Source organism: Pipistrellus hanaki, assembly GCF_964339955.1.
Source record: "Pipistrellus hanaki genome assembly, chromosome: 17".
In the NCBI taxonomy this organism is placed as follows: domain Eukaryota; kingdom Metazoa; phylum Chordata; class Mammalia; order Chiroptera; family Vespertilionidae; genus Pipistrellus; species Pipistrellus hanaki.
The window spans coordinates 40445017-40510308 of record NC_140519.1 but is presented as its reverse complement, the minus strand read 5'-3'; the positions used below and the strand labels follow the sequence as shown (position 1 = coordinate 40510308).

At 42.6% G+C, this 65292-nt stretch overlaps 2 protein-coding genes across 3 annotated transcripts; both read right to left on the bottom strand.

Moving 5' to 3' along the window:
* Positions 1-5886: 5886 nt before the first annotated feature.
* CTHRC1 (collagen triple helix repeat containing 1) lies at positions 5887-16004 on the bottom strand. The gene is made up of 4 exons (XM_084864597.1): positions 15666-16004; positions 11519-11740; positions 8054-8270; positions 5887-6457 (listed from the first exon to the last, which is right to left on the bottom strand). The coding sequence occupies exons 1-4, from the start codon at positions 15936-15938 to the stop codon at positions 6315-6317; spliced, it is 855 nt and encodes a 284-aa protein (XP_084720723.1). The 5' UTR covers positions 15939-16004; the 3' UTR covers positions 5887-6314.
* A 15971-nt stretch (positions 16005-31975) lies between these two features.
* FZD6 (frizzled class receptor 6) lies at positions 31976-64984 on the bottom strand. 2 transcript variants are annotated; one of them, XM_084864554.1, is made up of 7 exons: positions 64851-64984; positions 63269-63574; positions 43695-43891; positions 40972-41989; positions 38146-38294; positions 36538-36963; positions 31976-35231 (listed from the first exon to the last, which is right to left on the bottom strand). In XM_084864554.1, the coding sequence occupies exons 2-7, from the start codon at positions 63437-63439 to the stop codon at positions 35063-35065; spliced, it is 2130 nt and encodes a 709-aa protein (XP_084720680.1). In that variant the 5' UTR covers positions 63440-63574; positions 64851-64984; the 3' UTR covers positions 31976-35062. The 2 variants fall into 2 exon arrangements, with proteins under 2 accessions (XP_084720680.1, XP_084720681.1); XM_084864555.1 differs by lacking the exon at positions 64851-64984 and having other exon boundaries at positions 43695-43830; positions 63269-63371.
* Between the last annotated feature and the right edge of the window lie 308 nt (positions 64985-65292).

Genomic DNA, 65292 nt, shown 5'->3' with positions numbered 1-65292 from the left:
GGCTGACGCTCTGTCCACTGAGCCAAACCGGTTTCAGCAACCTGTTTCTTTTCAGGACCCACCCCTCCCTGCATCCTCACCTTTGTGCGTTAGGTGGCATGGGCCTCACCTGCCCCAGAGGAGGGCCCTGGTGAACAGAGCCAATCTGAATGTGCCATCGCTGTTCCTAACGAATGGTTTGGAACAGCGATGGCACATTGACAGTTACCTACGCTGGTCCAGCCAGACGCTTAGAGACGTTATTTCTTAGCATACTGACATAGATTTTTCTCTCGGCTGTTTCATGAATGAGGATTCATGTAACTCTCAGAGCTCCTCAAATCCAATTTAGGATAATGAATTGAGGAGAATGTGTTCAAAATGGAGTCGACACCAAAGAAATTACAGTAAAAAAATTAAAAGGAAATTAGATCCTACCTCAAACTGGGGGGAAGGGAGGGAAGAGAGAATTAAAAAAAAAAAAAAAAAAAAAAAAAAAAAAAAAAAAAAAAAAAAAAAAACACACCTTTTCTTTCATAAAAGCTTAAGATTTAACTATCTAGAAAAAGATTCCAAGAAAGAAAGAAAAAAAGAGAGGAAGAGAGAGAGAGAGAGAGAGAGAGAGAGAGAGAGAGAGAGAAAGAGAAAGAGAAAGGAAATAAACTCGGTCCTAAGTCACATTATATGAGATTCTGGGTCGGTTCTCACCCCTAGCACATGTACCTCTATAGTTTCAATTGGGTGAACCATTAAGCTTCCCTTTACTTTGTAAACCAGACTCAGTTGGGTTTTCCGTTACTTTAACACAAGTGAAAGCTTCCCATGTGACAGAGAATCTGGGCAGAGAACTACAGTCGGCCACTGCCCCACCCATCCTGATGCTGGGGAGCTCTTGATTCTGTGGACAGTGATGTCACCTTCATTAAAAGTGTGCCCTTGGGGATCCTTACATGTGTTGTGTAGGTTCTTTGGAATGTTTTGAGTTTTATAGGAAAACATTATTTTACTCAATATTTATGAAAATTGAAAATTATTCAACTCACCACGAAAAGCATAAAAGAAGATTGACCAGTAGACTTATTAGAAAAGTAACTGAAATCTGCTTATGGTAAGAAGGCCCAACTGTACAAAAATGATTGGGAAGTTCTAGGGTATTTTTTGAGATCGGATATTATAGTACTGTACGTTTATATTAAATTTTAATGTATGTTCATTATGAGATGAGTCTACTAAAGGCTAGGAAGGGATTAAACCCGTTCACATTCAACATGGGGAAAGAAAAAGCAACAAGCTGCTTCTGTTAGGTGAATGACTCACATGAACCTCTTCCCCATCCAGGGTCTAATAATCCAGAAATAGACAAGAAGTGAGTGGAGCATGAAATGCGATCTCCATTGGCGATAAAGCTGAAACCAGAGAATGAGGCTTATGTCTGTCTAAGAGCGGGTTTCCTCATACCAGGCCCCAGAGTCACGCAGACACACCCATCCAGCCACAGACAACAATGGAACACGGTGATTTTACAGCCTGCCCTTGTAAAACAGGGCAAGGGGGTGGAGAGGGAGGAAGAGGGGGGAGTGCATGCTCTCTGGGGGCACCTTATTCCCAAGGGAAGAAGAAAAAGTGCTACTCACACTCACTCCCTTGTCCCAAACTCACCAAGTAATCACAGCTCTAGAGATCGAGGTGCAACCAGGAGCCAGAACACAGTAAGTTTAACAGGAGAAGTTGAAATAACTGTGAAATTAGGATAGAGCGACAGAAGCATATTAAGAGAACTCTAACGGCGCCCTAGGGCTGAGGAAGAGGACCCAAGGGAGAACAGGCATGGAAAAGTCCCCCCCCCCCCCCCCGGCATTCAGACGCCATTGAAGAAGGTGTGGCTGCAGGCCACTGGGTGGTGAGAACATTGGCTGGTTTGTCCGGCCAGAGCCGGGTCAGAATCCCCTGAGAAGCAGGGAACGAGCCTCTGGGACACAAGCCAGGCCAGGCTGGGGAGCAGGTTGCAGAGGAAGTCGGGACCTGCTGCAGGTGCAAAGCCAGGGGCAGACAGACCTCTGCCACACGGGAAAGGCCTGGGAACAAGCCTGCGGGAGGCTGGCAAGCTAAGGCGGGTGGAGGGGCATGCCGGGGAGCACTGCTCACAGCAGGAGGCCCGCCTGCAGCAAGGTGGTCACCAGGCCTCCCGGCTGGGCTGTGAGGCAGTGAGGGCCTGTGCCTTCTGGGTATGCACACAGAGCAAAGCGCCACCAGATAACCACATGCTGACACCACACACACACACACACACACACACACCGGCGTGTATGTGGCCAGAGCGGGAAGAAAAGAATTTCAGGACACTGGTACCAGGAGGAGAAGCTTTTTCCTCGGCAACGCCCCTCCAGGGTCCTCTCCTGGATGTGCTCGTTCCAAAGGAGAAATGCCGAGCGCCAGGCCACTGCCCCAGAGCAGGATGAGTCTGGAGCCGATTAGAGGCTCCATCGACTCCTTGAACTACTCAGCTTCCACACGCACCCTTCTACAAGGTGCGAGTTCCTGTAGATTCCCCAGTGGGTTAGCCAGTACATTAACCTGCGAATTCCTGTACAACAACAAAGCCATGAACTGTGTTTTAGCCTCGCCAGAGGCACCTATCCTTCTGACAGGCGAAGCTCTTGTCTTTCTCCCAATGAGAAGACACAAGGCTCCAGGGGTCACTGAGTCCATTCTGCCGGCTGCACCGGTTACCGCTCCAATGCAGGCACGCTCCCCGGGGAGATTCTGTTCACAGAACACGATGGTACTTTGTAAAGCTGACGTCCACCAACCTTAACACACACACTCCAAATGGGAAGGAGGGGAAAGAAGGAAAGACCGAGCATACACAAGTAAACATGTCGTGTAACGAGAAAATACGCCGAGCTCCCACAGGCCTGGCCTTTCTCACTGGCCGCAGTGAAAGCTGGTATCTGTCACCTTCACCGTCCACCCCCCAGTTCGTCCGTCTTTTCCCAGCCTGGAGCCAGAGTTCACAGCTCTGGGTGCCTCACCTGGTGGCGTGATCCAAAGCCTTCTTCTCCAGGGGGCTGAATCCTCAATCATCCTGCCCTTTTCAGGTTCCTGCGAAACCACTAACCTTTGCTGTTGGCGTGAAGCTTTAGGAGAAATCTTATACATTTTCCAGAATTCAGAACCATCTGCTGGTGCAGGCAAATGGTCAAACTCCCCTGTCGCCTCTCAGTGGCCGGCCACCGTACCTTCCCAAAGAGCATTTTCTAACACGGTCCCCTCCTCAGTGTGTCCGTCCGCCATAGCAGCAACCAATTCCCCTTGGCAATTGGGGTCAATCATTCCAACCAGTAGGTTCACCTGCTTTTCGCCTGTTGGTTCAGTAGTGTAAGGAGTGCAGATGGCCAGGCGGCCGTCTGTGGTAGGCAGAAGTCTAAGATGGACCCCAGGATTCCTGCCCCCTGGTGTACACACCCTGTATAATTTCTCCTTGTGCAAATATAATTGGATATAACCTCCAGGATTCTGTTAATATGGCAAAAGGGATTTTGCAGGTGTGATTAAGGTCCCTAATCAGTTAAATAAAATCCAAATGGGGATTATCCTGGGCGAGTCTGACTTACCTCGTCAGGCAAGTCTTGCAAGAATTCGTTCCCTTGCCAGTTTAGAAGAAACAGCCCTGTTGTGAGAGGAGGGTCTACACGGCAAGGACCCAAAAGCAACCTCTAGGAGCTGAGAGTGAGAAAATAGGAACTTGAATCACACCGCCGTAAGGAATCTAATTCTACTAACAGCAGTATTTAAAAATAACCACAAGACCATTATCACACCTATAATACATAATTAGCCCTAGCCAGTTTGGCTCAGTAGATAGAGCGTCGGCCTGGGGACTGAAGAGTCCCGGGTTCAATTCCGGTCAAGGGCATGTACCCTGCCTGGTTGCTGGCACATCCCAGTAGGGAGTGTGCAGGAGGCAGCTGATCGATGCTTCTCTCTCATCGATGTCTTTAACTCTCTATTCCTCTCCTTTCCTCTCTGTAAAAAATCAATAAAATATATTTAAAAAAATAAAATACATAATTATTTAATATTAACTATCTCACGTTTAAATATCACCAACTAACTTAAGTATCCAAATAAAATGCAAACATTGAAATGGTTGATATATTAAATCTCTTACTCCAAATATTTTTTTTCTCTTTTTTTGCAATTTGTTGAAGAAACCAAGTTGTCTTTCAAGTTTCCTAATCTGAGTTTGCTGATTATAACCCTGTCATGTCACTTAACATTTTCTTCTCTCCCCTTATTTCCTAAAATTCAATGGTTATATCTGAAAGGCTAAATCAGAACCAGGTTTGACTGTTTCTTGGCAAAACGACTTCTTTGGGTAGTATTATGTACTTCCATTAGGAGGCATATAGTCTGGGCTTTCTTTTTGGAATGTTATCGGTCATTAATGATCACTGCTAGATACCTTAATTCATGAGGAGTTGCATGCTCGTGTGTGCACACCCAACCTACTCCCTTCCCACCCCCACCCCGCCACACACACACACACACACACACACACACACACTTCTATAAGGAAAAATTTCCTTTCACCAACCATTTGGTTACTCAGAAATACAGTTCATATAGAAAAAAGCAGAATAAATGTTTGGGGGAGGGTGTGCTTTAATGTATCCATTTTCAAAAATAACAATTTAGTTTGCTGGTGCTCTCAAGTTGATCAATGAATTTTATGTTAAGAACATTATATAAAATGAACTCATGCATCTAAACCTATCTGATGCATTTTCAAACCATTGTTATTATCTTTATTAATGCTTCAATCCTGTCATCTTTACCAGTGGGAACCAATTCAAGCTGGCTCTTAGATCCTTGTCTCTGTTTTCCAGTATGCCAAGATGTTCCAGGCTCATATTGTACATTTCCTGCCCCAGAGCTGAAATCCCCCCCAAATTCATGGAGCCTTAGTTCCTTTTAGTGGAAAGGGTATGTAGAAATCACAATCTGGGCATTACTTAATTGGTCATTATTTCTAGGTTTTTTAGTAAACAAAGCTGGAACTTGTTATGTTTGGTAACTTTATTAAGGTGAAGTACTTTATGAGTTCATATTGATACTTAGAACAGGATTTACTTAACTTTATCACTCTTGTCACTGGGATTCTTCATCATAAATCTTTCTGAACACAACTGGAATTGGTAGATCTTCCTCTCAATTACACTGCCCCTTTCAACAACTTTTATGGCAATTAACATATCTTCCATTTATTGTTATTTTTTAATATGTATCTTATCCTCCCTACCAAATGGTAAGCAATTTGAGGCCAGAAGACACGTCTTTTTACTTTGTTCAATAAAGGTAAAATTCCTAAAGTGCTAGTGTATTTCCTGACACATAAATTCCTTCTTCTTTATCTCTCTCAAAATACGGAGCAGTACTATCTCTCTCTCAAGAAAATACGGAGCAGTACTATACATAACTTTGTTATGTTTTTCTGGTGTGTTCCATTTTTATTTTTTTTTTAAATATATTTTATTGAATTTTTACAGAGAGGAAGAGAGAGGGATAGAGAGTTGGAAACATCGATGAGAGAAAAACATCGATCAGCCGCCTCCTGCATACCCCCTACTGGGGATGTGCCAGCAACCAAGGTACATGCTCTTGACTGGAATCGAACCCGGGACCCTTCAGTCCGCAGGCCGACGCTCTATCCACTGAGTCAAACCGGTTTCGGCTCCATTTTATTTTTTATATATTTGTTTGTTTATTTTAATTTATACTTATTGTTGAAAATATTACAGATGTAATATTGACCCCCTCCACTCCACTCCTGCCCCATTAAAATGAATACATACAAAATTAGGTTTATACTCAACTTTTCAGATATAAAGTACTAGACACTCTAATTTTAGTAGGAATTAGGTTAAAGACATTAAATTTATTTGAAATAAGTTTTATTTCACAGATACAAAACAATTTTGAACATTTACAGCTTGTACACAGTCTGGTAGCTTTTATATTTTAAAAAGTGCTATACTAAGAGAATAGGAAAAAATAAAGACCACAATGACATTCTAAATTGTAGGTTTCAGGAATGGGGACACGAAGAAAGTGCACATTCTCTCCAACTACACAATCCTCCAACCATCTGAGGGAAGGAGAATGAATAATACTGGACTTGTGTGAATTCACACTTTGGTCTGTAAACACATTGAGCTTTCAGATGTCTACCTAAAAATTATATAAAATGTCTACCTAAAAATTATATAAAATGTCACTAAAATTAGCCAGTCAAAGGTATACTAAAAAGAGGTAGGGAATGAGGATGAAAGAATTTACTTTGGAAGTTCTTCAATAATGATGCGAGACACCGAATTCCACCCAGTGGAGGCATCTCCTTTGGGGTAATCTGAACAAGTACCAACCCAGATAGCAACATCCACTAACCCGGCACCAATTCCTTCACAGAGTCCTTCCACTGCAAAACAAAGAGGAGAGGAACACCTTGAGAGGACAAAGACCTTTAGTTACATTTTCCTACTTTAGCAAGCTAAGTAATAAATCCATTTAATGTTACAGTGAACTAAAAATTGTAATACTTAGTGCTTTGTAAAAATAAATTCTGTTTTTCTTAGCACATAAAAACTTTCAAAATACAAATATATTATCCATTCTATGATATAAGCTTAACAGGCATTTTTCTTACAGGTTTTAACCATAAAGCCAGAATTTGCTTAGTTTAGTTACAGAGATGACTTAAAACAAAAAAGCAACTCATTTGATTAAACAAAGGAAGCTTATACTTTTAAAAGTCAATACTTTGGTTTGATTTGCAAGTATTTTTTATTTAAAAAATTATTAAATTTATTGTGGTGACATTGGTTAATAAAGTTATATAGGTTTCAAGTGTACAAATCTATAATACATCATCTATATATTGTACTGTGTGTTCACCATCCAAAGTCCAGTTTCTTTCTTTTTTTTTTTTTTTTTTTTTTTTTTTTAATAATTAAAGCAGTCTTCTTCTTCTTCTTCTTCTTCTTTTTTTTAAATATATTTTGATTTTTTTTTTTTTTTTTTTTTACAGAGTGGAAGAGAGAGGGACAGAGAGTTAGAAACATCAATGAGAGAGAATCATCGATCATCTGCCTCTTGCACACCCCCTACAGGGGATGTGCCCACAACCAAGGTACATGCCCCTGACAGGAATCGAACCTGGGACCTTTCAGTCTGCAGGCCGACACTCTATCCACTGAGCCAAACCAGTTTCGGCCTAAGTCCATTTTCTTTCCATCACCATTTATCCTCCTTTTACCCTCTTCTACCTCCCCCGCCCTCTTTCCCCTCTTGTACTCACCATACTGTTGTCTGTGTCTATGAGTTGTTGGGGTCTTTTTTCTGAATCCCTTCACCAACCAACCTTCCCTCTGACAGCTGTCAGTCTGTACTCTTATCTATGAGTCTGTTTGTTAGCCAATTTCGTCCATTAGATTCCATATGTAAGTGAATCAGATGGTACTTGCTTTCTCTGACTGGCTTATTTCACTTAGTATCATGCTCTCCAGGTCTATTCATGCTATCTCAGAGGGTAAGAGCTCCTTCTTTTTACAGCCAAGTGGTATTTCATTGTGTAAATGTACCACAGCTCTTTTATCCACCCATCTACTGGGGGACTATTGGCTATTGTCAATAACACTGCAATGACCACAGGGGTGCGTGTATTCTTTCAAATCCGTGTTTCAGGTTTCTTTGGGTATATTCCCAGAAGTGGGATCACTGGATCCTCACAAGGCAGTTCCACTTTTAACTTTTTGAGGAAATTCTATACTGTTTCTCACAGTGGCTGCACCAGCCCACCTTCCCACCGTCAGGTCACCTTCAATTCATCTTCATGCAGAAACAACATGAAATAACAAATCCCCTCTGACATCCCACCCAACTGATCACCACAGATGAGGCTTCACACCAAGGCTGGGAAATGCATCATGGGCTAACCGTGTGCTGTCCTAGTGGCCTGGACATGACCTTGGACTCGAAACTGAGATGCACTCGGCAATGTCACCAGTCTACCTACCGGAAGAGGTGCGGTGGATGTTAATGGTTGAATTCAGTTCTGGGCTCCCTTGGTCCAAATAAATGATGGCTTCAATGGGAAGAGGCCCTGAACATTCGGCTCCGTTGAACGTGAAATACCAACGCTGGCAGCACGCGCTTCTGCACTTGAGCCGGAGTGAGCCGCTGAACAGGACGCGGAGGGCGCTGTTGGAGCGCATCTTAGTGAACGTGCACTCCTGCCACAGACACAGACCCGGCGCTCCGTTAGCATGGCCAAGTTCATTCAGAACGATGCTCTCAAACTGGACTGTGATTCTCAACTACCCTTTACCCCAAGCGCCATTTAAAAAGTTTAACCGTTAGCATGACCAAGTTCATTCAAAACGATGCTCTCAAACTGGACTGTGACTCTCAACTACCCTTCACCCCAAGCTCCATTGAAAGAGTTTAACATTTACAGAGGGAAAAAGATTTTCTGCAAGACAGGGAAGAGACTCTGATATGAAGAACTCTTTACAAAAATCAAGTTATGGCGTGCTTATAATGATTCACCCCGCTGAAGGTCTTCAGTGTCACCAAAAACAGCTAGTGTTCAGAATTTAGACCAAATCAACCTCTATCTTTTTTTTTTTTTTCCTTCATTCCAAAAATATTTCCTGAGCCCTGTATGCTGGAGACTACAGATACAGCAGAACACAAACTAGATTCTCTGTCCTCATGAAACTCACATTCTAGACTAGCACTGTGCATATACACTGAGTGGCTAGATTATTACGATCTCTGAACGCATAGTAATCTGGCCACTCAGTGTGTATCCTATAAAATAAAAGACTAATATGCAAATTGTCCCTTTGACCAGGAGTTTGTCCAGCAGGCAGACTGGCCAACCGCCCATGTCCCCTCCCCGTGGCCAGCCTGGCCGGACCCATGCATGAATTCATGCACTGGGCCTCTAAAAAAAAACAAAAAACATATATATATATATATATATATATATATATATATAGACAGAGAGAGAGAGAGACAGAGAGAGAGAGAGAGACAGAGAGAGAGAGAGATTGAGAGAGAGAGAGGCAAGATTATTGTGTTCAGAAATCATAATAATCTGGCCACTCAGTGTAAGTTTATTCTTGACTTATTTCTATTTGATCAGCAGCATACAGTATCACGGGTTCAAGCCCAGGTTGGGTGTTTAGTCTTTAACTATGTGACACAATTATAAGGCCCACATTTCCGCCCCCTCTAACTGGTCTTCGCAAAATTCATCAGTCAGTTGGTTCATGGCCCTATCTTTCACTTGCAGAAGGCTCCCAAACCCTTCTGAGCACTGATAAATGGAACTTGAAAACATATTAATAATTCAGAGACCATAGGGATAGCTTTTGGAAAGAACTCAGCAACTTTCAATGAACTACAACTTAATAACTGGCCTGTCAACGTCAGGTGTTTAAAGAAGTAGGCAATATTTAAACAAAATGTTTCCTAAGAAATCACAAATGAAACTAAAAATGGTCACGGTCACCAAAACCATGGAAGAACTTTTATGGGAATGCTATCACATGAAAATCAAATCAAGACAGTAGCAAAGTTTTTTATAGACAATACTAGAGGCCTGGTGCACGAATTCGGTGGGATGGGGCCAAAACTGGCTCTCCAACATCCCCCAGATCCCAGATTGCAAGGGGGCACAAGCCAGGCCGAGGGACCCCACCAGTGCACGATCAGGCCCAGGGAGAGACGTGGGAGGTTGGCCAGCCAGAGGGGGGCCGAGGGAGGGCTCCAGGGCATGTTTGGCCTGTTTTGCTCAGTCCTGATCAGTTGCACCCCAGCAACAAGCTAACCTACCAGTCAGAGCGTCTGCCCCCTGATGGTCAGTGCACATCATAGCGAGCAGTCAAGAGGCCTTAGCATATCATTAGCATATTATGCTCTGATTGGTTGAACGGCTGACTGGTTGACCAGATGACCGGACATTTAGCATATTAGACTTTTATTATATAGGATAGCAGACATTTAATAGCTGATATAAGGATCAGGGATAGCACATACAGATGAAAACCTTAGAGTTTTATGAAAATAAAGTCTCTTCTATTTGCCTAGTGACAGTAGTGTAATATATTGAAGTAATAGCATGAAGTAATATATTGTGGAAATGGATCCGTGTACACTGAGTTGGTTCACAAAGGGAGAAAGGCTTAGAAATAGCACCAACTTCTTCAACTCTGTGAATCCCAGTGGACTTGCCCGTTACTTTGGAAGCAAACACTGCTCAAAGTGACTGAGTCATCCATCAAAATGCACCGCCAGCCTGGCTATTTTGAGTACCTTGGCTCCCAAGTGTTGCAAAATAATGTGCAATGGTCACGGGAGTACATCTCTGGTCTAGTCCACTTGTGTCAGGCTGAGTAGTTTTAAGCGAGGCCAGCTACCCAGAATAAGGAAAAATACCAAGGGCCTTGCCACTTCCGGATAATTCCCATCATGTGGTACACGTCTTAGAAATTCCTCCCACCCTTATGTCCCAGTACCACGGATTCAAGCCTAAAATTATGATCAGGTGAATTTCTTAGACTAACTTAAATTTACTTCAGGATAGATTGGAAAGTTGCTCACTGTCCAGTCTTGTGGACATAGACATGCATGTTCTCCCTTTTTGTTTGCACTTAAAAAAAAATAGAGTAAGTTACTTGAGGTTATTAGGATTAAATGTCTTAGAAATATCTTTATAAATTAACTCTGAGATGTTACCAATTTTTCTCATTAATTTTAAATCAAAGTTACATGGTACCTCAATTTAAAAAAATTATTTTGGTAAAAATAAATAACATAAAATCTCACCTAAAATTAACACTCAACTATGAAAACCCTTAATGTGTGTGTGTGTGTGAGTGTGTGTGTGCCCGTGCGTGCGTGTGTTTATGTCCATGTGTTGTTGTTGATGTTCTGTTAGTCCTCATTTGAGGATATTTTTTTCCATTGAGTTTTTAAAATATATTTTTATTGATTTCAGAAAAGAAGGGAGAGGAAGAGAGTGATAGAAACGTCAATGATGAGAGGGAATCATTGATTGGCTGCCTCCTGCATGCCCCCTACTAGAAATTGAGCCCATAACCTGGGCATGTGCTCTAGGCTGGAATCGAACCCAGTACCTTTCATACCGCAGGCTGATACTCTATCCACCGAGCTAAACCAGCTGGGGCTCCTATGATATTTAGAGAGACTAGTATGGAGGGAGGTATGAGGAGGGAGACAGAAAGAGAGAGAAACATTGATGTGAGAGAGACACATTTATTGGTTGCCTCCTGCAGGCGCCTGGACTGTGGCTGGGGACCAACCCTTCAACCCAGGCACACGGCCCGGTCTGTGAATCGAACCTGCAACCCTTCGGTGCATGGGCCGATGCTCTGACCACTGAGCAACACCAGCCAGGGCTGAAAACCTTGACGCTCTGCTTCAACTTCAGAATAGTTCCGATTTTACTTACCGCAATTTTCCCAAGATCTATGCCGTAATTCAGCGAATTCCACGAGCACTGCTTGTAGTTCGGTGTCCAGGACTCCTCGAAGGTCTCCCTCAGGCATTCCCCCTTTTCTCCTTTGAATCCATCCCGACCCGGGATGCCCGGGGTGCCGGGAATGCCATTGGCCCCAGGGCTCCCATCTCGGCCAGGAACGCCCGCAGGCCCTTGTAAGCACATTCCATTATACTAGACGAGGGGCGGGGGGGGGGGGGGGGGGGGGGGGGAGGGGGGGGGGAGAAAGGAAGAAAAACGCTCACCACTTACGATTCAAAGACTCGACCTGATTTTATTAAACTGCATTTATTTTGAATCCTTGGAGGCAAGAATCCTTTCATACCCCTTGCCCGTGTTCTAGACCAGTGTCGGCAAACTCATTGGTCCACAGAGCCAAATATCAACAGGACGACGATTGAAATTTCTTTGGAGGGCCACATTTTTTAAACTTAAAACTTCTTCTAACACTTCTTCAAAATAGACTCGCCCAGGCCGTGGTATTTTGTGGAAGAGCCACACTCCAGGGGCCGAAGAGCCACATGTGGCTTGTGAGCCACAGTTTGCTGACCACTGGACTAGACAAGTTATAGAGAACTGACTTTAAAATTATTTCTAAAATACTGTGATTTCTTTACATTGCACAGACTTTACACTTTTTTACATGGAGGACGGGTCACGGGGTAACCCTTCTGAGCAAACCCTTCCTCCCCCCACTCCTCCTCCCTGAGAGGGAGCACATGACCTTATTGAAGGTGACCACTAGCCTCCTGCAGGGTGGCAGTGACCTCTCAGACATCTTAAGGATTCTCTGTTCTCTTTGGCGGGGAGAGCAGCGGTGTGCCATTCGGAAGTTAAATGCATGGGTTCTGGAGCCTGGTTCTCTGGATTTTAATCCTGACTCCACCACCACTCGCTCTGTGAGACAGAGCAAGCTGCTCGATATGCCAGTGCCTGCTCCCTTGTCTGTAAAACTAGAGGCCTGGTGCATGACAGTCATGTACTGGGAGAGGGGGGGGGGTGTTGTCCCTCAGCCCAGCCTGCACCCTCTGCAATCTGGGACCCCTCCGGATCGGGCCTAAACCAGCAGTTGAACATCCCTCTCACAATCTGGGACTGCTGGCTCCTAACGACTCGCCTGTCTGCCAGCCTGATCACCCCCTAACTGCTACCCTGCCAGTCTGATTGACACCTAACCGCTCCCCTGCCAGCCCAATCACTCCCAACTGCCCTCCCCTGCAGGCCTGGTCCCCGCAACTGTCCTCCCCTGCAGGCCTTGCTCCCCCCAACTGCCCTCCCCTGTAGGCCTGGTCGCCCCCAACTGACCTTCCCTGCCAGCCATCTTGTGACGACATGGGGGCATGAGGGTCAACTTGCATATTACCCCTTTATTATATAGGCTGGGGGAGGTAACAAAGGTTCTCACCGGGTAGGGTTTGTATGAAGTGTGAAATGACATACAAAGTGCTGAGCAGTGCCTGGTACCCAGTGAGCACTGCATGTGAGCCATGGTTACTCTCACGATGCCCCCACGAGCATGTGAGGCAGTGACCTGGGCAAGTGTGACCACTCCCTTGGGTGGACCTTACCAGGGTCCAGATCTGGAGAGGAGAGCATTAGCAAACCCTCCAGGTAACACACAAAAGCCCCACACACCACCGAAATGGGTGTGGCTCAGTGGATAGAGCGTTGGCCTGCGAACTGTAAGGTCCCAGGTTCAATTCCAGTCAAGGGCATGTACCTTGGTTGCGGGCACATCCCCAGTAGGGTGTGTGCAAGTGGCAGCTGATCGATGTTTCTCTCACCATCGATGTTTCTAGCTCTCTATCCCTCTCCCTTCCTCTCTGTAAAAAAAAAAAAAATCAATAAAATATATTTTAAAAATAAAAATAAATAAAATGCTAATTCAGCCCACCTTGAGCACCTACCAGGGAGAGGTAAAAACGTCTGTGGAATGAGCCCCTGTTTCTTTCACCGGACTGGCCACCAGGGGGCAGAACTTGCTGGAAGCTTAAAAGAAACCTTTGAAAGATGCTGTACAAAGAAGCTGCTTTCTAGAGTCTGTTGAAACTTTTCTAAGCGGACCTTTCGCCCCTCTCACTCCCCGCCCCTGCCCCCATCCTCATCCCCACCCTCCACCCCCCAAGCAAAACCAAATCCCATCTCCAGGCTGCACCTGAGCGGCTGCCCAGCGAGCTTTTCCAAGCCGGGCTGGGGCTGTGGGAAACCGCAGGTGCCGTAAATCTTGGGAGGGAAAGGGGAAAATTGCTGGCTCCGTGGGGGAAAGGGTTAGGTTGTCTATCATAACTACAAATTCACAAAAATGCACACTTCACAGGAACCGCATTCGGCTGGTACAGTTTAAAGCAATTCAGGCGTTTAAAACTGAACGGTGTCTGCTTTGTGGGACACAATTACAGGGCACATCACCAGAAAGTGCTGTGTGGCATTGCGGGGATCTTTCTTTCTTTCTTTCTTTCTTTCTTTCTTTCTTTCTTTCTTTTCTTTCTTTCTTTCTTTCTTTCTTTCTTTCTTTCTTTCTTTCTTTCTTTCTTTCCTTTCTTCCTTCCTTCCTTCCTTCCTTCCTCCCTCCCTCCCTCCCTTCCTTCCTTCCTTCTCCTCCTCCTCCCCTTCCCTTCCCTTCCCTTCCCTTCCCTTCCCTTCCCTCCCCTCCCCTCCCCTCCCCTTCCCCTCCCCTCCCCTCCCCTCCCCTCCCCTCCCCTCCCCTCCCCTCCCTTCCCTTCCCTTCCCTTCCCTTCCCTTCCCTTCCCTTCCTTTCCCTTTCTTTCTTTCTTTCTTTCTCTCTTTCTTTCTTTCCCCAGAGCTTTTGGATCTGGTCTACAGCTCGCTACCAGGGAGCTTGGTTTATTAGCTGAATTTACAAGGGCAGCTTCACATAGACAAAACAGGTTGGTTTGGTTTTAAATTTAAAAAAAAAAACCAAAAAACAAAACTGTCCCCTCTTGTGTCTTGCAATGCCTGTGCACCGTCCTTGTTTGCAATGAAGGTGGTTTAAGGATTGGAGAAAAGAGGTGCCAGGGAATAGGGGAGCTGGGAAAGGACCACTCTCGCCCTCCCCGGGGCTTATTGGCTTCTCGAGGGAAAAAGCCTTAAGCAAACCCACTCTCCCACAGACGGGCCCTTCGGAAGCCACTTGGGGGCCTTATTTGCTCTCCTGGGAACCTCCTTCTCCGTCAGCTCAGCTGCCAGGCTGGTCCCTGGTGCCCACCGGGGAAGGCCTTCGTGGTTCTGGCTGCCCATCTGTCCACACAGAACCATGGAGCGGGGCCTTGGAGGGTCAGTGCTGGGCCCTTCGCTTCCCCTTCCGGCCACAAACCCTCCGACCCACCCCGGCCCGCTGTGGTCTCCAACCAAGCAAATTGCAGCCCATGTCTGCTGGGAGGATGACCACGGTCCTCAAGTTTCAAAGCGCCGGAGGAGGGCGGCTCCGCCAGGCTTTTCACTCCCCTCTCCCCGCGGGCAGACGTGGCCACGTTGCAGGTCCGGCCCGGCCCCGGGGGAGCAGCCGGCCCGGGGGCCTCCCAGCAGCTCCCGGGCCCCGTGCCCACCTCCCCGAGCTCCCCACCCGCCTCTCGGGGCTGCTCCGAGCCTGTGCATCCTCACCACCTTGCCATGCAGGTTGATTTAAGGATCGGAGGAGATAAGAGGTGCTAGGGACGATGGGAGCTGGGAAAGGACCACTCACTCTTGCCCTCCCCAGGGGCTTGTGGATTTTAGAGGGGAAAAGCCTTAGGCAAACCCATTTCCCCACAGATGGGCCAGACATCACCGGGCACATCCCTGTCCTTTGGGGCATCCCACCCGTTGGACGTCGTATCTCTGAATAAACATGACCTCCTCCCCTCGCTCCTCAGCCCCCACCCCCATTCTGGTCTTCCATGCAGCCCGGGTCCTTCCCTGCAAGTGGACTCGCACAAAGCAGGACACCCAGGCGCACGCGAGTAAGACACACGCGCGCACACGCACACACTCACACGCGCGCACACGCACCTTGCACAGACCACACACACACACACACACACACACACACACACACACACACACAAGCACAGGCACACGCACACGCACACGCACCTGGCCCCGCCCCGCCCGCGCTCACCAGGTCCACCACCTCCCGCGGCCGCAGCGCCTTGGCCTTGGCCTTGGCGGGCTCGCTGGCGCCGGACGGCGCGGGCAGCAGCAGCGGCAGCAGCAGGAGCAGCAGCGGCAGCGCGAGGCCGGGGCGCCCGGGCCGGGGGGCGGCGGCGGGGCGCATGGCGCGCGGCGGGCGGACGGACGGACGGACGGACGGACCTCGGAGGGAGCAGGAGCTGGAGGGGCCCGGAGCGCGGACGCGATCAGAGTCCGGCCCGGAGGCGGGCGCAGGCTGCATCAATGCGCCTTTCACCGCTCCCGCCCCGCTCCCTTCCCCCCTGGACGCCCGGCGTTTCCATCCGGTCCCAGGCCGGAGCCCCCACCCCCGGCCCCGCGGGGGGCGGGCCAGGAGCCGGGCCCGCCTCCTCCCGCCCGCCTCTCGCCCGCGGCTCAGCCCCGGGACCCCCGCCCGCGGGGCCGGGCAGACCGCGTGGGGAGCCTCCTGCAAAGGGGTGGGGGGGCGTCCTCCCGGGAGCCACGCGTGGAGACTTCGAGGGCGGGCGTGGAGACTGAGCGCCTAAGTGATCATTGGAGAGGCTCATACCATCGCCTGGGTTCAGGGGCCGCCTTCAGGGGTTGCCAAAGCTGGCGTCTGCTGCAAGACCTTTTTGGGGGTGACTCTTTTTGGTGGGGAGGAGAACCATGAGTATCATCAGGTTCTCCCCAGCTCCATCAAGAGCTAAGAACTGCTGTTTAATAACAAATGCCAACACTTGCTAAGCTCCAGGAACTGTGCAGTCTTTCACTATTCATCCTCCCTGTCCATTGAGTGGAGTCAGAGTGTGTGTGTGTGTGTGTGTGTGTGTATGTGTGTGTATGTGTGTGTGTGTATATATGTGTGTGTATATGTGTGTGTATATATGTGTGTGTGTATGTGTGTGTGTGTGTATGTGTGTGTGTGTATTGGGGGGGGGGCGGTTAGAGATGTGAGGGGGAGGTACCTCTTCTGCTTGCCCCGTTCACAGATGAGGAAAACGATGATGCTCAGGGAAGTTAAGCAGCATTCAGTGGTAGAAGTTCCCTTTTGAGAAATCACTATTGATTTCTGATGGATATGTTTTTCTAGCCTTCTCTGACCCCCTTTCACCTGTCCCCTATCCGTTCTGGAAGAAAGCATTCTGGGGGACCCAGGCCCCCCACCAGGGAGGGTCAGGAGCTTCTTGACGCACCACTGGCTGGCCTCGGGCAGGACGGAAACCTTCCACACCTGTAGCCACAGGACAGTTCCTTTTGGCAATGCTCCTGGGGTCAAATTCAACTCGACAGGGTTCTCTTCGGAGGCCCAGCCAGGCTTCTGGGAGTCATGGTGGCTCCACAGATGGAGGTTCAAGAGGAGGGACCGTTTGGCGGGGACAGTTCTAGAGAAGCACACTCCTGGCCAGTATGGAGCCACGGGTAAATTGCACTCCTGTTTATTACATACAAGAGGCAAATATCCAAATGGGTGCCAGAGCCACAGCTGGCTATGTCCTTTGCCCAGCCCAGTGCAAGATGGAAATGCACGGTCCTTTGTTAAGAAGTTATTAAGAGTTTCAAGACTTTGTCAACAGAGCAATACACTAAGTGCGGGATCCTTCGAACTGCAGCTGCACAGGTGGCTCCTGCAGGAGACCAGCCACGTGTAAAGCTAAACAACGTCCATCCAGCCGATACCCTCCCACAGCCAAAACACTCTGGGGGCAGCAGGCTACAGGCTGGAGAGGAGAGGAGGCGCCACCAGAGAGTCTGTCTAGCCGATCGTAGTTCCTGCTCCTGCTCCTGCTCCTGCTCCTGCACCAGTGACTTCAGATGGGCCCTCTCTGTATAAATTTGGGAAACAGATTGGGGTTTCAGCAAAAGAGCTATTTCCTGTATTAACATTCATGCATTTTGCCAAAACCGGTTTGGCTCGGTGGATAGAGCGTCGGCCTGTGGATTGAAAGATCCCAGGTTCGATTCCGGTCAGGAGCATGTACCTAGGTCGTGGGCATATCCCCAGTAGGTGGTGTGCAGGAGGAGCTGATCAATGTTTCTCTCTCATTGATGTTTCTAGCTCTGTATCCCTCTCTCTTCTTCTCTGTAAAAGATCAATAAAATATATTTAAAAAACACAGTCCACAGCAACTCCAGCAGGGCTGGCGAGAGTGTGCTCTGGCTGCCACTCGGGGCAGGACCGAGCTGGCCCACTGCTTAGTGATTTTCTAAGCATTTTTACCTGATATGTGTCAACACACTCTCTCTCTCTCTCTCTCTCTCTCTCTCTCTATATATATATATATATATATATATTAGCTATTATTATAAAAATAATAAAACTAGGGGCTTCTATATAAAGTTAAAGGAAGCCACGATTTAATAGAAGACAATTTACCTCTACATCAGCTGTGTCATTCAAGATCAGCTTAGGAGACAGAAAGCACTCTGAGTATGTCCAACAGAAGGAATTTAATGTAGGATATTGACTCCGAAGGCTAGCTCAGTAGGAGACAATGAAGCAACCCCATATCGTCCACACCATAGCTGTCAGCTGCTACCATCTGGGAGCCAGAGAGAGCAAAGGTGACCCATCGAAGCGGGAATCATGGTGAGCGTATCCAATGGAAGCTGGAGCCATGAAAAGAGAGGGAGCCCCGCCAGAGAAGGAAGATGTGGAATACCCCGGCATCTTCGCCCCTCTTCCCACCCGCCAATCTCCAAAGGCAGCCAGAGGCACCTGAGACCAGAGCCTGGGAACAGCCTGCGGAGGTTGGTCAGCCTTGTGTGCCGCAGAGCAGAGCAGCAGAAGCCCGAAGACTGGATGTGAGGGCAGATAGTACTGATGCATCCTGCCACCAGGGGCTTGGATTTCTCCCTCTCCTAGCTCCTGATCCCACACAGCCAGCTCTAGAATCCGACATGCGGTGGTTTCGTCTGCATTCCCCAGTGTCTAAATCATCGGACTGTTCACAGCAGCCCTAACTGGTTCATCTCTCCACATCCTGCACGAATAAACAGTCCGTATAGCACACTCGCCATCTCATGAGTGAGTGGGGTTTTTATAGTTCTAAGGAAAAGAAAAGTGGGTGGGAGATTATAAAACCTAAATATCGTTCATGAAAGATGAGTGAAAGTCCCTCGAGGTGACCACCGTAAGTGCATTTTATTTTATTTATTTTTAAAATATATTTTATTGATTTTTTACAGAGAGGGATAGGGAGTTAGAAACATCGATGAGAGAGAAACATCGATCAGCTGCCTCTTGCACACCCCCTACTGGGGATGTGCCCACAGCCAAGGTATCTACATGCCCTCGACCGGAATCGAACCCGGGACCTTTCAGTCTGCAGGCCAACACTCTATCCACTGAGCCAAACCGGTTTTGGCTGTCAGTGCATTTTACATGCATCCCTTTATAGTTGTGCTTGTTGTACAACTAGAAGCTGACTCTTTGCAGGGCTTGAGGAAAAGCACTGGTCAGTGTTAGACCCGGAAGAGGTAGCAGAACACCTCCTTTCTTCTGAATCATGGCAGCTACATGCTTGCTCCTTGGGGAGTCTTTCATTCCCCCTAGAATTTTCTTCCCTTTTCTTAGGTTGCTCAATGCCGTGCCCCTCCTTCCCCCCTTCATGATGCCCCGCACACAGAGGGTTTGCAATCAGCATCCGAACAGACGTTGCATTGTAAGAAGCCCTCCGAAAATGGTTCACCAGGGCGGTCTGTTTTGAAAATGGCCAAGATTAAAGACCTTTCTGGGCAGTTCAGATGGCTTCTTGCAGTCTGCGTGTCTCTCCCAAGGCACAAAGAATGGCCTGTCTTATGATAAAAGAAAGCCAAAGTAAGCAGGATATTTGGATTACATCTTAAAACATTTAGGTTTTACGAAATATACCCAGCTCTCCTGTCTCCCTAAACCAGGGTTTCTGGTTCTGTTTCCCCTGGCAGCTCCTCCTCAGTGTTAGATGTGATTATTTTGTTGATATAAAGTCAGGCCATTGCAATCTAAGTTGAAACAGACCAGTGATATTAATCTCCTCCCTCACCTATCAGAGTTTTTTTAAAATATTTATTTTATTGATTTTTTTACAGAGAGGAAGGGAGAGGGATAGAGAGTTAGAAACATTGATGAGAGAGAATCATTGATCAGCTGCCTCTTGCAGACACCACCCACTGGGGATATGCTGGCAACCAAGGTACATGCCCTTGACCAGAATTGAATCTGGGATCTTCCAGTCCGCAGGCCAACCATCTATCCACTGAGCCAAACCGGTTTCGGCACTATCAGAGTTTTTATTTAAGTGACAAAGCAAGCTGAATGCAATTCCACCTCTCCCCAAACTGTCCAATAGAGAACGCTAGTGACAAAATGGGACTTGACTGGTGGCAGGAGGGAGAAAAAGATCAAGACGTTTGGATACAAATCAAGAAATGGGTAACTGTCCAAAAGAAAAAAAAAAAAAAAAAAAAAAGCAAGAGCTAATGGAATAATCATTGTAATTATGGCATAAAATTAAAATGAAGTCTAGGCAAACTCCTTTCCCATGTTCCTTACCATGATTAGAAAATATCCCTTTGAGAATATTATTAGATACCCTGGCAGTCTTATCAGAAACACCCTCTCAACACCTTTGCCTTCCAGCTCTTGGCTAGATAAATTATTTCTATTTTTTTAAAATATATTTTATTGATTTTGTACAGAGAGGAAGGGAGATAGAGAGCTAGAAACATCGATGAGAGAGAGTCATTGATCAGTTGCCTCTTGCACACCCCCTACTGGGGATATGCCCGCAACCAAGGTACATGCCCTTGACCAGAATCGAACCCGGTCCCTTCAGTCCCCAAGCCAATGCTCTATCCATTGAGCTAAACCGGTTTCGGCAATTATTTCTATTTTTATGGACACTGTTGACCCCCTCATTTATTTATGGAGTCTATAGAAGGCATGCTTTGCAATTTATAGGTGACCCAAAGCGCAGAGATAAAGCTCAAGCTGTTTGCACCAAAGGCAGGTGGGGAAGATCTACTTGGTGGCAATTTCTGAGAAACAGATCAGGGTGGATAGGTCTTAGGTGTGTGTGTGGTGGGAGAGAGGGGGAGGTGGAAGGGAGGGAAAACAGGGGGAATACTGAATTAGTCACTTGGTAAATGAAAAAAAAAATTATTTTCAGAACTCACAGAGGAAATAATACGTGACACAGCAAGAAGGTGGCCATCTGCAAGCCAAGGAGAGAGACCTCAGAGAAAAACAAAACTGCCGACACCTCGATCTCAAACTTGAGTACGGTGGGGAAATAAATGATGCTGTGTAACCACCCAGCCTGAGGTGTTTTGTCCCGCCCGCCCGCCCAAGCAGATGAAGACAGGTCCACCACCCAGCACCGCGCCGTGACCTCTGGAGACAGACTTGCACTCAGAGGGCTGGGATGGTCACGTGTTCCCGCTCACCCTGGAGTAATGAGGAGGGACGGCTCTCAGGCTTCTGTGAGCGTGAGCATCACCTGAGGGCCATCTCACACCCTGACTGCTGGCCCCACCTGCAGCGCTTCTCGGTCCATAGATCTGGGGAGGGGCCTGAGCATCTGCATTTCTCACACGCTCTGGGGCTGCTGGTCCAGGCACCACATCTTAGACGCTGAAATGGAGACAAATAATTAAAAACTATTTTTTTAAATGAATTCATTTTAAAAATAGCAACCACTAGCCTCATCCTAGTTAGAATAAAGAACCCATTTTAATGAAACCTACCTCAACGTTAAAGCCATTCCTTTCCTGCTCAAGAATAGGTAGACTTTGGATTTCAGGACACTGCTGGGCAGTAAATATTTATTAAAGGAAGAAATAAAATATAAACTACCACTCTTCCGGAGGCAGACACATGCAGTGGCCCTGTGGTGCGTCCCCTTCCAGGATGGAGAAAATTCTTCCCAGCATTCTCCCCGCATGCTTCCCCCTGTCCGATTGGGCAGGATTGGAGCACATGCCTGTTGCCTAAACAAAACTCTTGCCCCTGGGGCCGGAAAGAAACTCTGCTTCCCCTGCAAGACAGGGCTCCTGGAAGAACAGTGACCAATGGCTGAGTTCTGTACGTAAGGAAGGAAGAGCTGCAGGCAGAGTTGGGTAATTATTGGGTAGACGACTGAGTGTCTGCCACAAAATAAATAAAAATAAAATAAGTAAATAAAATAAAACCCTCAGAGTGCCCATTATACCATTTACCCCTTCCCGGAAAGCCCTTGGTTTGTTTGTCCAACCTACCACCCGTTATTTCAGCGCTGGGTGACTTTTAGAAGTCAGAGACCTCCAGGAGATAAAGCATCAGGGGAAGTGAACCTTGGTTCACAGGATGTATCACCGAGTCCCATTCAGGGAAATTCACCCATAAGACCTCTCTCTTCCTGTAGCAGCAGTGTTTCTAAGTACACAAAGGCCAGGCAGGGAACCCAGTGTGTTTTCAGGGAAGTAGCCCCAGGGTGTCTACAATGGGGTGGTCCCGAGAAGACCCATTTTCACGAGTGTTTTATGCAAATCTTACACAGACTTCTCTGCTTCAGCAGCCTCTCGCCTTAATGTCTGCTTCCTGCTTTCTCAGGGATACTAATCTCCATGGAATGTGCTTCCCGCCCCCCTCTTGGGGATCATTGGTGGGGTCCCCCTGACTCTGGAGTCTTGTGTAAGTCTGGGAAGTGTCACTGAGAAGCTGGGTTTTCTGGCCACTTTTTTCCCACACACATTTTATCGCTAGATAATTCCTCAGGCAACACTTAGGCTCTTTCATAACGCTCATGTGCTTTCCCAGGCTCGGTGCAGTCTTCAGTACAGACTCAGTGCAAATGGGTCTGCTGGCAGGGACTCGAGTATTAGGCGTTTGTTTCCAAATTGCTATTAATGATTGCGACCATCTCTCTCTTATAACCATCATTATTACACTTGAGCTCACTGGTTGGATGTTCAGAAACAAATGTACCACTCTGGTGAGTGATGGTGGTGATGGGCCATTGGGCATATGGGAAATCTCTGTACTTCCCATTCATTTTTGCCGTGAATTTAAAACTGCTTTAAAAAATAAAGCCTGTTTGTTGTTGTTGTTGTTGTTGTTGTTGTTGTTGTTTTTAAAGAATCAAGTATGATTGGGTGAAATAGGACAGTGTTGATTAAGGTCCCCAAAAAGTAATGACTCTGAGTCATCTTTGAACAAAGGCTCTAGAATTACCATTTCCCTAATGCAAAAATCACTTTGGCTGTGGCAATGTGCAAAGAAAGAAAAGAAAGAAAGAAAGAAAGAAAGAAAGAAAGAAAGAAAGAAAGAAAGAAAGAAAGAAAGAAAGAAAGAAAGGAGGGAGGGAGGGAGGGAGGGAGGGAGGGAGGGAGGGAGGGAGGGAGGGAGGGAGGGAGGAAGGAAAGAAAGAAAGAAAGAAGGAAGGAAAGAAGGAAGGAAAGAAGGAAGGAAAGGAGAGAGAGAGGGAGAGAGAGAGAGAGAGAGAGAGAGAGAGAGAGAGAGAGCGAGCGCCATATGGAGTGGCATTTCTGTCAGTATGAAAGCTTTAAACCTTTTGTTCTGGAGGCTCAATATCTGTTTCATTTGTCATCACCCGGCCTCCGAAGGCCTCTGATGGAAATGCTTTCAGCTTATCACTTATTACCCTGCTGTGCCGTCATTCCTCCACGTCGATAGCAGCGTTCTCAAGGATTCCATCCTGAAGGCTGAAATCACACCCCCCAGCCAGATGGTGACTGTTGCATTCCCTGCTGACTTTCGACATCCGTGACTCCCAGTTGTACTCACTCCCCACGGATCCTACCACGTCCTTGGACTTCGCTTCTCATTTTGCAGCATAAACAAGCTCAGATGCAGGCTTTACTTGGATGGAACGATGCAACTCTACTTGGGGTCATCAGAGGGTCAGAGACATCCATTCTTATAACATTTCAACAAACATTTATTGCATTCTTTTAAAAGTCAGCTCGATGTGGCTAGACAATAAGGAAATTTCTTTTTTCTCTTAGCATGAAGTTCAGAGAGAGGTAATGACCCAACCACATCATCAAGGATTCAACGTTTTTCTATTTTTATGTTCTGCCATTCTTAAGAGTTTTGTCATTGTCCTCATGTCATCACCCCCCCAAGAGAGACAGCCGGTCCAGGTGTCCCTGTTAGATGCAACACTGTCTAGAAAAGAAGAGGACTCTCTTGTGGCATCTTCATGATAAAAGGAAGAAAATCGCCAAAACCTGTTTGGCTCAGTGGATAGAGCAGTGTTTCCCAAACTTCTCTCATGATGAGAATCACCTGGTGGAGTTGTTAAAACACAGATTCCTGAATCCCAACTAAGAAGTGCTAAACTAGAATTTTTGAGAACATATAGGTAAAATTGCATACCTAACTTAGTGCTCTGTATATAACATCTGTGTTAGAGCACTAGTTAAGTATACAATTTTACCTATATGTTCCCAAAAATTCTAGTTTAGCACTTCTTAGTTGGGATTCAGGAATCTGTGTTTTAACAACTCCACCAGGTGATTCTCATCATGAGAGAAGGTTGGGAAACACTGGGATAGAGCATCGGCCTGCAGACTGAAGGGTCCCAGGCATTCCGGTCAAGGGCATGTACCCTGGTTGCCAGCACATCCCCAGTAGGGGGTGTGCAGGAGGCAGCTGATTGATGTTTCTCTCTCACCGATGTTTCTAGCTCTCTATCCCTCTCCCTTCCTCTCTAAAAAAAAAAATCAATAAAATATATTTTAAAAAATAAAATAAAAGAGAATCTTTCCCAACAGACCCCCCCCCCACCCCCGCCATTTCATATCTCATTGGCCAAAAGGGGGTCACATACTCAAGCCTAAAATAATCCGTAACCAGGGGAAGGAGATGACCACAACAGATTTAAGCAAATCCATAAGAAACTCCAAGCAGAATAGAATTGCTACTTTAACAAAGAGGGGTTCTGGAATGCAAAAGAATTGGAGGGTGAATGCTGGGTCGGTAACCACTTCTGGTTGAGGACACAGTTATGTACAGCAGGAAGTTAAAAATAATAACCGTGCCAAAACCGGTTTGGCTCAGTGAATAGAGCATCGGCCTGCGGACTGAAAGGTCCCGGGTTCGATTCCGGTCAAGGGCATGTACCTGGGTTGCAGGCACATCCCCAGTAGGGGGTGTGCAAGAGGCAGCTGATCGATGATTCTTTCTCATCAATGTTTCTAACTCTCTATCCCTCTCTCTTCCTCTCTGTAAAAAATCAATAAAATATATTTTAAAAAAATAATAATAACCGTTTCTTTCTCCCAGAACTGTGGATGAACCCAGACCCTAGCCACACATTCTACAGAGACACTGATGTGTCCACGAGTGGAGGGGGCCCAGGTTCACACAGGGTTTTCCTGGGGGCTCCTCGGGGATTCCCATGAAGCTGGGGACGTGCAGATTTCCCATCCTTTATGACTTACGCCCAGACTGCTTTTGTTCTGCATTTCTTGGACTTGGCCTCAGAAGCAAGAATCCCAGTTATACCACAGGCTGCTGCAAAGACATTTTCCCCTCCTACCAGACAGAGCCCTGGACATCAGAAGGCGAAGGAGACTGGGAGGTTCCCCTTCTGCGGAGCCCCACGGGGTGCATCGTTAGCAAACTCTTGGCCTTGACGCTAGTCAAGTCCAGCGTATCTAATGCGATTCCAATTTTCTGTTGGAATTATAGTAATCCTAGACCTCAGCACACCCAGAGCTATGAGCTAAACATTGAATTCCCCAGTACATTTAACTCATGTGGTTATGAGTCATTTTTTAATATGTTCAACAGATATGCTGGCTTCCAAGCTGCATGTCCAAAGTGAGGGTTTTAATTGCTTTGCTTAGTGATTTGCTCATGTCTGCATACCAGCCGTCAGGCTTGGCTGACCAGAGCCATCTTGAAATATTTAACTTAGAATTCGGTATAGGGCTAAAACGGCAAATATTCCTAAGATCTCTCTCCAGAGGCACAGATCACTCATCAAAGTTAAGTTCCAAGCCGAGTTACAGTAGGAGGTAAAACCAACTATGTATTTTATACATTCGTGTTATATATATGAAATGAAGTTTTACATTCATTCACATAGGACATTTTTATGCATGCAGGAACAAGTATAGTGTGTCTTTTGCAAAAGTAAAAAAACAAAAAAACAAAAAAACACAAAAAAAACCTTATCTGGTGGGTAATGATTTTTAAAATTCTAGGATAACATTGAAGATACTGAGATTCATCAAGCTGCTTATCTTCATATTGATGTAGACCTTAAATCGTAATATGCCTTCATTTACTTGAAATGTCAAATTTAGCAAGTAATAGAAGCTTGCAAAACACGCTGTTCTTTCTTATCACTTTGAGCAGCCCTCCTCCCCCCCACCCCCCCACCCCCACCCCACCACACACATACACACAAAAGTTTTGGAAGGGGTTGGGAAATAATATATGCTCATTGTGAAATTAAACAATATAGAAATTCATAAAGCAGAAAGTGCAAGAGTTCCCTATTATTAAAACTGACTGCGTCTCACGCCTCTAAAATAATTATTGTCCATAGTTTTGTACATATGTTGTTAGTCATTAAAGATACACACATGGCAGTAGTTAAGCATACATTAAACAGGATTATTGTATGCGTTTGTGTTGTTGTGACTTATAAGAAATACATGCTTGGTCTTTGTCCCCATTTCTGGCACAGAGCTCCTAAAACTCTTTGCATTCCAAAAGTGAGGGCAGCCGTAAAGGTGTCTTAGGTATTTCTAGGTCCTTCCCATGACCCAAAGGTAAATCGGGCGAGGTGGCTACGTCTGGCCCTCTTCCTGCCTCATACCCCGGCTTAGCCACTTAGAACTTCTTCCAACTAAAATGTGCCCTTTTGGGGATTCTGTTCCTCTAAAACCTGGAAACCTTCAAAATTTGGAACCGGTTTGGGTCTCAGGAATTCCACCCCCACCCCAGCTTCTTTCCTCTTTGCAACTTCTCTGGCTGCCTGGATTGGCGGGGAACCAGAACACAGTCGGGCACTCACATCCCTTGACCCCTTTGCTGTCAGTAGAATCCGATGGCTGATTTGCCTATTTTCTGTGGTGAGGTGGCTGTTAAGGTCTTTGTCTCGTTTTTTTCAAACAATCAATCAGGTTGATTGTTCTCTCAGGGTTGCCTTGTAAGAGTTCTCTGTGTATTTTGCTTACCAATCCTATAACAGATGTGCCTTTTTAAAATATTTTCTCCAAGACGGTGGCTTGTCTTCTCATCCTTTTGATGTTGTCTTTCATGGTGCAGGAGTGTTTAACTTGAATGAAGTATAGATTATCAATTATTTCCTTCATGGTGTTCTATCTAAGAACACACCACCAAACTCAAGGACACCTAGGTTTTCTCCCATGTTATCTCCTAGGAGTGTAACAGTTTTGTATTCTACAATCAGGTGTATGATCAACTTTGAGTTAATTTTTGTAATGTCTGTGTCTGGGTTCCTTTTTTTGCATGTGACTGTCCAGTTGTTCCAGCACCACCTGTTGAAGTCTGAGAGTTTATTCAATCTTTACTTTTACCCAATCAACTGTGATTAGTAACACAGAGTTGAGAACAAAGCACAAGCTGTCCTTTTTCCATTTATCAATAAATGTACCAAAAACCGCTAATCCTTGTTTCGTTTTACCTCCCCTAATTTTTGAGACTGAACGCTAATTTTTTTTGTGTTTGAGGGTCTCTATGATCTGATACCTATGCCTAAAAGCAATTGAGAGGTTGACACGGGAGTCAGGTAGATGAAGATAAAACTCGCACGTTTGTTGATGTTGAACCTGGGGCTGGAGAACGTGGCTTTATGGTGAGAGCCACACAGGCTTGCTTGTGCTCTCTTTCCCTGAATCCTCCCAAATTCAGACCTTAGATTCTAAGGCCTAGAACATCCAAGGGCATAAAGCCGGTTACCTGAGTGTGCACGAGGGAGGCTTCATGTGGGATTTTCTTAGTTCTAAGTGGGGAAAATAAAGAACTTTTAAGTGGTGTCCCAAAAGAGCGCGCTCGCTTTCTCTCTCTCTCTCTCTTCCTCTCCCTCTCCCTCTCCCTCTCTCTCTCATTAAAGAAAGCTTAGGATGCCAAGTACATTCTTCAGTTTGCCTTAGTACATAGGCCTTTATAACTAGAAAATGACACTGCTTCCAAACAGGCTTTTCTCTTGTTCTTGGTCTCTTCAGGGTGTCCGGAGTAGCCGGGCCCTGCCCTGCCTCCTCAGTGCCCGAGCAGCCTCCTCCTTGTTCTGGGGGGCTCGTCCCCCCTTTCCTGGTCTTCGATTTCATCAAGAAAACGCCTGGACCTCTGTCTCTGGGGCAGGCCTGGAAAGCCCTGCCGGGGGGCCCGACAAAGAGGCAGTGACGGCTATCAGTGGGAAAGCAGCCCTCCTGGTTGTTTCTCTGCACTTTTCCTCTGCCCACAGCCTGCCAACAGGTCAGCTCTGGGAACACAGCGGCCATTCTTCCTCCCTTGGAGTCCGTGTGAATGAAGGTGGCGGTTAGGACGCTGACAGGGCCAGAGCCAGGGTCTGCCAGTGGTCGGCTTTGTTTACAGGCTGCGGAGGCCACTGGGCTGGCCATTCGGAAAGACTACCCCCACCAGGGGCTCATACTTTGCTGGTGAATTTTTCCAGATAAGGTCTGGAGACTACATATTCAGATTCATATCTTTCTTGATAGTGAAATTAATTAGATGCCAGCCTAGGCCCTTAAGGAACTAAACCCACACAAACCAGACAGTTTTAAATTAGCACTCTGGAAAATAAGAGGGAGAAGATATAAAATTAAGGTATTTTGAGTTTAGGAAAATATTTTTCTTTTCAGATTTATTTGTTGATTTTAGAGAGAGGGGAAGGGAAAAAGAAACATTGATTCGTTGTTTCACCCATTTATGCATGCATTGGTCACTTCTTGTATGTGCCCTGACTGGAGATCAAACCCAAAACTTGGCATATTAGGACGATAGTCTAACCAACTGAGCCACCCGGGCCAGGGTAGGAAAATCATTTTTTAAAATCTATATTGATTTGTGCTTCTCTTCTCAACATATTCCAAGTGTAATTATATATTTATAAACAGGTTGAGCAGAGTCTTTGCACTTTGGTAATGTTAAAACCAAATAAGTAGAAAATAAAGGTATAAAGGAAGAATGTCATGCATTTGGAAATGATTTATTTGGAAAACTTTCTCCAAGATGTTTCTGTTGAAACTTAAGCAGGTTCATACTCTCTCTCATCCCCTCCTTTTGTGGTGGAAAATTCGAAAACCTCTTCTTAGAAGTTTTTCCTTCTGAAGCTGGAAAGTAAAAGCCACAGATTTGTCTGCTGTAATTTGTCCATTTCAGCAATCATTTTCTCATTTATTTTCCTTCCAGTTAGGATTTACTGCTTCAGTCCCTCCTTCTCATTTTCTCAGCTTACCTCCCACTCCCTTTTGTTTCTGCTCCTCAGTGATGCCCACAGCGCACCTGACGGCCACTGTGCACTGCTGTTTAGCTCGAGCCCCAATGACTTTGGGTACGTTTGGATTAGCCTTTTCATAGTTTCTTCTCTTTGCTCCTTGTTGACACACTGCCATCGTGAGTTAATGGAATTTGACTCTTTTGCACATGATGGATCACAGTGGCTTCTGCTAAAACCTTCAGCATCTGTAATTTTAAGTCTTTCATCTATGCTCTGGGCAGGGAGGTATTCTCAATTATGCTCTCCATGCAGAAAAGGAACAGCAGGCCTTCTTGTGGTTATTAAAAATTATGTCTTTCATTTCCTGAGAGTAGCAGTGCCTGCCTTGGCAGTGTTAAAACTTTCCAGCAGTGGTAACTGGAAACACACACCAGGGGTCCATTTCTGAGGTGATGCGAGTTAAGTAAAACTGTGATTTTGATGATGGGTGGCACTTACAAGGCGTTTTGGTTTAGTTTTTTGAGGAAAGTCTAGGGAAGATTTCTTCAGTACCATGAAGAGCAGAGCAGTAATGGATGCCAATGGGTGTACTGAGTCCTTTTGAAAGATGGCATTTCATATAATTCTACTGAGGGTTTGTGGCCGCCTTCCAAATGGAAATGGCGCTTTGTCACATCTTTACTGCTCTTGAGTGTAGCTGCACAATGCTGATGCCAGCCTTGGTATTATAAATGTAAATATGTTGCCCTGGCCAGTGTGGCTTAGTGGTTGAAGTGTCAGCTCGCACACCAAAGGGTCTCAGTTCGATTCCTGGTCAAGGACATGTACATGGGTTGCAGATTCACACTCCTTCCCTCAGTAGGGTGTGTGCAGGAGGCCACGAGTTGATGTGTCTCTCTCATACTAATGTTTCTCTCTCTCTCCCCCTTCTCCCTCCTTTCCACTCTGAAAAGCAAAGGGGGAAATATCCTCAGGTGAGGATTAACATAAACAAACAAACAAACCAACAAATAAATGTAAATATATTATGTAATTTAGGTCAAATTTCTTGATTAGAAAATGCTGTAAAATCCATATAAAAATTAATGTCACCACCTCTGAAATAGCCGATTCTTTTTGCTTCAAAGATTCTGGTCCCATGCAAAAGAAAAACTGTCCTCTTCTTTTGAATTAAATGGTATTTTTGAAGTTTGCTATTAAAATTAAACACTTTTAAATCCAAGCTTACTGATTACAAATATTATGCCTATGGTTGAGGAATCATTTAGAATATAGGAGGGTATAGATGCAAATTTTTATTCTAAATAGACAAAAAATCAAATCAAGCAATGTATTTAATGATACATCATGATCAATTTGAGTTATTCAAAGAATTAAAGAATGGCATTAGATTAAAACATTTACTTCAGTAGATTAAAACATTGCTGGCCATGGAGCATTCGGGCCTGGAGCAGCCGGGCCCAGAGCAGCCGGGTCGGGTGCGGCCACGCCTGGAGCAGCAGCTGCCAGGCTGGGAGCGGCCAGGCCCGAAGTGGCCGGGCCCGAAGCAGCCGGGCCCAGAGCAGCCGGGTCGGGTGCGGCCAGGCCCAGAGTGGCAGCTGCCAAGCCCAGAGCAACCAGGTCGGGAGTGGCAGTGGCCAGACCCGGAGCAGCTGGTTGTGGAACGGACCAGAGCAACAGAGGCCAGGCCCAGAGCAGCCAAGCCCGGAACAGCTCGCTCGTCGCCTGCCCGCGCCCCAAGGCTGCCTCTCAGAAATGGCTGGAAACTTTTGCGGGAACTTGAGGGTCTGCTGAATCAAGTGATGAAGGCTTAGATCTGGAGGTGGTGAGTTAGTATAGCGCTGGGGTGTTGATCTGTGAGTGCCTTGTGTGGGGCCTGGATGAGGTTGGTTGACCTATCTGGAAATATCTTTTGTGTAAAGTGTATCTTTGGGCATGTGGAGGTATTATTGATATGAGAAAATGCTAAGTAACTGATTTACTATAAAAATAAATAAATAAATAAATAAATAAATAAATAAATAAATAAATAAAACATTGCTGGCCAGTTGCTTATTAAGCCCATTTCTCTTCCTTCCCAGGCCCCCAGTAGGTGGCGCTGGACTTGGGATCCCTGGGATATTTGCCGAGTGGCCTCAGACCCAGCACTGGCACTGGACTTGAATCTTTATCAATCAGGTGAACACAACTTACCGTGACGTGGTGTCTCACTGAGAACCTACCTAACACCCTGTTGACCTCAATGGGTAGGTCTTTTAAATAGAAAGTCAACAAGGAAATGACACACTAGAGCAGAGGGATTTAATTGACATCTTCAAAGTATTTCACCCCAAAGCAGCAGAATATACATTCTTTTCAAGTTATTTTCTCTGCCTTAATGTTATGAAACTAAAAACCAATCGCAAGAAAGAAAAAAAAAATGAAAAAACACAAACACCTGGAGGGTAAATAACATATTACTAAACAATAAATTGGTTAACCATGAGATCAAGGATGAAATCAAAAGGAAGATACAAATAAATGAAGCATATCGTGTGTTCATGGATAGGAAGAATTAACATCATTAAAATGTTCATATTACCCAACGTAAGCTACAGATGCAACACAATTCCTATCAAGAAACCAATGGAATATTTTGCAAAACTAGAACAAATATTCCAAAAGTTTATATGGAACCTCAAAAAGACCCTAAATAGCCACAGCAATCTTGAGAAAGAACCAAGTTGGAGGAATCATGCTACCTGATATCAAACTATACTACAAGGCCATAGTAATCAAAACAGCTTGGTACTGGCATTAAAACAAATATATGAATCAATGGAACAGAATAGAGAGTCCAAAAAGAAACCTACGCATTTATGGTCAATTAATATTTGACAAAGGAGGCAAGAACATACAATGGAGTAAAGATAATGTATTTAATAAATGGTGTTGGGGAAATTGGATGGAAACATGCAAATAAAAGAATCACCTTTTACACCATACACAAGAATAAACTCAATATGGATTAAAGACTTACATGTAAGACTCAAAACCATACAATTCCTAGAAAAAAACATGGGCAGTAAAATCTTGGATTTTTCTTGTAACAATATTTTTTCTTCTATATAACCTTGGGCATAGGAAGTAAAAGCAAAAAAAACCAAATTGGACTACATCAAACCAGTTTTTGTACAGCAAAGGAAACTAAGAAAAGGAAAAGACAACTCACTGAATGGGAGAATGTAGTCACCAATGCTACATTTTATAAGGAGTTTATATCCAACATTTATAAAGAACTTGTGTAACTCAACACCAAAAACAAACAATCCAATTAAAAAATGGGCAAAGGATCTGAATAGACACTTTGTCAAAGAGGATATACAGATGTCAAATAGACATGAAAAGATGCCCAATGGCACTAATTATCAGATAAATGCAAATTAAAACCACAATGAGATATCACTTCACGCTTGTCAGAACGGCTGTCATCAATAAATCAACACACAGCAAGTGTTGGCAAGGATGTGGAAAGTGAACCCACATGCACTGTTAGTGGGAATGCAGATTGGTGCAGCCATTGTGGAAAACAATATGGAGTTTCCTCAAAAAATTAAAAATGGAACTGCCTTATGGTATTTCAGGAAAATGGAAACAAATAGCTGGGTTAACAATACTTTGAATAAATAACCAGAAGTGGAATTGCTGGGTCCTTCTTTGTTTCTTGAAATAGCCTTTGTTTTAAAATCTATTCTGCCTGTATAAGTATTGCTAACCCTCTTCTGTGTGTTTGTTTCCATCTTCCTGAAAAATCATTTCCACCTCTTTGTGTGCCTTTTGATCTGAAGCGAGTCTCTTGCAGACAGCATATGTAAAGGTCTTGTTTTCTTATTCCTTCAACCACCAAATATCTTTTGATTGAAACTTTTAATCTACTTACATGTAATTGATTACTGATAGATTTATATATCCAAAGAAACCCAAAACACTACTTTGAAAAGGCATATGCATTCTTATGTTCATTGCATCTTTATTTACAATAGCCAACATATGGAAGCAAACAAAGTGCCCATCAAAAGAAATAGTGTACATATACAATGCAATATGACTCAGTGATAAAAAAAAAAAAAGAAAGGAAATCTTGCCATCTGCAACCACACAGAAGATACTGTGCTGACTGAAATAAGTCAGAGTGAAAAAGACAAATGTCACATGATTCCACTTATCTATGTAAGCTATAAAACAAAATAAATGAACAAAGAAAACAAAAACAAACTCACAAAGAGAACAAATTGATGGTTGCTAAAGGGGAGGAGAATTCGGAGGGTGGGTGGAAAAGGTTAAGGGATTAACAGTCATGGGGATGTAAAGTATAGCAGAGAGAATATAGTAAGTAATAATGTAATAACTATGTATGGTGTCAGATGGGTACCAGATTTATGGGGTGATCACTTTATAAGATATATGAAAGTCTAATCACTACACCTGAAACTAATATAATATTGTATGTGAACTGTAATTGAAAAATAAAAAAATTATTTAAAAAGAAAATAATCAAATAAAAAGAAAATTCTGGCTTATCAGTCATTGAGCTACTGACCTGAAGGATTATGCCACTTCCTGGGCCAGGACCACACTACATGACATGGAACACGCCACAATCTCTTATATAAAGAAAATTTTATTACTGAAAAGATCACATAAAAAAAGGTTTTTGTATACAAAATTAACAAATGTGGAAAAGTTAGTATTTACAACGTTTTCCATACAGTACATGATAATTTTCTTTGTATGTTCTAAGTGAATGGTAATAGAGAAAAAACCAAAAGCATCAGAAAACCTACTTGAGGAATACTACTTAATTAGAAACAAAATTAAGAATATTCTTTAGTATTTTAAAGTATATTATATGAAATTTGACTTATTTTGTCAGGACTACATTTTTTCCATTTGATTGGCACTAAAATTGCTAACACACTTTTTCATGTTCAGCAAAATCCTATTTAGCTGCAGAAATGAATTCTACATAATATCTGGAAAAGATACTGCACAAATACAAACCATGTGTAGTATTCTAAATGTTAAAAGACAAAAGTTAAAACAAAAGTATAAGCAACTGTAGTGGTCATAATAACATAATCCTGGGTGAGCAAGAAACATTTAAAAAAATCGATTGCACTTGGCTTAATTTATAGAAGGGTAACAGTCCATCTACTAATCCTGCAGGACATTTTATTTTTAAAATGTAGAAGGATCAGCAAGCAACATAATATAAACATTAGACACTCTTTCAAAGAGCACCTTATTTCAGTTGTGTAATAGAGCTGTGAAACTTATAAAAACAATTCAACTTATAAAATTCACATACTGAAGACAGTAAGGTACAGTAAGTGGATTTTTTAGTTGAATTCCCATTATGACACCTCTGATGTGCCAATTTTTTATTCTACAAAAAAAATACTATTTTTCAATTTTCTTAGCAGTTCAGTGTAAAAGCTACCAAAGTAGTGTGAAAATAAGATATCAGGTAACATAATAAAATATTTGAGTAGATTTTCCAGGATATCTAAAAAAAAACTTCAAATACATATAAACTTATTTTCAAATATATAAAAAAGATGTAAGGATAAGTTTTAAATACTTCAGCAGAGAAAAATCTTGATTTTATATCATAAAAGTAAAATAGCATTGTACACCTTAAAATACTTTTAACAAGAGCAGAATCTTCATAAATAAAAAAAGGAAGATTCCTCTAATTCCCTCTTCCCACACAATTTAAAAAAATATTATTAACCTGCACATTTCTGTCTTTCGGGTATATTGCTGTCACTGACCTCTATGTGAAATGGATCATATTATTCTCAGCATTTCTTGTTTCCGTGTAACAGCAGGCAGTGCAACTCTAAGCACAAAGGAAGGATTTAATAGTGGTTCTTGTACGTCGGTGTACGAACACCGCCTCCAGTGTAACACAAGGACACTTCTCAGTAACGAGATAAGCTCGTTTTCAGGTATCCGCGTGGCTGCCGGCGCCCTGCTCTTTTCCAGCTCCGGAAGCCGAGCGGCTGAGCAGCGACGTGGAGCCGTTGGGGCTGCTTGGTTCTGAAGGACAGGGGACCTGCAAGCTGTTGCTCTGCACGGGGCCGGCTTCGGTGACACCAGTCTTTGGAGCCCCCCTAGAAAAGAACAGAAGCGGACACACATACACACCGAGCACACAGGTGATGCCAGGTGTCCTTATAACTGCTCCTCACCTGCATGAGCTTTACTTCCAGCCAGTGTCCACTTGATCATAGGATAATTGACTGAAACTGCATGTCTGGTCTAACACCTCAAAACACAAATACTTCATTTTCAAATAATGTTTGCTAACTTTGGAAACTGTCAAGCACACCCATCATGGGCTGAGCATGGTGTCTCCTGGGGAAATCAATTAATGAGCCAGGCTTCCTGCCCTCAGATCAGCATACATTTTATTGATTTTCCACCATGGATTGACTATGGAAGCAGCAGGGAATACAACGGTAAGAACTCAGCTCTGCCTTTAAGGAGTTTACAAATCTAGTGGGGGATGAAAGCATATATGTAATTACGATCCAGGGGTGAAAAAGCTGTTCCAGCAACACGGAGAAGGTGCGTTTGGCCTAGCTCAGAAGGGTGAGGTAAGACAACCTTGAGTCCTTCAAGTAGTTGTCAGCATTCTGGCTAACTTCATGGATAGCTGTGTTTGGATCACTTTGACTACATGGAAATTTCATTAAAGATAATGTCAGTATCCTTTCATGCTCAGAAAATAAAAAACATCCTATAATGTTTTTATAAGATGGGAACATCCGGCCCGAGAGCCATATAAAGGACCAAAAATCATTTGGCCTGTCCCTGTCAAGGCATTAGGGGTGAGTTAATTAAATGTTTGGCCAAATATTGGAGGCTAATTTTTAAGTGGATAATTTCATATGGCTCCCGAATGATGTTATAAATATACAAATGGCCCTTGGCTGAAAAAAAGGTTCCCTACCCCTGGCGACTCTAAACTGGCAAGTACCTTTTAGACACTACTGTGAAGCAGTACTAATTAAAACTTAGCCTGAAGATGGTAGTTACACTCATCTCTTCCCAAGACCAAACTGGAATTTCAACTAAAATATAGATCAACCTTAGTAAAATTTAGCCTATATTTCCGATAAATCTTAATCATTTACCTAAATATACATGTAACTCTTAACAATTACCAGAGAAATGAACATGAGTGTTATACTTGAACAACATTCATGAAGCATCTTCTCCAAGCTAAGAATTAAACTACAAAACAGAATATTCATAGGCTGAACTGCAACTTCTTAAATCCAAACTTTCTGGGATTAGTGTATAAACATGTCGTCTGGTAGAATGCTTTCTTTGCAAACATGTTACGCTTTAATAAAAAATGTATAATGCGTATTTGAAATAGTCAAGACTTGAGAGAACAGAAGCGAAGCTCACCTTCCTTCACTCTGCGCACTTTCGGACACACTGCTCTTCTCGGTCCCGTGGCCTGCCCGGCCTTTCCCGTCAGCCTGCTCCCCACAGAGTTTGGAGCTGGATCCCGCTGGGGAGGCAGGTCCCCCACAGTCCTCTGCTCTGGGTTTGGGGGTGTTCACCCCGTCTTCTCTCACTTCCTTCACTGATGTTTCCGGAGAAGTTTGAATTTCTGTCAAAGTTTCTTGTCCTAAGTAATCGTGGTTAGCAATCGCTACTGCAGAAGTGCCGTGATTTGCTGCCGTTCCTGTGCTGGTCCCCATGGATTTGGAAATGACCTTCAGCTTATGTGAACTTGGCTTGTAGTGCTTTTTGTGTTTAACTTTAGAGTTGTGCTTTAAGAAAAACTCACATGACTCCTGTAGTACTCTTCGACTCTCACTGATTGGACTGTAAGAAAGGAGAGGATTTACTTTAAAATGGTGTTATAATAGAAGCCATAAAGCATATCACATAGCTGTGCTAAAAGACCTTCTTCAGTATAGTTAAAAGTTATATAAGATTTACTTACAAAATATGGGATCATAACTACTAAGCGATATAAGTGAATTGCCATGATGTGAAATCTTTTATGGATACACCGTTAGTTGCTTTTGTTAGTATAAATAGTAGACTGGTAAGGAATTAAATAGGCAACATCCAAGAATGAGAGAAGGGAAACGCAAACCAGCTTAAAGTAGAGGCCTAACTGTATGTGTACCATATGTAAGTATATCAAATGTTAAAATAAACCAGAAGAGAGAGGACACAGAATATGATTAGTGGTCTGCTTAAATTAAACTGTTTTTCTTTCTAATTTAAAGTCAGCAAGTTATACTTAAGTTAGTGTGGGTATATAAATATAGAAAAGACATATAATAATAGTGCAAAAATGTAAAGTCCAGTTAAATGCAATCCTTCAGATTTCAAAAACTTATTTGTGAGCCTACAGTTCTTAAATTTTTACCACAAAAAAGTTCATTAATCAGACCAAGAAGGAATGGTTTAAAAAACTCTCTTGTACACTACTAATAGTACATAGAACACAATGTACTTAAATAACTGAAGTGAACTATTCACTCAGAAATGTAAATCTATTATATTGTTATAGAATATTCCTTAAGTTTGAATTTTTACCATCTTAGGCAAGGTAAATAAGTGAAATTTTAAGTCAACACTATGTGTAATAAAATTTAAAGGTAAATAATGACCATTAAGACATCACATCCAAATCATCCTTTATAAATTTCCTTACATATACTTTATCCCATTTAATATTTTATCATTGATAAAAAAAAGGATTAAATTATTAAAAGTGCTATTCCCAAAAATAACGAATCCAATGAAAGCAGAAATAATATAAGCCATGGAAAGAAAATGCACATTTTATAAATCTTTCCTTCATATTTCAATAGACTAGCATATGTCAGACTATTATACAGATGCCAGAGAAAAGCATCTCTCTCCATGAAGATTGCCAAGCTTGAAACAACCGATATAATAAAGTTCCAGTACAATGATGATTGAAATAGTTCCCTGGTATTTGAGCTATTTAATTCTAAGACAGTGTCAGATAGTTCAATAGGTTCTTACTCTCTCTTGCGATTGCGTTTAAAAAACCCAGCCCACTCTGTGCATGTCTTTTTGCTTCCAACCCAGAAGACGGCAGAGATGCCAACAATTAATGTCATCAGATATTTTATCATAAACAAAGCCAATTCTGGTCGACTTTCTGTTTTTGCCTGTAAAAAAATGGTGAATAAACATTTCAGTGATACATTTTAAGTGAAGTCTATATAGTCAATGTAAAATGAACAAAAAAATAAATCTGGTCTGTTTTTTTATAAAATATTTAAAATTTTATAAATAATTTACATAATAAATAGTGTTTTAAGTGTCAATACATTCTTTACCTAAGTTCTGAACAAATAACCTTATATATATGTCAAAATATATAGCTAGAAAGGGAAAAATACTTAAATATATTTAGGAAGGATGTCCTTCCTAATCATGGCTTGATTTCCTGAACTTTTTCCTCTTAGAAGTATAACTGCCAAATATTTGCCTCTAAATATTTATATTTTTCCTTCACTTTAATCTACCACAAAAACACACACATTTAAACTCCTTATAATAATATATTGTTTTAGAATCTTTACACATTGTTGGTGTTTATGTTTTAAAATCGATTTGTTAGAGCAAAATAAGTATTAAATTGAAAATTTCATAAAAAATAATCCATACTTTTTTCTAAGTATAAACTTTAATATTATTTTTAAAATGTTACTCAAGTATCAAAATACTACACATCCCATATTACATATTGCTCTTTTCACTTACTAATATTTCTTGGTTATATTATTCTATATCAGTAGAAATAGAGCTTCTCATTCATTTTTAAAGGCTGTTCCATTGTGTGAGCATAACTTATTCAAGTACTCTTATTAATGGATATTTAGGTTATTTTCAACCTATTGCCATTGTAATACTGATGCAGTGACTATCTTTGTATGTAGGCAACCGCTCACATTTGTGAGCAGATTCGTCAATAAATTCCCATAAGGACACGATCAAAGATATGTTCATTTTAAATGACAGATACTGTCAAATTACTTTTCATGGAAGGTTGAACTGATTAATAACAAAGTCTGAGAATGTGCACTTTGCCAGTTTCACCAACACAGTGGCTATAAAACCTTCAGATGTTTGCTATGACATAAGTAGGCACAATAAGTCATTGTAAATTTTGTTGTTGTTGTAAATCCTCACCCAAGGGTTTTTTCCCCACTGATTTTTAGAGAGTGGAAAGGAGGGAAATAGAGAGAGAGACAGACGGACAGGCAGACAGACAGACAGACATTGATGTGAGAGAGAGAGAGAGAGACATCAATCGGTTGTCTTTTGCATGGGCCCCAGCAGGCCAGAGATCGAACCTGTAACCTAGGTAGAGCCCTTGACTGGGAATTGGAGCAGCATCCCTTCAGTCCTTGGGCCAATGCTCTAACTATTGGGAAACACCGGCCAGGGTTTATTATAATTTTAATTTGAAATTCTCTTACAACATTTTGCACATGTCAGAGGATTCATTTTCTGTGAATCCTCTACTTCATTTTCATACCAGACTTTGTTTATTTCTTATTGATCTATAGGAACTCTTTATAAATTAAGAAATTAGCCCTTCAACTGTGGTGTATTATGTGAATAAATTTTCCCAATTAGTTTTCTGACTTTGATTATGGTGGGGATTTTTGCCATACACAAACATTTTTTTAATGTAGTCAAATTTAGCAATTATTTCTTTTAAAGTTCCTGAATTTTATATCATATTTATTAAGTCCTCCACTTTAAGTTTAGAATTTTCTCATTGAATCTTCTAACACTTTATAGTTTATTTCCTTACATGAAATGTAATTTTTAAAAATTGTAGACTTTAAACTTTTTTGGCAGTATTTAATAATTGTATTTTCCTCCTACCCCAAAATTCTGAGAATACAGAAAACATTTACTGCATCAGGATAACTTTAAGACATAGCTCACTTATTAAATATATAGTAAAAATAACCTACTGATAACAGGCTGTAGATAGTATGTAAGGTAAGTAAAACTATTATTCCTACCCGTCAGTATTTAAATAGGTTCCACTGTTTTAAAATGTAGTAACTTTCTAGAATATATATTATTATGTAAAATAACCAGCCCACACATTGTTTGATTTAATAACTATGATGATAGTACTCATAATCAATATAATATATAATACCATATATAAATATTCAAGAAAAATGTATAAAATCTACTTAACACAAATTTTTTTCATTAAAAACTTCAATTAAAATCATTTAAATTTTTTTTCTATTTCCAGAAATTTACTTCTTTAATTTTAACACCAGTTTTATACTGATAAACATCAGGAGCATATGAAACACATTTTATTTCAACTGTACTTTTTTCAGTTAAGAAATGACAGTATGGTTTAGGCAAAAATCGAGTTCTGTTTTTATAAGCAAATAGTCTGCAAAAAAAAAATATATAGGATAACCCAATCAAATTAAATATACCCAAATAAAAATTTCCCCTATTAATTGAAGAATTTAAAACAACTCCCAATTCAGAAATTACTTCTCTTATTTTTCCCCAAGACCTGTTCTTCTGAGTCTTTTCTTCATTTCATTAATCTACCTTCACAACTCTATATAATTTTGAAAAGAACAGTGAAAGGAGACATTTATTATCATAACAAACTGAAAAACCTAAAGACACTTATCCCAGTTTCAACTGATGTAGAGGAAATAAATCCTATGTCTGCTGGATTTCTCGCCTGAAATTTTAACTTATGCTCATAATTAATTCAAGTATATTTCCAGGAAACGTTTCTATGCTACAATCAAATCGTGAAACAATACAAATGACAGCTTTTACCTGATAAGGACATGGGATGTGGTACTGACGACAGTGGTCAGAGACCCATGTGATCTCCCAGGTGAGCCTGTTCGCTTGCTCATAGACGTAACACCCAAGAAGGGTCACTAATGGCACGAGATACAGGCCACTGAAGACTCCAATTCGAATCATAAATTTCTTCAGTTTTTCTTGGTTGCGGCCGTCATGTTGTATCACTTGCCGCACGTGATTTAAGGAGATGATTCCGGCTAAGAGGAGAGACAGCCCGACAACCACACAGAGGCACAGCGGCAAGAGGACAAAGTAGCGAGAAGCATCCAGGTCATAGAGGCCAACAAAGCACACTCCACTGATGTTGTCCCCCTCAACCTTATTCATGGCGAGCAGCATGACAGTGAGAAAGCCCGGCGCTCCCCAGGCCACGGCATGAAACCACACTGCTTTCTGCTCAATGGCCTCACAGCTCCATTTTCTTCCTGCAGCCAAGAACCAGGTAATGGTCAGGATCACCCACCACACAGTGCCGGCCAGGGTGAAAAAATACAAAAACATAAACAAAATGGTGCAAGCCTTATTCTGAGAGCCTAGCACTACCGTCTCACCAACTTCTAGCTTCTCGTCGGCTTTATTGCAGGCTGTGCTGTTGCCTAGCAAGAATCCAATAAAATACATGAGAGATACAATGCTGTAACAGACTGAGTAATATATAATTGGTCTCTCTGGGTATCTGAATCTTTTAACATCGATTAGAAAGGTAAGGAATGTGAACAGAGTTGCGCACAGACAGAAGATTGAAACTATTCCGATAAAGCTTTTCGCGAACTCCAGCTCATCGCTTTTAAAGTACATGTTGGGGCACGGAGGTGCACACTGGTCAATTCCCAGGAACTTATAGCCTTGTCCCCCAGGGGTCTTAAGGTGCCTTGGACACCATATTCCAATGTCTCTTTGGACTTGTTCTGTTTTCTTCTGAGGACCGAGAAACTCTGTGTGTGGATCAAGTGTTACAGGAGAAGTCTCATCACAATACTGCAATCTGTAAAAATTACAAAAATTAAATATACAGTCAACATTTTTATTGAGTCACTATTTTAATGCTATGCTTTCCAATTATAAAATAGTTCCTTATGCATTCATAATTGATGGGAAGACACACAAACCTATAGCACTACATGCTAGTTGGGTAGAAAGTTTTGAAGTTGACTTAAAAATTTGTGTGGTTAATGAGGCCCTAACAAACTAACAAATATTAAATACAAGGCAAATGAACATATAAATTCCCTTACTTGGGAAACAATCAATTAATAATTTAAAAATAATGTTTGCTCTCAAGAATAAATATTTAAGAAGAAAAAAATTTTCTTGCTTGGTACTCTCCAGAAAAAATAAGAAGTACAGCCTTATCTGTTTATAAGCATATAAAATACAAGTCTTGGAAAAGTGAATTTTTATTATCTAACTAGAGGCCCGATGCACAAAGATTCCTGCGAGAATGGGCTTCCCTCCCCCTGGCTGCCGGCCCTGCCTTCGCTCTGGCCGGGGCTGCCCTCCCGCCTGCCAACGCGCCCCGAGGCTGGGAGCCGCTGGGCTGGTGCGGAACGCCACGACTTCTTGTTGGTGTAAAAGTCTCTGTGAAAGGAGATTTCCTCGATGTATGAGCATCTTCAACTTTACTACATACAGTTGACCCTTGAACAATATGGGTTTGAACTGCATAGATCCACTTACATGCAGGCTTTTTTTTTTTTTTCAATGAATAGTTTTAAGTGTATTTTCTCTTCCTTATGATTTTCTTAACATCTTTTGTCTAGCTTGCTTTATTGTAAGAATATAGTATATAATACATATAACATATACAAAACCTCCATTAACTGTTTATGTTATTGGTAAGTCTTCTGGGCAAAAACTTAATAGTTAAGTTTTTGGGGAGCCAAAAGTTATACACGGATTTTCGACTACAGGGGAGATCAGCAATCCTAACCCCTTAGCTGTTCAAGGGCAACTGTATTACTCAATTGTTCCTGAAAATAACTATGAATTTAGCAGAAATGTAAGAGTTCCATAAAGCTTCTTCAGTTCACAGGTGAACAAAAAGGTAGCTATCTTTCTTCCCAGATTTATTATATGAGTTCTTATTGTATCAGTACAATATTTCAAATTACAAGCTTATTTTGTTTCCAGAGAAAAGGAAACAAAAATAATTAATGAAGACTAATGTGCAAAAAGTGACTTGATAATAAGGTTCATTTCCCCCAGGTAAGGTCAAAGGCACTATTACATGTTCTCATAGAACTATGTACCTCGCCTTTGTTATATCTAAGCAGTTATAAATTTGCATTTCTTGTATAATTATTTGATTACTCTCCATTTCTTCCAAGCCACTGTAAGTTCCCTGAGAATAAGAACCAAGTCTGTTTTTTCTCACTATTGTGTCCATGACACTTATCACCACGGTACCCCGGGATATGTTAAGGTGTAATAAACATTTGTTGAATCAAATAACGAAAACCTGTCACTAACATTCTGGAAAGCTAACACCAGTATTAAAATATCATTATCAGACACAAAACTCTGGGGAGGGAGGGCATGTATGGGAAGGGGTGGGCAATGGTATATGTACAAAGATAATAATTTAATTTAAAAAATAAAAAAAAATAAAAATAAAAATATCATTATCATTAGTAGTGATATTGATATCAAAATATCAATATCATTATCATTCGGTTGAAAACATAATTTACCTGTCACATTTAAGTTCCTCAGGCCACTGGATCCCAAAAGTGTCAATTAAGTTTTTGCAATCAGAATATACTTTTTCACAAAATTTACGACAAGGTGGGTCCACATGAATTTGCTCTGTGCAGGTTGGTACAAAAGCTTTGCAAAGGAAAGTTTCAACATTTGGTGAACAATTCAGATTTGCAAGAGGAAGGAAGTGCTATTAAGAAAAACAGCAAGATAAAGTTAGGAAACTTTTTAATAACAAATGGAGAAATTAGTTAATTTACTGTTCAAAGTATATACATTTTTACTTATACCCCCAAAGAATATTTAATTATCACTCTCAATACAATCAAGTTTTGAGATCATTTTGTTTAGTCTGTTAGACTTAGGAACCTTCAGACACAATGCAATATTATTTTATTCAATTAATACATTTTAAGAAGATGTGCTAAATCAAAGCAAATCAAAAGCTTGTACTGGCCGAGACTGGTTTGGCTCAATGGATAGAGCGTCAGCTTGGGGACTGAAAGGTCCCGGGTTCGATTCCGGTCAAGGGCATGTGCCTTGGTTGCGGGCATATCCCCAGTAGGGGGTGTGCAAGAGGCAGCTGATCAATGACTCTATCTCATCGATGTTTCTAGCTCTCTATCTCTCTCCCTTCCTCTCTGTACAAAATCAATAAAATATATTTAAAAAAAAAAAAAAGCTTGTACTGATGGTTAGGTGAAATAAACTATACAAACGTTCAATTTATAAGTATACACAGAAATACCCCAACGCTGACTGAGTATCCTGAAAAACAAAGCCATCTGGGGCAGAGGAACAGCATGAGAACGACAAGGAGAATCACAAGGACATAGTCCATTCCGGGCAAGACGTACAGGGCGACTTAATAGAAGAAGGTCAGAGAGGTGGAATCAAGGGCAGACTAAAGAGAGAGATGAGACTGGAGAAGTATGCCATTGTAGGGAGCATGAATGACATGCTAAGTTGTTTGAATTTCAAAATAAAGGGATGAGATATTATTGGAGAATTTTAAGCAGGAAGTAACTCTGGAGTCTCACAGCTGAGTGTGAATCCTAGGTCTACACTTACTGGCTGTGTATCTTTGGCAAGTTACTTAACTTCTGTGTTTTAGTTTCTTCATTTGTAAAATGGCAATAACAACAGTAACTGACTCACAAGATTGTTGTGACTACCACATTAATAAACATAGGCATTCAACAAATGTTAGTTACTGTGATGATTACACTGTAGAGCTTAGGGATGGGTCCTGGATAAACATGGTGCATTGATCACATGTGTTTATCTTTCTTCCCTGTTCCCTCAGTACAATGACAATAAAGAAAATAAAGATGCTAATCCATTATTAAGTGAACAGGAGATACCACATTCGTGTACTTGAATTTTCCAAAGAACAGAAACATCTAAAAAGAAAGTCCCAAAACTTTGAGTGTCAGAAAGCTAGTAGAGGAGTGCGAGGTGACTAAATCAGACATGGGGGTGGATTACAGAGTACGAGTGGAAGGCTCACATGAGCATGAACTGATCTTGCCCTTAGGAAACGGAGGGTCTCAGTTCTTCCAGGCACCAAGTAGCACAACAGGTAAAAACTGGGGGCTGTTTACAAATCAGTTCCTCTCTCTGTTATCTCCCCACACCCACCCCAACAATGCCCCCTAAAACCTATCAGGGTTAGTTCCAAGAGGAATGGAGCTACAGATGTCCTTACACTCGAGCTACCTGGCACAGACCTGGGCAGAGGTGCAGCACAGGGTGAAGAGGCTGAACTGACTAAAAGACTAGGGAACCATGAAGCCCTCATCCTTTTCCTTCCCTGTTTCCAAAAGGTTGGCAGACAGGCATATGTTACCATCCCCGATCTTTGGGGGAAAAAACTCAACAGTCCTAGACAAGAGGAAAAAACCTCTAGATATTGACCATGAAAAAGCTTGACTTCACCTTAGAATGAAGCCAGTACCAAGCCCCATTGCTGCACATGGAGTTTTCAATGCACACACATTTAAAGGGGCAGCCAAGAATCGTCAGGCATCTGAATAAAGCCTTACGAGAGACAGATACCAAAACAAGCAAGCAGTAAAGGGAAATTTGGAGGGAACAGATTATGCGGGGGACAGAAGAAAACAAAACAAAATAAATCACAAAATAAACAAAAATGTTAATGTTAAATGGGAAGCTACTGCATTCATTAAAAAGAATAGGATACTACAGAAAATTAAAATAATAAGATAGCTGAAATAAAGAACTCTATGGAAGGATTAGAAGACAAAGTTGGAAAGAGATGGATAATTAGAAAATCCTTCCAATCAGAGCATCCATCTAAGTGCCTAACATCTGACTAAATGGGCTTCAGAAAGAAATGGCAGGGGGGGAAAAATGGGAATGGGGCTGATAATCAAAGAATATAAGAATAGTTCTCAAAATAGAAGGATACCAGTCTTCAAATGAAAATGCTGGCATCACACTTTGCAATCCTACATGTCTAGGCTAAACCTTTAGTCGATTAACTCTTTTTAAAAGATCTCTCTCACATTCTCAAATTTTCAAACCCCCAATTCCATACCCCATCCTCTCAGTTGATGATTTTGTTCCTAGTTCACTGAGAAGACAGAACAACCAGGCAATTTTCTCATCTTCTAAATAAATGTGCCAGCTATCTGCAGCTTGTCCGCACTCTGCCTTTTGTATTGCAATGGATGAACAATTTGAATCCCTAATCAACCACAACCTTCATTTGTATACTGGATTCTCTCCACTTGAATAGCCAAGGATTTTGTTTCTGCTATTGTCTCCTATTCTGGCAATAATTCCTCCCATCTATGCTACAAGGATTCCTCCATCAGACAGATTTGCTTTATTATCTCCCACCATTAAAAAAAAAGCACCACAAAACAATATCTTCCCTTGATTCCATATCTCAATCCCTATCCATTTGTTCCATTTTCCTAATCCCCTTTATAGAAAATTCCTCAAAATAGTTGTGTAAACTTACTTTCTCCGATCCCACTCTTCCCATTGCTTTGTAAGCCCCCTCTCCAATCAGGTTTTATACCTCGTACTCCAGAGAGAACTACCTTCGAAGTCACCATAACCTCCTCATTGTCAAATTCAATTCTGAGTCCTCATCCTACTCAAATCTTAACAACATCTGACATAACGAACTGCTCTCCTTCTGAGATACCTTTTTTTTTTTTTACTTGGCTTCTAGGACACAAGTTCTCCTGGATTTGTACCTATTCCGCAGGCTGTTTCTTTTCTGATCCTTTTCCATTTCCCAATATTAAATAATGAAGTGCCTCAGAGGTCAATCCTCAGACCTCTTCCCAATTTATGCTCACTGCTTAGGAAAAACTCATCCAGAACCATGGCATTAAATATCAACTATACATAAAAGATTCCCACATTTATCTCTGGTCCCCAGCTCTCCTGTGAACCCTGGACTTGAAAGACCATCCACCTCCAGGACAGTTCCACTTGCTGACACCAGGCATCTCAAACCCATGTCCGAAACAAAGAGCCTGATATATTAAATAAATAAAAGCACAGCTGCTGGCTGAAGAGGAAGCCCTCCCTTTAAGACACCTCCCACTGCTCTTCTTCCCCACCCTGACCTCAAAGCACCTCCAGAAATCACAATTTGAAACCAATGACCTCGCTAAACTCTCAAATTACAGTGAGAAAAAGGTAATCCAATCTCTTACTGAAATCCCCAAATCTTATCTGTTAGAATTTAAGTGCCCTGACCTAATGCTACTTTTAACAATACTATATAGCTACTGATAATAAATCAGAGCTTTGATGTAGTTAACACTTAACCATAAGCTAGGCACTATGCTTTTTCATATACCAATCCTTTTTATAATAACGTAAAATGTCAACAATGCTCTTGAGTTCTACATTCAGTAATAACTAAAATAGTCCCGTTGATTATAGTTTTAATGCTTCGAGAAATAAATTATAGGCTCCTTTAAGGAAATGGTGAGTCCCTGGAAGAAATTCTGTGGAAGTTAACTATTAGTACCAGCAGGGATGAAGAAGAAGTCTACTAAGAAGGCCACTAATACCTCTACTCTGAAAAATAGCCAGAGCCAAACTACGATGGACAATGAGAACCAAAATAAGTGGAGCATTTTACATAACCCTTGGCTGGAAATAATGCCAGCGTTGCCATTCTGGTTACAGCACTGCTACTGATTTTCAGTGCCACCTTTGGAAGATAATTTTCTGTCTTTGAGTCTCTGAGCATCCATCAGTGATATGAGAGCGAAGAACTACTAGATGATCTCTAAGGACACTTTGTGGCTCAAAAAGTTTATGAAGAGAGTAACAAAGCATAGAGTAACAGGGCTGGACTTAAACTTCAAAACAACTGTAGAAATTTTCTCCTTGGTAGGCAACTCTTGTAGAGTCTTGTACTGAGCTCTAGAGGGAACATCTATCACTTCTGCCTGCCCAGCAGTCCTGCTTTTGGAAATTCCAAAGTAGGTGGGATGCTACAGCAGCTTAAGGAGGGATGGTGTAGGGAGCAATCTGATAACAGAAACAGCTGGGTCGTTTGGATGCTCCCACGGGGAGAGGGTTGTACAAAGAACAGATTGTTTATGGGGAGGCAATAATGCCCACAATGTCAAAATAACGGCATTGACATTGGGACAGACTGGTCCTGGGACGTGATCCTAGCTGTGTCCTGGTTCCCTTTGCTCCTCCCTCTATTCTGAACCTCGTTCTTCAGCCTCCACATTGACTTGACAAGCTATTCAATATTCATTCATTTTCTGCTTATGTGAGTCAAAGTTGGTTTCTATTGTTTACAACCAAGACACACTGGTACAGCAATTTTATATGTGATCTCAGTAAGAGGAACTCCGGGAGTGGTTTTCTAGATTGTCCTGGAAGGGTCAAATCAAGTTGAATTTGGAAAAAATAATTATATATTACCTACAAGACACTATTATTCATTTGTGTTGTTTCTGAATGTGATGGGTTAAGATGGGGCTAAGTTACACTGCTAAGATCCAATGTGCTAGCTTCCAAAACTGAGTTTTTGGAGATTGGATGATAAATAATAGGCTTTTGACAGGGGCTCATTGGGACCCCAAAACCAACCCACTGTAATTTCCTAAATAGAGTGTATACTTCCATACTGTGTTTAGTAACAGCACAACTGCTACCTGGATAAATATTATTATGGTAGAAGGGGCCAATGAAAACCACTAGAGGAGTCCTGCTCTCACGACAGAAGATCAAGAGCTATACTGCAGACCAGGACTTTCACGGTTGGTGACACTATCAAAAACACATTCAGGGGCAGTAATTCTTAGCACCTGCCCATTTTAATTCTCTAGTACAATTGGATACGTTATCAATAGACGGCCTTAAGCCACCTTAATCAAATGGCTAAAGTGCTTTTCCATATTGATCTCTTTACTGTAACATATCAGTACAATACCTGGCACCTCATACGTGGCTCTAAACTGACCACTGCTGTTTTCTCCAAAAGCAAGTTCCTTTCATCCAGGAGGGACAGCAGCACAGTTTGCCAAGTGGCCTTAGGGTAGAGGTTCAAACAGTGAATCAGCAGCAGCAGCTGCAGCAGCAGCATACTCTGGGAATTTGTTAGAAATGCAAATGCACCATACCACCCAGATTCTGGAATTCTGGGGGTGGGGTCAGGGATCTGTTTTAACAAATCCTCCAGAAGATTCTGATGCACATCAGAGCTTGAGAAGCAATGCCTTAGAAGAACATCAGCTCTCCTGCTCTGTGCCTCAATTGCATTGTCAGAGGCTCTAACCATACCACTGTTTGAAAGGACATTATACTGGCCCGTTATACAGTCAAACCTCAATTCTTAACCATCTCTCATCTTGAATAATTCGGTTCTCAATCAAGTTGTTCACTGAAAAACTGTCTTGGCTGGCAAACAACACTTCAGCTCTCCACCCCACAAGCCTCTCATGTTGATACTTATAAGATCAGTCCCGAATCTCTCAGGTGAGTATGAATCAGTTCACTGCTAAACCTCACATTGTGTTTTGCTTTTGTTGCTACTTATTATTACTAAATACGCACAGGAAGTCCCTATGGATCCTACAAAGGTTAGTGATAGCAGCCAAGTTAAAAGAAAAGTTGTGAGGGCAACGATAAAACTAAAAAAAGAAATAACTGCAAAGTAAGACAGAGCTGTTCATGTGTCTGATCTGGGCTACCAACTACAGCAAAATTGACAATAAGTACAATTTTAAAACATACAGAGGTCATCAAGAGTGTTGATGTTGCTCAGAGTGTGCAACAATAATCACAAGCAATTGAGATAAGTTAAAACAGGGAGCGGAGCTTGAAGATGGCGACCGAACAGACGGACTTGTTCTGACCCCGGTCCCAAAACAGATAGAAGCAACATCTGAGTCGCTCAGGGAATGTTGATTAGCAGCTAAGGGGCAGCGGATCACTCTAGGAAGGTAAGGAAGTGTCCGCTGGACAATTTTTCCTGACCAAGCGGCCAGCACTCCCGACTTCTCCCGGAGCTCCGGGCTCAGCGCAAAGGCGGCGCCACCCTACCAGGAAGGGAGCAGCTTCTCTGAGGCCTGGAAAACCCACAGCCGAGGAGTCCATCGAGCACCTGTGGCGCCCCGATCGGAGCAAGCGGGTGGATTCAAGGAAGCTCTTCAACCACCCACAGAAAGGTCAGAGTCTGCGTGGCTAGGCTGAGAGTTCAGGCTGCGATAGCGCCATTGCTCCAGCGAGGCCCCGCCCCCAGAGCGGCCCTGAGCGCGCCACCAGGAGCGCCGCGAGGCCCGGCCCCAGTGCGGCCCTGAGCTCCACGGCCACGGAGCGCCGCGAGGCCCCGCCCCCAGAGCGGCCCTGAGCGCACCACCAGGAGCGCCGCGAGGCCCCGCCCCCAGAGCAGCCCTGAGCTCCACGGCCCCGGAGCGCCACGAGGCCCCGGCCCCAGTGCGGCTCAGAGCACCGCGGCCCGGAGCGCCGCGAGGCCCCGCCCCCAGAGCGGCCCTGAGCGCGCCACCAGGAGCGCTGTGAGGCCCCGGCCCCAGAGCGGCCCAGAGCACCGCGGCCCGGAGCGCCGCGAGGCCCCGCCCCCAGAGCGGCCGTGGCCCCGCCTATATTGTAGCCCGGGAGAGCTGCGAGGGCCCGCCCCCAGAGAGAAAGAGGGCCAGAGCAACCAAAGTCTGGGAGGTCAAACCAGTAACACTGACACCTAAGGGCTGAACTACAAACTGCCTTTTTTTTTTTTTTTTTCTTTTTTTTTTTTTTTCTTTTTTCTTTTTCTTTTTCTTTTAATTAATCAAAAATAAATAAATGGACACAAATAACTAAGATATAGCCTGCCTAAAATTAAGGACTACCTTACAAAACTGAGGTGCAGTGGAAAGCTGGGAACTGCAAGACTCTCTGATCCAAGAACCAGGCATACCAAATACAATAACAGAGGAAGTGATTGAACTCTACTGGACAATTTTATGCTAATTATACTATTCTTTATTTTATTTTAATTTTTTACATTTTTTATTTAATTTTCATTTTTTACATCTTTTACTTCAGAAACGATTTTTTTTTCTTTTTTCCTTACTTGATTTTACCTTTTCAATTATTACATTTTTCAATCTCTATCTTCACTATTACTACTGCTATTTTGCAATTTTTTTTTCTTTTTCTTTTCCTCCCCAGTACCATTTTACTTCGTCTTTATTTTACATTGGGAGTAACCTTCATTCTATTTTAATCTCTACTATAGCATCATTCACCCCTATCTCAATTCGACCTTTACCCCATCACTCTCTTACTAAACTTTAACCTTTTAGTCTCCAGTTTATCCTATCCCTTTCCGGCTTTAGTTTTTCCTCTATTCTTTCTGTATACCCCCTGCTAAAGCTCTCACTATACTCATAGATCTAAGTTCCAACCCCTGATACAAGTGTATAAATATCACTCTCTGCACTATATTAACTAGTTAAAAAAAAAAAAAAAAAAAAAAACACAAAAAAAAAAAACGGTTCTACTTTCTATCCTTTTCTCATTGTTTGAGTGAAGGTTGATTATTGTGAATATTGGTGCTTTTCAGTGAAATTGTTATGCTTATTCCAGTGTTGTTATTGTTGCTTTGTAATTTTTTTTAAATCCTCTGTTTTTGTTTGTTTCTTTGACTTCTGTATATCATAACCTTACTTAATAATAGTGGATATTGTATTGTAGTTTGTATTAATCTCCAAGTATTGTTACCGGCATTGGCTGGGCTCACTGGTTGATCTATGGCAATTTTCTCCACATATATATAGTTTGTTTCCCATTTTTTTAGTTTGCTTCTTCTCTCTCTCTCTCTCTCTCTCTCTCTCTCTCTCTCTCTCTCTCTCTCTCTCTCTCTTTCTCTCTCTCTCTTCTTTTTCTCCCTGTTTTCTAACTTCATTTTGTCATTACTTTATTTCTTCTTTGACTTTTTTTTTTTTTTTTAATTTTTCTTTATTTTATTTTTACCTTCCTTCCTTCCTTCTCTCCTATACCCTAATTTGCCTATCGCTAGGGGTTACCTTTATTAGAGGTTATTAATATTGTAAATACATTCCTGTTAAGTGCCTCTCGTGTTGTACATGGTAGTGTTGTATTTTGCACCTATAAATTAACGCAAGAGAAAGAACACCACATAACCAGACATCCTGAAAAGAGATACCATGGGAAGACAAAGAAACACCCCACAAATGAAAGAAAAGCAGGCATCACCAGAAAAGGAAGTAAACGAGCCAGAGGCAAGCAGCCTACCAGAGCAAGAGTTCAGAATAATGATTATTGGTTGGCTAAAAAGAATGGAAGAGAAATTTGACAATAACCAAGAAGAAATGAGGAAGAACCATCAGGAATTGAGGAAGAACCAAGAAGAAATGAAAAATGACATCGCTACCATGAAGAACTCAATAGAAAGCATCAAGAGTAGACTAGATGAAGCGGAAGACCGCATCAGTGAGCTAGAAGACAAGATGGAAAAAAATACCCAATTAGAGCAGCTTCTAGAAAAAAAGATTAAAAAGCAGGAGGAGAGCCTACGGGAGCTTTGGGACATTACAAAACAAAATAATATTCGAATAATAGGGGTTCCAGAAGGAAAGGAAACTGAGGTAGACGTGGAAAAAGTATTTCAAGAAATAATGACAGAAAACTTTCCTGAGATAGAGAAGAAAAAACCCACACAAATCCAAGATGCTCGCAGAGTCCCAAGCAAAATGAATCCCAGAAGACAGACGCCAAGGCACATTATAATTAAAGTGGCAAACAACAACGACAAAGTAAGAATCTTAAAAGCAGCCAGAGAGAGACAGAAAGTTACTTACAAAGGAACCCCCATCAGACTAGCAACTGATTTCTCAACAGAAACATATCAGGCCAGAAGGGAATGGGATGAAATATACAAAGTCATGCAAAGGAAGGGTTTGAATCCAAGAATACTGTACCCAGCAAGACTATCAATCAAAATTGAAGGGGAAATCAGGAGCTTCACAGACAAAAAAAGACTGAAGGAATTTATCTCCACCAAACCAGCAATGCAAGAAATGCTAAAGGGTCTACTGTAAAAATAAAGAAATAGGAATTGAAGAAGGAACATGGGTATAGAATAAAAATGCCATCAAATGAGTACCTATCAATAATAACCTTAAATGTAAATGGATTAAATGCTCCAATCAAAAGACATAGGGTGTCAGATTGGATAAGAAAACAAGACCCTTACATCTGTTGCCTACAAGAAACCCACCTCAGAAAAAAAGATGCACACAGACTGAGGGTGAAGGGATGGAAAAAAGTTTTCCAGGCAAATGGAAAGGAAAGAAAAGCTGGGGTAGCAATACTTATATCTGACAAATTAGATCTCAGAGTGAAGGACATAACAAGAGATAATGAAGGTCACTTCATAATACTAAAGGGTACAATCCAACAAGAAGAAATAACCCTGGTAAATATATATGCACCCAATACAGGAGCACCCAAATACATAAAAAAACTGCTGGAGGACATTAAGGGAGAGATTAATAGCAATACAATCATAGTAGGAGATTTTAATACCCCACTGTCACCCTTCGACAAATCATCTAAACAAAAAAGCAGCAAAGAAATATCAATCCTAAACGACTCACTAGACCAGATGGAATTAATTGACATCTTTAGAACATTCCACCCCAAAGCCACAGAATATACATTCTTCTCAAGTGCACATGGGACATTCTCAAAGATAGACCACATTTTGGGACATAGGCAGAGTCTATTCAAATTCAAGAAGATAGAAATCATATCAAGCATCTTCTCAGACCATAGTGGCATAAAACTGGAAATTAATTACAATAAAAATAATCCAAAGAAATCAAATACATGGAGACTAAACAACATGCTATTAAACAAGGACTGGGTTACCAGAGAAATCAAGGAAGAAATTAAAAACATCCTGGCAACAAATGACAATGAAAACACAACAATCCAAAATCTATGGGACACAGCAAAAGCAGTTTTGAGAGGGAAGTTCATATCCTTACAAGCCTATTGCAAAAAACTAGAAAAAATGGTAACAGATGAACTAACTCTACAACTCAAAGAGTTAGAAAAAGAGCAACAAGAAAAGCCCAGTGTAAGCAGAAGGAAGGAAATAACAAAAATCAGAGCACAGATAAATGACATAGAGACCAAAGAAACAATACATAAGATCAACAAAACCAAGAGCTGGTTCTTCGAAAGGATAAACAAGATTGATGGACCTCTAGCCAGGCTAACCAAGAAACAAAGAGAGAGGACCCAAATAAACAAAATCAGAAATGAAAGAGGTGAAATAACAACAGACCCCACCGAAATACAACAGATTGTTACAAAATACTACGAACAACTCTATTCCAACAAACTAAACAACCTGGAGGAAATGGACATATTCCTAGAAAAATACAAACTGCCAAAACTCAATCAGGAAGAATCTAAAAATCTCAATAGACCAGTGACGTGGGAAGAAATTGAAACCGTCATCAAAAAGCTTCCAGCAAACAAAAGCCCAGGGCCAGATGGCTTCACAGGAGAGTTTTACCAAACATTCAAGGAAGAACTAAAACCTATCCTCCTCAGACTATTCCAAAAAATCCAAGAGGAAGGAACACTTCCGAACTCCTTCTATGAAGCCAACATCACCCTAATACCAAAACCAGATAAAGACAACTCAATGAAAGAAAATTACAGGCCAATATCCCTCATGAACATAGATGCCAAAATCCTCAACAAAATTCTAGCAAATCGACTCCAGAAGAACATCACAAAGATCATACACCATGACCAAGTAGGATTTATTCCAGGAATGCAAGGATGGTACAATATCCGCAAATCAATAAACGTGATACATCACATAAACAAATTGAAAGATAAAAATCATATAGTCATATCAATTGACGCAGAAAAAGCATTTGACAAAATCCAACACCCTTTCCTGTTAAAAACTCTTAAAAAAGTGGGAGTACAAGGATCATACCTCAACATAATAAAAGCTATATATGATAAACCCACAGCCAACATTATACTCAATGGGCAAAAACTAAAACCATTCCCTCTAAGAACAGGAACAAGACAGGGATGCCCACTCTCGCCACTCCTGTTTGACATAGTTCTGGAAGTACTAGCCATTGCAATTAGACAAGAGGAGGAAATAAAAGGCATCCAAATTGGAAAAGAAGAAGTAAAGTTATCCTTATTTGCAGATGACATGATATTGTACATAAAAAACCCAAAAGACTCCATTAAAAAATTAATTGACTTAATAAATGAATTTGGCAACGTAGCAGGATATAAAATTAATGCCAAGAAATCCATGGCATTTCTATACACCAACAGTGAAACTACAGAAACAGAGGCTAAAAAAGCAATTCCATTCACCATCGCACCAAAAAAATTAAGATACCTAGGAATAAATTTAACTAAAGAAATAAAGGACCTATTTGCGGAAAACTACACGACACTGAAAAAAGAGATAGAGGAAGATGTAAGGAGATGGAAGAACATACCATGTTCATGGATTGGTAGGATCAACATCATCAAAATGTCCATACTTCCTAAAGCAATCTATAGGTTCAATGCACTCCCCATTAAAATACCAACGACATATTTCACTGACCTAGAAAGAACTCTCCAAAAGTTCATTTGGAACAATAAAAGACCCCGAATAGCCACAGCGATTCTGAGAAAGAAGAGTAAAGTAGGAGGGATCTCAATACCAGACTTCAAACTATACTACAAAGCCACTGTTCTCAAAACAGCCTGGTACTGGCACAAGAACAGACAAATAGATCAATGGAATAGAATTGAGAACCCAGATATCAACCCAAATCACTATGCTCAATTAATATTTGACAAAGGAGGCACGAATATACAATGGAGTCAAGACAGTCTCTTCAATAAATGGTGTTGGGAAAATTGGAAAGACACATGCAAAAGAATGAAACTAGATCACCAACTTACACCATTCACAAGGATAAACTCAAAATGGATACAGGACTTAAACATCAGACGGGAAACCATAAAAATACTAGAAGCATCCACAGGTAGCAAAATCTCAGACGTATGCCAAAATAACTTCTTCACTGATACGGCCCCTAGGGCAATGGAAGCTAAAGAGAAAATAAACAAATGGGACTACTTCAAAATAAAAAGCTTTTTTACAGCAAAAGAAACCATCAATAAAACAACAAGAAAGCCCACGGTGTGGGAGATCATATTTGCAAATATTACCACTGATAAAGGTTTAATCTCCAACATTTACAGACAGCTTATACAACTAAATAAAAGGAAGATGAATGATCCAATTAAAAAATGGGCAATGGACCTAAACAGAATATTTTCAAAAGAAGACAGAAGGAAGGCCAAAAGGCACATGAAAACATGCTCAAAGTCACTAAGTATCCGAGAGGTGCAAATCAAAACAACAATGCGGTACCATCTCACACCTGTCAGAATGGCCAACATCAACAAATCAACAAACGACAAGTGTTGGCGAGGTTGCGGAGAAAAAGGAACTCTCGTGCACTGCTGGTGGGAATGCAGACTGGTGCAACCACTGTGGAGAACAGTGTGGAGTTTCCTCAAAAAACTGAAAATGGAACTCCCATTTGACCCAGTAATCCCACTTCTAGGAATATATCCCAAGAAACTAGAAACACCAATCAGAAAGGATATATGCACCCCTATGTTCATAGCAGCACAATCTACAATAGCCAGAATTTGGAAACAGCCTAGGTGCCCGTCAGCAGATGATTGGATCCAAAAACTATGGTACATCTACACAATGGAATACTATGCTGCCATAAAGAAGAAGGAATTCTCATCATTTGCAGCAACCTGGATGGAATTGGAGAGCATCATGCTGAGTGAAATAAGCCAATCAACGAAAGAGAAACACCACATGACCTCACACATCGGTGGATGATAAAGATCTTTATAAACTGATGAACCAAGAGACAGATATAGAGAAAGTAAAGCAACAGGCAGACTGTCAAATTACAGTGGGGAGGGTAGGGATATCAGGGGGAGATAATAGATCAACCGAAGGACTTGTATAAATGCATATAAGTACAACCAATGGACATAAAACTATGGGGAGGGAGGGGATGTGTGGGAGGGAGGGAGGGGGGCAATAAAAAAAAAAATCAAGAAAATATGTAAAAAATAAATAAATAAATAAATAAATAAATAAATTAAAAAAAAAAAAAAAAAAAAAAAAAAAAAAAAAAAAGTTAAAACAGGGAATCATTCGGGGGGTCTGGAGCAGATTAATTCAATATTATTTCTAATAGGGAAAAATTATCCCGGTTTTGTTTTTGTTTTTGTTTTTGTTTTTGTTTTTAACATATCGCTTCTCAAACAGACTTTCAGAACAAATTAAGTTCAAGAACTGAGATTCCACTGTATTTAGAACATAAAGCTGATGAGGCTATAGACATGCGCCAACAAGGAGATTAACTCACATAAATAAAAGGGGCTCTTATTATTATTATTATTTTTTTTTTTTTGCTTCCACCTTGCTCTTGCTAATACTTCCTGGTACAGACTGGACACAACTGTGGGACACTTAGAGCATTTTACCCAAACTCCCTTTCATGAGTGGCGTGTCACCTAACTCACCTATTCATGACACCGGGGTACTCTGATACATTCCACCTTCCAGGGGCCTGCTCAGAATTAAAGCAGTGCGAGCACATTCCTCATGCTCTCAGCATGACTTCCTCTGCCATGCTTTTTGAAGCATGAACGAGAACCTCACTGGTACATGGAAGCAGCCACTTTATCGTGAGCAAGGCCAACCAAGCATCTGCTTCTCACTTCAGGATTCATGCTTTCTTCTCATGGTGGCATACACAGTAACTCTCAAGAAATATTAAAAGCTTAATTCTTACTTTAAAATGGCACCAAAAGGAAAGATAAATTCTAGTGATGGGAATAAAATAGAAAGTGACTGGGGAAAAAATAATTGATTTGCCTTAGCTAGACAACAGACTCATTAAGGATCTAAAGGGGTCCTTAAAGGTGTACGCCTCACAGAACAAATACTGTTGAAGTGGTTACAAGGATAGTAAATCCTTTGAGAACATTAATGGGCTTCTGTATAATAAAAATGGTAAAAACTCTGACACTTATTTTCATGATTGTGACCAATCTCAGGCAAGTCAGCTTCTTTAACGAATGCAAAGCGGAGCCTGCAATACGAGAATTAAAAATAAAAATTTGCATTATTTCCATATTGGAAAAGCCCCTATTTTTAAAAATATTTCTTAGTAGAGAGCATTACAAATTTTTGATTATCCAAAAGAGCTGTAATTTTCTTTGGAAATTAGACAAATATACACAGTAACTGGCTGGCACTACAAAAAAAAATTATATATATATATATATATATATATATATGTATATATATGTATTAATATATATGTATATCCGTCCACTGAAGTGACAACTTTTTTCATTTAAAACTTGTATTTCGCAAAACTAATCCTGGGGAAGCTACACAGTCAGGTACACAATCAATAAGCATTAGTGAATGAATACATGAAAAATATACAAACTAGAGTAATAAGGCTTCATTATGTACATGCCACAACTCAAGAAAAGGAAAGAGTCACAACACAACAGCCGCCCATGGTCTGGAAGAACCACGTCCCTTTGTGGCCAGGCTCTCCTGAGGGTGTAACCAATAATGTCCCAGACCCAGAACATCAGGGGTGGCACGTAGGAACCTGGTGCCTATCAGCAGAGCCTCCAGAAGAAATTCTGTCCTCTGTTTACATGCAGACCAACCCTGATTTTGCAGACTCAGAAATAGTCAATATGCTTTCCCTACTACTGCAACACACTATCACAGAGGAAAGTACGCTTGTGGTTTCTACACTTAAAACACACAACTGACTTTTCAATACTTATTTCATTTTAAAGAACTCAATAGCTTACTTTCAGAATAGTTACAGCTATTTTCAGAAAGCCTTCCCTGAAAAATAAACAGGTTACTCACACTAAACATTTTCTTGCCTGTGTACAGGGATATAAAAAGTAGAGAAGGAGGAAAGGAACAGGTCCACTAGACTCTTCTACAAGCGGAAAACCGAAAATGCTTAAAAACCATTGCCCATGGAAATAGATTTCTTTGTAAGTTTGTGTACAGAGTTTTTCTCCCTTTATTTTTAACCAGAGGCCCTGTGCATGAAATTCATGCTGGGGAGGAGGGTCCCTCAGCCCAGCCTGCACCCTCTTGCAGTCCAGTACGTTGAGCATCTGCCCCCTGGTGGTCAGTGCACATCATAGCAACCGGTCATTCTGGTCGTTCCGCCATAATGGTTGCTTACACTTTTATTACATAGATTCAATAGACACATTTTAGTAGTGCATATTAACAGGTGACAAGGAAAGGGGTTGTTTTTTTTTACCCCCCTTGGCTCACTTCCCTTTAGACTTTTCAAAAGTGGAATGACCACACGCTGTTCCAAACATAATACGATACATGACTTTGCTTTTGCCTAGACCTCAATGAAGGCAATTCAAAAAGAAAATAAATGTTCCTGTTTCCATTTTCCCTAGCTCAGCCTCAGCTCTCTTCGGATGAAATCAGTCTCTCGAGGGACATCAACCTAACAATTTCAGAAACAATGCTCCAGATATGACACAAAGAGGGACACAATGGGAAACCAGCAGCCATTTGTTTTTCCACCTGGGAGGATTAGACTGTACAACATCCTTTCTAAGAAGCCAAGCTACTATTCAGAATTATAAATTAATCTTTGTAATACAAATGAATTTAGCTTCAGTAAACAAAATAAGGGGGGGGGGGGGACGAAGTCCTTGATTACAAGCAATCTCTGAAATAAAACTAAAACACCAGGATGTCCCAGTTAGATCCCTTTGTTTATGATAAATTTGACTTAAAATTTCTGTGTAAAGTAAATAACGCATAACTCAGGTAACATGTTAACAAGAATGCATAATGATGTTTGTTTATACATGCTATACATGTATAATCCTTATAGTACTTTAATCCTTACGGTAACTTTATAGTATTTTTAAGTATTTTAAAACAGGGTTCAGCAAACCACAGCCTGTGGGGGAAGGAGGGAACTGCCTGTTTTTGTAAATAAAATTTTACTAAAAAACATCTACACCCAATTGTTTACAGATTGTCTATGGCTGCTTTCTACTACAGTTGCAGAGTTGAATAGCTGTGATAGAGACTGTATAGTTTGCAAAGCCAAAATATTTATTCTTTGGGTCTTTATGGAAAAAGTTTGCATTCCCTGCTCCAAATCAATAGATCTAAAATTTAACATCCATAAGAAACACCTGCACAACTTGTTAAAATACAGTTTCTTGGGCTCTATCTTCATAGGTCATGATTCAATAGGTTGGGGTCCATGAACTTGCATTTCTAACAAGTTCACAAGTTGCTGGTCTATGAACTAAACTTTGAGAACCACTGTTCTAAACCATCTCATATACACTGGCCAGACTATTATGATCTCTGAATGCATAATAATCTGGCTACTCAGTGTATATCCTATATAATAAAAGGCTAATATGCAAATTGTCCCTTCAACCAGGAGTTCGACCAGCAGGCAAGCCAGCCAACCGCCCATGTCCCTCCTCCTGGCCAGGCTGGCCGGACCCCACCCATGCATGAATTTATGCACAGAGCCTCTAATATATAAATACTGTATATATACTGAGTGGCCAGGTGGCCAGGTTATTATGTGTTCAGAGATCATAATAATCTGGTCACTCGGTGTAATTACAGACTTGCAATGACCATGACTACTATAACGTCTATAAAACAGGAGAGCCATCATACAAAATGAAAACTGAGGCATAAAAGAGAAGTGAGACAGATCTCTAGAATTACATGAAATTCCTAAAGCTAAGGAAGCCCAACATCAGATACTTCTTCGGCCCCTCAGCCTAATACTGATTCCTAGGACACTGGAAATGCAGCAGGAACCAGGAGCAATGGAAGGCAGTTGGGCTGGAGGTGTAAAACCCACCTAGACTTTAGAAAGCTATAAAACACTTTAAAAGTCAAGATACATGCAGTTAATAATTTAGTACTTGTCTGGACTACAAATAAGTATTAAAATACCATGTTTTGGGGGAAATATAACACATATAGTTTATAATACAATGATCCAATCAAAAGATGAATTTCTTCACTCCATATAAATGCAAATGGTTAAAAGCAGAATTAAAATAAATTATAACACATACGTGTCAAGCTAATATGGGAAAGAATACAGAAGATGTCAACTGACATATTTTATTAGAACTAGGCTCAGGCTGAAAGTGGATGATACACAAACCACTTAAAAATATTAGAATGTGTTTTACTTAGACACTGCAGGAGGTAAAGGTGTGAGGTAAAGACTTGGGGGGAAATTCTCTTTGCTGATTTATTAGGACAGGAAACACCACCCTTTTCTTTATCCAGGCTTCACTGAGCACCTGTCATGGCTTTCTAGTGAGAGAGCCATTTACATAATTGCACCACAGCATGGTAAGCATGAGAACAGTCATATATATTCAGAGAAAAGAATGACATAACTATTCCCCACTATATACTTTACTTTAATCAGATTAAACCATCAAAACAGTTCTGATTAATCAATGAAAGTCTCACTGCATCATTTGCTCAGGGTTTAAAATCACATCTCGCACAGGTCTGAAAGACCACTGGAAGGTTGCAATGATACAATGTGAAATGCCCATTTAAAGTACATCGACTTCAGCATTTAAAAGCCTCCCATTTTAGACCCGAGTTTACAATGAGGTAGTCCGGCAACTCTCCAACGAACCAGCAATGAAAGACTTCTGAAGCTGTAAAATCAAGCTTGGTCAGTTTTTAAAATAGTGTCTACGTTAAAATGACAGGGGTTTCATCTCTTCACAGCAACGGAAGGGGGAAAGAAGCGCTTACCAGGCTTGGAAAGTTTTTTCTGGAGATAAACTGCAGGAACATTGGTCGCCTTTCCTTCATGAGTCTTATCAACCTAACAGATCAGTACAGGAGGGCAGGCAGGTCCCTGTCTGGATAGTAACTCTTCCCACACCTCCGCGGCCATCTGCATATCTCTAAGCACTGAAGGCACCTAAGGCAACCTCTAGTATCACTCTGCTCCGGCCCTGACCTGCGGTTCCTTTTAAGAAGGACTTGTGTACATGCATATAAGTACAACCAATGGACATAAAACTCTGGGGAGGGAGGGTATGTATGGGAGGGGGGGAGGGGGGCAAAAAAAATCAATAAAATATATTAAAAAAATAAAAAATAAAATAAATAGATAAGGAACAAGAAAAAAAAAAGTATCTTACAAAGAATATTCCAGTGCCTAAAAAAGCCACTTTTTGTAGCAAAACACTATCGACAGCTTCAAAATCTTCCAATTATCTACCTGCTTCAGAAAACGGTGACAAGGGAGCATTACAATTACTTATGAAAATACATGTACTCTAAGCGCTGATACGCCAAGGGTGCAGTGAGGGCACATACAAGAATCAACCAATGAACATATAAGGAAGTAGAACAAATCCACCTCTCTCCCCCCATTTCTCTCTTTCTAAAATCAAAACATTAAAAATAACAAAGAAATTTTTTAAAAAAGAAGAAAATACATGTAGTCCGGACAATATAGATTGTATGTTCCATGAATTAGGAAAAATTCAGAATTCACCTTATTAGAGGAACTACCATCATCGATTTCAGGAAAGCGAACTATTTGCCGGGTGCAAGACATTTCTAAATCGTCCATAACTTTGCTTTCTATAAAATGAACCCCATGTGAAGCAAGTCCCCCAAACAGGGCCACAAATGTACACAAACCATACATTTGTAGCTAGTGTAATTTAATCCCCAGAAGGATTTCTTCCAAAGGTGACTTGTACACACACCTGAAAGAATCCCTCTTTGTCTTAAAAAAAAATAATAAAAAAATCACCGTCATTGTTTATTCCAGGACAAGAGCAATAAACCTCGTTTCTAGAAAGGTATATATATATATATAAAAAAAAAAAAACAACAACTCACCTCCATTTTCAGAGCAGCAGTGTTCTGGTCGTAATGGCCCATCAGGTTGGGGAAAAACGTCATGTTGTAGGCCATTTTCGTGCAGCGGGGCACAGTGATGGGCTCACAGGTGAAAAGGCTGTGCCCTCTGACCAGGGGCAGGAACACACTGACCCACAGCAGCGCCCGCATCTCCGCCCTCTCCAGCTCCTGCTCCTACCGCATGGCTCGGCTGAACCGCTCTTCTCTTTCTCAGATTGCCGACCCAAGAGAGAACATTCCAATGTCTCCCTTCATCATTCCACCATGCTGAAGGCAGCTCCTCTCCTGAAAGTGAATTCCGAGCCAATTACTACAAATAATAACAATAACAATAACAATAACAATAATAATAATAATAATAAAACCACCACCCAGAGGGAGCTCCAGGGACATCTGTCACAAACTCCAGTGTCCCGCCGTCTGAGTGCGGAGCTCAGGCTCTCACCGAGGGGAGAAGGCCCGCCGCTGGGAAAAGGACGGAAAATTCCATCCTTTGGGGATCCTCTCCCGCCTGCCCGGCCTCTCCGGGAACCGCGACCGCAGGGGTGTGCGGCTGGAGCTGGGGTGCCCAGGGGGCACACAAGGGGTGCATAAGGGGCGCAACAGGGGGTGCCTAGGGGGAAAGGGGGTGCACAGGGGGCGGACAGGGGGTGCACAAGGGCGCAGAGGAGGCGCACAGGGGACGCTCAGGGGGCACAGGGGGCGCTCAGGGGGCGCACAGGGGTGCAGAGGGGGTGCACAGGGCGGACAGGGGTGCAGAGGGGGCGCACACGGGTGCAGAGGGGCCGCACAGGGGCGGACAGGGGTGCACAGGGGCGGACAGGGGTGCACAGGGGCCGCTCAGGGGCCGCACAGGGGCCGGTGGGTGAGTGAGATGGCGAGGAAAGGAGCGCGGGGCGTCGGGAACACCTTACACAGGATGAACAGAGCCATAATAAAGCCCAAGGGGCCCGCTGGACATGCGACCACAGGAACTCCGGGTCCCGGGGACACGCCTGAAGAAGACCTGAGGAGGTTTTACACGCTCCAAGGGCCCCCAAGAGCCCGTTTTGGGGGCCAGTCTTCGGGGACCTGATACTTTCCTGCCTGTGAAAGCGGAGACTTCCCGAGCTCCCACCTGCGGAGCGGCCGGACCAGTTTTCCGGAGCGGGGGGTGGGGTGGGGGGAGCGGGTGTGTGTGTGCGGGGGGGGGGGGTGGGGGGTGGAGGGTACGGTTCCCACCGCCGGGGAAGTAGGCCGATCCGTCCCGAGGGCGGCTCTGGGCCCGGATCTCCCACGGCCGCGCCCTCACCCCGAACTCCCGCCGGCCCGGCTCCCAGCGCGGACCGGGTCCCCCCCCCCGGGGTCCCCCCACCCCCACCCCTCTGCCTCCCGCACCTGCCCGGCCGGCGGGGCCACAGCGCCCGCCGCCGGCCCCGCACCGCCGTCCGGAGCGGCCCGGCCTCCGCGGGAACTTGCTCCGGCGGCCCCGCCGCGCCCCGTCCCGTCCCGTCCCGCCCGGCACCTGCGGCTCCGCGCCCGCACCCTCCAGGCAGCCCGCCCGCCGGAGCCCGGGCCTCACCTCGGCGGCGATCCCAGGCGCTCTGTCCGGCCGCGACCTGAGGCGGCCCCGGTGTCGGCGAGTCCAGCGCCCGGAGCCGCACGGGGAGCGAGAGCTGCGCGATCCCGCGAGACTGCGCCGCCCCGGCCCCGGGCAGGTCCGGGCTCGCGGCGCGGCGGCGGGGAGCGGGGTGCGGGGTGGGGCTGGCCCGCTGCCCGCCCCGCCCAGAGGCGCCCGCGGGCCGGGCGGGGTGACCGGTGTCGGGGAGCTGGGGGCCCCGGGGGCTCCGGGCAGGGGATCCCCTCCACCTTGAGGTCTGCGATGCCATCTCAGGGCTGCCCTGTCCAGGGGGGGCTGCCTAAAGGGTTTGTGGAAACGCTGGGTGACCCCCCAAATAAAGCTTCCTTTAAAAAGAACCCCTTCCTTTGGAGTTTAGGAGCCAAGACTTAAAAAATATATATAT

Coding starts and splice junctions, on each gene's coding strand:
- CTHRC1 (XM_084864597.1), bottom strand. CDS start 15,938: ATGCAGCCTGCGCCCGCCTCCGGGCCGGACTCTGATCGCGTCCGCGCT. Junction 11,741..15,665: donor CGCGGGAGGTGGTGGACCTG/GTGAGCGCGGGC, acceptor CCCCTCGTCTAG/TATAATGGAATGTGCTTACA. Junction 6,458..8,053: donor CATCCACCGCACCTCTTCCG/GTAGGTAGACTG, acceptor TTTGTTTTGCAG/TGGAAGGACTCTGTGAAGGA.
- FZD6 (XM_084864554.1), bottom strand. CDS start 63,439: ATGCGGGCGCTGCTGTGGGTCAGTGTGTTCCTGCCCCTGGTCAGAGGG. Junction 43,892..63,268: donor CTGCTGCTCTGAAAATGGAG/GTGAGTTGTTGT, acceptor TTTTCTTAATAG/CACTTCCTTCCTCTTGCAAA. Junction 41,990..43,694: donor GAGGAACTTAAATGTGACAG/GTAAATTATGTT, acceptor TAATTTTTACAG/ATTGCAGTATTGTGATGAGA.